This window comes from Lycium ferocissimum, unplaced genomic scaffold, assembly GCF_029784015.1.
Source record: "Lycium ferocissimum isolate CSIRO_LF1 unplaced genomic scaffold, AGI_CSIRO_Lferr_CH_V1 ctg473, whole genome shotgun sequence".
Classification (NCBI taxonomy): domain Eukaryota; kingdom Viridiplantae; phylum Streptophyta; class Magnoliopsida; order Solanales; family Solanaceae; genus Lycium; species Lycium ferocissimum.
In genome coordinates, this window is record NW_026725757.1 from 393,957 (window position 1) to 461,819 (window position 67,863).

Here is a 67,863-nt window from a genome sequence, read left to right on the forward strand (position 1 = left end):
AACAAAAATGTTTCATATTTTTAATACAAGCCATTTTTTTCAGATTTGTTTTTTAAAAAAATCAATTTTCTAGATTGTTTTTTAAAAAGTTGCCACGTAGGCACCACATAGAATAAGTTAAATGTGGTGTGGCGTCCATGTCACCCAATTTCATGACTAGACTTGTTTATATGGAAATATGTTAGAAATGAGGGATATTTTTGAAACTTTGCTAACGGTAGGGGTATATTTGACTACTTTGGCTAACGGAGGGCAAAGTTAGCTAATAAACTAAAGTACAGGGGTATATTTGACCATTTTCCCTTTCTTTTTCAAGTTTGAGACAAGGAAGCACATGAGGCCCTCTCATCCTGAAAAATTCTAAGGCCTGTTTGGTCATGGATAACTTTCATTTTTTTTGGAACTGTATTCCAAAATCATATTTGGATATAGAATTGTTCCAAATTCTCTGAATTCAACTATTTTGAATTGTCTTTTCTTGAGCCAAGGGTGTATAGATTCGAAACAACCTTTCATCTTTCCAAGATAGGGGTAAGATCTGCGTACATTCTACCCTCTCCAGCCCTCACTTTGTGGGATTACACTGGGTATGTTGTTGTTGTTGTAACTTGATTCCTGAATTCGAAAAAACTTGTTTTCACTTCTTTTTTTTTACTTCAAATCACACTGAAAAATTCAACATTTTTCCAAGTTGTATTCATATCCAAACTCAACTCCAATTTTCAAATTTCGTTTTTCAACTTTTTTTTCCTTTGAATTTTGCATTTTTTATGTCCAAACGCTCACAAAATATTTAAAGTAATCCGTACACTGAATCACCAAGTAACCTACTGCATACATATAAGCTAGAAATTCGTCAACGAGCTGATATTAAAATGGCAGGGCCGACCATGGACTTTATGGCCGTTTCTATTTAATGTCACTTATTTACATACGGCTCCGATTGTTTCTTATTTCTAGTTGAGAATGTGATACACTGATACACAGTTCTTTTTTTTTTCAGAAGCATTTATTGAAAATCTGACCTTTTGATTATGATGCATTATGTAAGAAAAATGTGATAATGTCAAAAATAGGGTCAGATATAGCGACAGCTTGTCCATTTGGCTGTAAAGAAGCGTTATTTTTTTCTAGTCGCTTTTGAAAAGTCACACATCTGAAGTTTGAATTACTTTGATATGTCAACTTCAAATAGGGGAATTGGCACAGTGTGTCAACCATGGATCATAAATGGCATAAAAAACCAATAATATAAAAAAAAAATGGCATCGGATAGCCATCTTCCCTATAACTTTTGTACTGCATAACCCTTTAACTGTCCCTTCCCTTAAAAAAAGTTCAAATCTTCCAAACTCTCTCTCTCTCTAAAAAATTATCTCCCAAAATCTCTTCATTTATAGTATAACTAAGCATTGTATTTGAACATTTCGACAAAATATATCCCATATATATATATATATATATATATATATATATATATATATATATATATATATATATATATATATATATATATATATATATATATATATATAAATAATCAGTATACAATAATATGTATACATATGTCGTAGGTATATTATGATATATGTAAAATATGTATACGTGTATACATGTAAAAGTCATTTACATATGTATATGTACACATGTTATATGTGTAATATGTATATATATACATGTTATATGTGTAATATGTATATATATGTATAAAATGTATACATATTATTAGTAGTGGAAAAGTCATTTTCAACCTTTATATATTGTAATAAAGGATACGGATATGGCACAGTACAAACATTTTTAAAACCAAATTAGCAAAATTAAGAGAAGAAGACTGTTCATAATGATTTCCATTATAAATGTGTGGAAATGAGAAATAAATAGTGAATGCAAAAGTAAGAAATTATATTAATAAAGGCCAATGAGAATCACAACTCATGAGTCACAAGTAATGTGGGAATCTCTTTGAGGAATTTCAGGGAAAACCATTTGTATCCCTAATATTGCGCCTGCTTAAAATGTTTTTTGGCTACCTAGCTAATGCCAATATTTTTAGGTTTTCTTTTGCTAAATAAAATTTGGGTCAAAAGGATGCCAATACTATTTAGAACCTGTATGTATATGTCAATTTTCCCCTTTAAGAAAATATACATTATGCTATGGCAAGCCCGAATATGTGAAATTTGAAACTTCAGACCTATATATTTGAAGTTTGAAACTTCATAACTGGATTATAACTTCAGTCCTACAGATTCGAAGTTGATTTTGAAGCGGCTAAATGTTAAACACTTTATAATTTTCGCCTAGCTTAGATAGAGGCACTCCAAGAACAAAGTGGTTAAATATTAAATACTTTATGCTTTCGACTATTGATTAAAGAGTGATCCTCCAAGGACAAAATAGTTAAATATAAATACTTTATAATTTTAGGCTATTGCTTAAACAGTGGCCCTCCAAGGACCATAGCAGCTACCTGTGCACTTCCCCCACATCTCTGAAGTCATTTCCATGAAGAAATTGCACGGTTTTCCCTTCATACGGGCTGGTATTTAATTTTTGCCTTTCAAAATCGAACTTATGCATAGCAGGACATAAGTTCTTTAGGGGCCTGACATACTTATAAGATATTATAAGGGCAAATTACGTATATATACATATAAAGGAGAAATATTTACGAAACGTGACGATAGTTTTCTATTTACAAAACATAACATTACAAACCCTATAACAAACATACTTTTTTAAAATAAAAAAATTTAATTGTTTTTTATTTTTTTTAAAAAATATTTATTTTTATTTTTTTATTTTTATTTTTTTCGCTCAAAAATTTATGTATGAAAGTTATATGAAATGTGTATATCTCGCTCAAGGCTTAAAAAGTTCGCTCAAAATTTAGTGTATGAAAACGGTATGAAAAATGTATGAAATGTGTATATCTCGTTCAAGGCTTAAAAAATCACCTCAAAATTGTATGTATGAAAATGGTATAAAATTTGTATTCCGCTCGATCCTTAGAATGTCGCTCACATTTTTGTGTATAAAGTTCATGTTAGATTTCTCTAAAATTAATACAACTACAACAACATTTTATACAACTTTGATACAACGTTCAAGACTTAAAATAATTGCTTAAATTTTTGTGTATGAAATGTGTATATCTTGCTCAAGGCTTAAAAATTTCGCTCAAATTTTGTGTATGAAATGTGTATCTCTCGCTCAAGACTTAAAATTTCATTCACATTTTGTGTATAAAAAACTATATTAAAAATTTTGCTTACACATACACATTTCATACATAAATATTTGAGGTAATTTTTTAAGCCTTTGAGCAAAAATAAAAAATATTTAAAAAAAAAAATATAAAATTGTTTTTTTTTTAAATAAAATAATTTTTTTACAAAAATTATTTTTGAAAATAAAATTAAAAAACGAAAAATATATGAAAATCCCTCATGTTTCGTAAAATATCGTTAAGTTTTGTAAATAAGGAAAACTATCGTCACGTTTCGTAAATATTTCTCCTTAACATGTATATATACATAGTTTACCCATATTATAATGCGAAAATATAAACTTATACCCCATAAAAAATATTTCTCTTGAAGGAAAACAATTAAAGTGGTACACAAACTAGGGACCAAAGTGCAACCCCGTTTCCATAGGCCACTTAATAGTATGAATTTGGGCTTAAGTGGTAAAATAGTGGTTTGTTATCCTCTATTCCCAAGGCCCATTTACTACAAGAGTTTGCGAAACTTCTTTTTGCGCGGATTGTCCTTCATTTGGGCTGGTCTTTAATTTTTGTCCTTCAAATTGGTGGTCTTTAAGTTATACCCTTCACCTAACATCCTGAGGTTGTGGGTTCGAACCCTAGTTCAGTGGAAAAAAAATCGCAAGGCAGACTTTGCGAAGGCAGAATTTTGCAAATCTACCTCAGGCAAAATTTTGCAAATCTGACCAGTAAATTCTGCCTTTTGAGCCGCACAGGCAGATTTTGCATGGGCAGAAATTCTGTCTGCGCCATGTAAATTCTGCTCGAAGGGCAAAATTTAAAGACCACCATTTTGAGGGGTAAAAATTAAAGACCACCCCCAGCGAAGGGCAATCCTGCAAATTACCCTTTGTGAAATGTATCAAATCATGCTATTCCACTTCTTTTTGTGTATCGTTTGTCAAACTGCATTTTCTTTTGATGCAACTAATAGATACACCTATTTGTACCCTTCTTTTTATAGGTGTACAATCAAACCTCTCTATTACAACATGGTTGGTTTTGAGATTTTTTTTGTTGTTATAGCGAATGACTGTTATATATCTATAATAACATTTGACATTTAAATAATATTTGGATGTTATGAGTAAAAAAAAAAAAAAAAATTATTCTTAAGCTTAATTACACTTTGTATAAAGAAGAGAAATCTTATAATAATGAAAATATATATTAATATAATAGTTATTGTCATAAGTAGTGTATTAAAGTATCAAAGTATTTGGTCAAAATCTCTAAAAATACTATTGCTATAAATATGGTTAATTATTATATTACCGAAAAAGAAGATCGTTGTTATAAATCGGTAATTTTACAAAGAGCGTAATGTTACAAAGATGGTTGTTATACGTAAAAAATTGTAAAGAGGTAAAATATAACATTAAAAATCAGTTACAAAACAACTTAGTTATTATAGACTTTTAGTAATGTGATATAAGAATGTTGTTAGAGAGAGGTGTGAGTGTATATATCAGTCCATTACACCTATTTATATCGTTGTTATAAAGCGGTAATTTTACAAAGAGCGTAATGTTACAAAGATGGTTGTTATACGTAAAAAATTGTAGAGAGGTAAAATATAACATTAAAAATCAGTTACAAAACAACTTAGTTATTATAGACTTTTAGTAATGTGATATAAGAATGTTGTTAGAGAGAGGTGTGAGTGTATATATCAGTCCATTACACCTATTTATATCCTTCTTTTTGGGCAAAAGTGTGAATATGTATGGTCAAATAAATGCAGATAAATTAAGTGTGAAGTACTCAACCACAATTTCATCAACACATAGCGGGCCCAAAATATCCTAAAAATAATAAAACAATAAGGATTACAATTAAAATCCCATTCGTCGAAGCTTCATCCATTACGACAACTAAAATTCCATTTAAAATATGATCAGACATGCAGTGCCTTATTTCAATGTACTTTCTTCACATTTTTAATATAGAAGTTGTTACTAGAGACGAAGCAGTATCAAATCTTGTCTGCATTTCTTCAATATTTTAATACCAATAAACCAAAAACTAAAAATATCAATGAACCTTAGTATCAGAGAGATTTTGTCTGCAAATTGCAAATTTTATCTTTATAATGAAATGATTCGTTGTGATAATTGTATATTTTTTCTTCGTATGGATATCACAAGGTCCTGCACATTTGAGATTTGATCTGGTTGTCTTTGCTACCAGTATTATTATATGGAAAAATAGAATCACGACAAGTTATAATTTGTAAAAGTATGTACAAAGAATACGAAGCTAAAAATACAATGGGCAATTCGCAGGAATGCCCTTATTTTGGGGTGGTCTTTAATTTTTTCCCTTTGCCTAATACCCTGAGGTTTGGGATTCGAACCCCGGCTTAGTCAAAAAAAAAAAAAAAAAAAAAAAAAAAAAAAATTTCGCAAGGCAGAGTTTTGTAGCAAAGTTAGGCCTATTCGGGCAAAAGTTAGGCCTCAGGCAGAATTTTGAATGCAAAGTTTTACCTGTAGGCATAGTTTTGCAAGCCAAAGTTAGGCCTCAGGCATAGTTTTGCAAGCCAAAGTTAGGCCTCAGACATAGTTTTGCAAGCTATCAGGCAGAGTTTCTAAACCTCTACCTTGCGATTTTTTTTTTTTTTAATTTTTGTCTGAGTGGGGGTTCCAATCCGGAACCCATGCGTTTTTAGGCAAAGGGCAAAAACTAAAGATTTCAAATTTGAGGGAAAAAAATCAAAGACCAGCGCTTTTGAAGGGCAATCCGCACGAAAAAAAAAAACAAATACAATTTGTCATATGTATTAGTCGGGTGGCAAAATTAGCTCATAAAATCATGAGTCGTGCAACTCACTTAAGTTTGGGGGGTTAATGACCCGTTCATTTTGTTAACGCCATCAATTTTGATCTGTCGAATTCAGCCATCTAAAAATTGTATTGATATACAACCCAAATTGACCCATAAGAAATTATGTCTAGATATTTTTTATTTATTTAATATAGAGAAAAGACATCATTTAACCCCCCGAACTTGGCATGAAAACTCGGTTTGGAAACTAAACTTAACTTATTTATTTACCCCCTTAACAACTTACGATTTAATTATCTTCCCTCTAGTGGCCCGGACCGGTTGAGGGGGTCAAGAATGTTAGACACGCGCGAGCTAATTAGTCCATCGTCATTTATTAATTCCCCGAACTTATTTTTACCCGTTCCCACATAAAACCCGACCCAAATTTCATTAACCCGACCCACCCAATTAAATCGACCCATCCCAAACAAAATACCTAACCACCGTTCCAATCGACACTTTTCCCCTTTCCACTACACAACCAAACCTCACAAACCGATCATTGCAAAGTTAAAATCCGAAAATATACGTAAATCTTGTCGTTTCGAGTGATATTGAAGATTAGTTAGCCACAAAGGTACACGATTCTTGTTGTTCTCGTTAGGGTTTGTGTAGATTTCGATTTACATTTGCAAAAAATTAATCTTTAACTTCGTTTTTTTTTTCTTTTTTTTTTTTTTTTTGGTGTAAATGGTAACTAATCTTGTAATTTTTCATTTGTTTATAATTTTAGGTTTTGTGAAGAAAATGGACGATGTGTTTGTGACTGCGAGGTTTAACCACGGAGGTAATTTAGAAAAAACCCCTCGTATTAAGTATGTTGGAGGTAGTGTGACGATTATTTTGATGTTGATCTTGATAAATTCTCTTATTTTGAGCTTGTTTACTATGTTAAAGAAATCGGTTATAATGTTTCATCTTGTTGTGTATATATCGGACCACCTAAATGTCGATTTGTAGTAGAAGTTAAAAGTGATAGGGACATTGTGTGGTATTGCACCTCAATTAAAAAACGGAGATATTGTTGTAATTTTTTTCGACTCATCTTGTTGAGGAACCTATTGTGGTCCCCCCCTGCTCTTCCACCTATTACCCCTGTGGGTGGGGAATCTTTTACTGCTTTTGATAACCCCACATGTGAAGATATAAATGAAAAGGTAGGGGCAGGTGAGGGTAGTCAAACATTTGGGGGTAGTGAAGGCTTAGGGTTTGAAGAGGTCTTGGTCTTGATGAACCCTTGGGTGGGCCTTCAGGTTGCACTCTGCAGTACTACTTCCGCGGTGATGATGATGATGATTCCGACTTAGAAAGTGAGAGTGAATGCGAGGAGTCGACAATGTAGTGGTAGAGGAAGGTGAAGAAGAAGAATTTGATAGTGATGTTCATGAGGAAGGATAGGAATCTAAGGAAAGATAGGGTGGCTCTAAAATCAAAAAAGAAGAAAGATAAGGCTAAGAGATGCGAAGGATAGATTTAGGGCCAAAGGGTGTAGATATGGGACGTGATGAATATTTATCTAGAAGTAAGAGTACTTTTGAAGGAAAATTGGGTGGGGATGAGCCGTTTTATGACTCGGATGAACTGTTAGCTTTGAAATAGAGGATATGATGAAGTGATGACGAAGGTGTGGTTGAAAAGCCTACAAAAAAGTCAAGGAGACCAAAAAGAATTAGAAATAGGGTTATTTTTGATCCGAGTGTAAAGAAATAGTTTGGGAGGCCCGTCTTGCATTTGAAAGTGCTAAGCGGTTTAGGAAAGCACTTACTAGGTATGCGGTTCAAGAACATGTAGAGTTGGATAAATATGTCAATAACCACTAGGGTGAGGGTAAAGTGCCTTCTTGTTTGTCCATGGTTATTGTTTGCCGATTACGATTCTAGAACAAATGATTTTGTTGTGAAGAATTATAATCCTGTTCACAAGTGCAATGGCACGACAAAGAACAAGTTGGTAAATTCTTTGTATATTTCGAAAGGTACAAGGATAGAATTATTTACGAACCTAGCATTAGAATTTTTGAGCTTGAAAATTTGGTAAGAAAGGAATTGGAGGTGTATATTGGTAGGACTGTGGCAAGAAAGCCGAAAGCATTGTTTTGCAACAAATCATGGGTGACAATGTAGAGGAGTTCAAAAAAAAAGAATTTTGGATTATAGGGATGAGTTTTTAAGGACTAATCCGGGTAGCACATGTGTGGTTAAAATTTGAGTGAAGAAACTTTTGAAGGTGGAATCAAAAGGTTTCGAGTCCTTTTATATATGTTTTGATGCCATGAAGAAGGCATTCGAAGGCTGGTTGTAGGAGAGCAATTGGGTTGGATGGGTGTTTTTTAAAAGGTGTTAGTAAAGGCAATTGCTTGTGGTACATTTGTAAGGATGGGAACAACCGATGCTACCACTTTGGCTTAGGCGGTTGTTGAAGTTGAGAATACTTTTACTTGGAGATGGTTTGTCAACATTCTAAGGCATGATCTTGAGCTTGGAGATGGGATTTTGACAACTCTTTCGGATATGCAAAAGGTAATGTATTCTTGGTTATTGATTTTAAATTTTTTTTCATTCTCTTTAACTTATCTTTACTCATCTATTACCTAATATTTTTTTACATGTTATTGTAGGATGCGGATATAGCCATTAAGGATCTGTTGCCAAATGCGGAACAAAGAATGTGTGTAAGACATGTGCTTGCCAATTTTTCCAAAAAATGGAAAGGCATAGAGATTAGAAAGCGCACGAGATGTGCTAAGTCCACATATGAGCAAGAGTTGCAAAAAAATTTGGATCATATGGAGAAGTTAGGTGATGGAATAAATGGAGATTTGTTGTATTACAACATAGATAGGTGGTCCAAGGTCTACTTTAAATACCTCGGTTTGTTGTGATAGTGTTGACAACAACATGGCCGAGAGTTTTAATTCCTGGATTTTGGGGCCAAGGCACAAGACCATTATCACAATGCTTGAGGAAATTAGAGTCAAAATGATGAGAAGGGTAGGACAACTAAGAGAGTTTTCTGAGACTTGGATAACAAACATCAATGATGGCTTTGAAGGTATTGCAAGAGAACACATCAAAGTCGATGAAGTGTACTCTTGAATGGAATGGTGAATATGGCTTTGAGGTCAAGGCAGTGGGGTAATAAATTCATAGTAAATACGAGCAGAATACTTGCACTTGTAGATCTTGGATCTTTGAAAGGTATTCCTAACGTCATACCATAGAGCGCACTTCATTTTAAAAATTGGAACCTATTGACTATGTTGCACATTGGTACACTAAGGACACTTACCTGAAAACATACAACTCATTCATTCAACCTGTTACTAATATGGCAATGTGGCCAAAGACAACCAATCCTCCTGTCCTCCCACCTGAGATTAAAAAGCGCCGAGGTAGGCCGAGGAAGTGTAGAAGAAAGGAGCGGACGAGAAAACAAGACAGGGGAAGGCATCAAAAAGAGGTGTTGAGATGACTGCCGGCTTGTGCCATGCAAAAGGGTCACAATAAGAAGGGTTGTCTATGAATCCACAATGCGAGGCGGAGGAAGGGCAAGGGGGAGAGGGACAAGTACTAGTTCAACAAGGTCAAGTGTTGGTTCTTCTACGGTGCCGAAGTAATTCCCAACCAAGTAGAGGAAGGGGAAGACCAAGAGGTTCTACCAAACGAGTAAAAACTCTCCTTGTTATTTACTACTTGATTAAATATTACGGATCTTACATTGACTCTAACTACTAAAATATGAATTAGGCCATGGTATAATCTGGAAGGGCGGATGACATTCATCTACATCACGGTATTACTTAGCTTGTTAAATTACCACTTAATCAATTTTACAATTCTAAGTGTTTGACACCTTAAATGTGACTTAGGCTTCGATGCAAGTGCATCGATTCTTTGGGAAAGAGGGCACCACTTTAAGAGGCCAAGAGTTGTGGGAATGGGAGTACTTCGACCCAAAGTGGTTTCAAAATTGTCAATGTAAGTTTGCAACCTCATTAACCATTTCATCGTAAACAATCTAGCCTAATGGAGATCTATTTAGCCTAATGGATATCTATTTTGCTAATGCACGCTAATTGAATGGCAAATGTGACTCCAACCATGCCTATGAATTCGAGAAGAGTAGTCCGGTAGTCTTGACAACACAAACCAAGACCAGGAGGACTAAAATGGAAAAGTAGTCCGGTATGACACAACAAGGTCTTCAACAAATGAGTGGACAAAAAAAGAATGAGAACAAGGGCCAAAGGCATTTGGAGTTGAACTCTTTAAGTCAAACGAGTTCATCGGCTGCCAAATGAAATGGAAGGCATCGCAATTTTATGTCTTTGTATCGATTTGTTATGCGAGTTGTATCACAGATTTTAATGTTGTTTTTGTGAAACAATTATGGTAGATGATGTACATTTGTCAAACAAATATGCACTTAGGCTTTATCATTTTGAATTGTATGGATGCAATTTTGCCTAGTGACATTCTATTGTTGGAATATTAAGCGACTTTGTATTGCAATTTTGCCTTTTGTATTGACATTCGTTTCTTGCAATATTAAGCAGATTTGTGGATCAGCAATTTTCTTTATATTTCCTGGTTTTACGCATTTCTTGGTTTCACGGTGTTTGCGCATGACATTAAATGCATAGAAGTCGCCGGGAGGACTAATTTTGTGTATAACACTAAATGCGAGAAATGATTTGATCGAAGTTTACACATTTCAGCAGTGTGCGTTGAGCAGTGTACACATTTGAGCAGTCAAAATGCATTGAATGCTTAAAATTTGCATTCAATGCAAAGAGTAGGATTTGACCAATTTAACAGTGCTTGGCATAAGTATGCCGGGTCAAAACTTTGATAATTCATTCACAAAGTTATGCCCAGATAAAAGTTTATGGATAAAGTGGATCCATGCCTACTATGTCAAAGAGTAGGATTTGACCAATTTAACGAGTGCTTGGCCAGACATATTGGATGGTTAGACAAATTATTGGTTCTTGGAGAATCCTGGAGCAAGTGCATACTTCTTCTCAACCTGGAAAAAGCTTGATTCGAACTAAATTCTTGCAATTATTAGGTAATCCTGAAAGAGTCAATTTATGGTGTTTCAACATGCCACTCGACAAAATATATTTCACAATGTGATTGTGCTTACATGGAAAATTTCTAATAGGATCATACAATGGGGCTTGAGTGTAGAACCAATTTGTGTTATGTGCAAGTGTTGTGATGAAGAAAGTTTGCCCATTAAAGTATGCCCCCATGCATAACTTTGTGAAGGAATTATCAAAGTTATGCGGACCGATACTTATGCCTTATGTAAATGACTTAGCGTAAGTATGCTTAGGATCCCATAACTTTGATAATTCCTTCACAAAGTTATGCCGGGTCCGCATAAAAGTTTATGGATAAAGTGGATCCATGCCTACTATGTCAAAGAGTAGGATTTGACCAATTTAACGTGGCATATTGGATGGTTAGACAAATTATTGGTTCTTGGAGAATCCTGGAACAAGTGCATACTTCTTCTCGACACGAAAAAGCTTGATTCGAACTAAATTCTTGCAATTATTAGGTAATCTGAAAGAGTCAACTGAAAATTTATGGTGTTTCAACATGCCACTCGACGAAAATATATATTCACTGATGTGATTGTGCTTACATGGAAGATGGCATTGCTAATAGGATCATACAATGGGGCTTGAGTGTAGAACCAATTTGTGTTATGTGCAAGTGTTGTGATGAAGAAAGTTTGCCCATTAAAAGTATGCCCCACATAACTTTGTGAAGAAATTATCAAAGTTATGCGGACCGTGTACTTATGCCAAGTACGCCCATAAGGTATGAGTATGCGGGTTCGGCATAAAATTTGTAATTCCTTAACAAAAGTATGCGATTCCCAGATACACGCGATTCAACCATTGTCTTGCGATTTTTTTTTTTAATTTTTGTGGCGGGGTTCGAACTCGGAACTTTGCGCGAAGGGCAAAAATTAAAGACCAGCAATATGAGGGGCATAATTTAAAGACCACAAATATGAGGGGCAAAATTTAAAGACCACCCCAAAAGAAGGGCACTCCGCGCAAAAATTGATGAATCCGAGACATCATTAAGTACTTGATCACACTAACACTATAACTCAACTCAACTATAAATAGGCCTTCTTTCCATTTCACTTTCACTCAACTCGAATAACTCTTAACACATATAGTGACATTAAAGAGCGACCTTCATCTAAGATGGATGAAATGGAAATGACCGCGTGTTTTGACAAAGAATTGACGAAATCGTACGTCGAAAAAGACGATTTCGTAAGTCTTGTCGTATTATATATTTTCAATTGTTCTTTTACCTCTTTTGGTAATAACATTTTTTTTTTTTACGGATCCTTCCAATCGACATCTTTGGAATTTCTTCCAAACACCGACGGACGCCATTGTTCATTACGACGATCGTAGTATAATATGAAATACAAGGTTGGCGTATACACGCGCGCGCTCAAGGTTGGAAAGCCTTCATTGATCTTTCTTGGATTAGGGATAGGAGATGTGTTGTGTTTTAAGGCATGTTTAGATGAAACCGCATAGTGTTTTTTGTTCGTAAAGGAGGATCGGAGATAGTAATGATAGATTAGGTTTCCAGATTCTCTATTTAAAGTAATTTATAAAATTTCTCGACTTATGCTATCATTTTCAAGGTAATATTTTCCATAACAACAAAATTCTTCAACAAGAGCATAAAGTTCTTCCATGACATTTACATTACAACAAGACCATAAAGTTAACACATTACCTACTACGCGATTACAACATACAACAACATAAATTCGGTTGATTAACGAAGCGCCAAAAGCCAATAAATATTCCCCACGAAATCAAAAGCAACATCCTTGTATTTGCAAGTTTCTCCTCCAAGTTTAGAACTTTTTTCAAGTCAAATTCTTGTTTACTCTTCAAGCCAATTAATTCCTCCTTCATTTTGTTAACTTCATTTAGATGTCTAGCCTCAATGGCAATTAATTCTTCTTGCAATTTGTCCCTTTCGATCTTGACCGCATCTAACAACGACGTCAAACTTTGAACATTATTCCCCGCATCTCGGAAACAATTCATCTTCCCATTCCCAAAATCCACAAGAATTGCCCTTAGGCCTCGGACATTTGTAGAATTTCCGTCCGGGATTACTAGGAGTCGATGAAGTGAGGTGTTTTGCAATGGTGCCACAATTACATTTTACGTGAGATGAACGACTACCTTGAGACATTTATGAACCCACAAAATTTTCGAATTAGAACACGGAAGCGATTATGGACAAAAATTTGGAGGAGAAATTTGATGGAGAAATTTCGTGGAGGAAGAATACATATATGAAGGAGCAATGGTGTGAGCAAGAGGAATTTCATGAATGGGGAAAAAAAAAATGGGGCGATTGAAGGTGATGAAGATGAAGATGAAGTTGAACTTAGGGTTCTAAAGGGTGGTGGGTCGGGTTGGGATTAAAAAGGGGGAACGAATTATAATCGTTCCCCAGTCGTTTTGTATTAAAAAAAAAAAAAAAAAACGTTAACAAAAATTAATTAACGCGCGGGTGTGGCGCTGTCAAACACGCGCCCGTGTCCGGGCCACTAGAGGGGGAAGATAATTAAATCGTAAGTTGTTAAGGGGGGTAAATAAATAGAAGTTAAGTTTAGTTTCCAAACTGAGTTTTCATGCCAAATTCAGGGGTTAAATGATGTCTTTTCTCTTTATATTACATATAGTCATAATAAAGGGATTTTTTTTTTTTTTAGGTACTTAAATAAATTATAAGAAACAAATAAGATTTTTAAAATTTAGTAAAAATTAGGCGAGTTTGGATTGTTACTTTGTTTTTTTAGCCCATTTCAACAGGTCATTCGCACAAATGCCCCGTTTCGGGTGGTCTTTAGTTTTTGCCCATCAAATTCGTGGTTATCAATTTTTGCCCTTCACCATTTTTGGTGCGGTATAATTTCGATTTCGCAAAGCATATTTTATGTTTAACTTCAGTATATGTATCATAATATCCACACAAAATATGCAGGACAAGGCAAAACTGTCAACGCTCAACATAATTTTAGATTTCACAAGGCAAATTTTACGTTTAACTTTGGCATATGTATCATAATATCCACAGAAATTATGCCAGACAAAAGACAAAACTTTTAACACTCTACATAAACTGAAAAATACTACAAAAGTTATGCTGCACAACTTAATTCTTACAGAATTTACGCCGAGCAAGGCAAAAGTTCAGTTTCCGAAGATAAAAATATTATAGAAATTATGCCTTCCGACGTAGGTCTGGATATTTTTCATTAAATAAGTAGAAGGGCCAAAAATTAAAAACCACAGCTATGGGAAAAAAAATTGGAGACCAGTGCGTTTGAAGGGCAATTCGTGCAAAATGCATAAATAACTTTTGGACGAGTTAATGACACTTTTTTTGCATGGATTACCCTTCAAAGGCGCTGTTCTTTAATTTTTGCCCTTCGCTTAAAAAAGTGCCGAAAATACCCCGAGGTTCTACGTTTAAGGCAGATTTTTTTTCTTCTTTTTACTGCCTGAATAAGCTACTTTGCTATGAAACTATGCCTTGCAATTTTTTTATTTTTATTTTTTAACTGAGCTGGGGTTCGAACCCGACTCGGGGTATTTTAGGCGAAGGGCAAAAATTAATGACCAGCAATTATTAAAGACCACCCCTGAATAAGGGCAATCGTGCAATTGCCCGTTAATGACCCGCCCATTTATTAACTCAATCCATTTTAATCTGCCCAAATTCAGCCTAACCTATTCATTTGATACCCATGTCTATTACAATCATTTTAAAAGAAAATTGCAAGTGTGAACGCTTCCAGCTTCCAAGTCAAATCTGGTCAAGCTAATGCATGTGGTAAGCGTCAAGCTATTTTCTCTCTTTTTCTTTTCTTTGCCAATTTAAATATTGAATTTAGATATAATAAAAGTATATTTTATTCTATTGATGAAATTTAACCTATAATGTAAGTTATTAATTACTCTCTCCGAATCAAAAAGAGTGTTCACTTAGTCATTTGTACATCCCTTAAGAAAATACTCCCTCCGGATAAAAAAAGAGTGTTCACTTAACCTTTTTTTTTTTTGGTCAAAAAGAGTGTCCACTTATCAAATCAAGAAAGAGTTAACCTTGTTTTTCCATATTTGCCCCTATTAAGTGCTATGTGATCAAATCTCAATACTTATTTAATTAGGGGCAGTTTAGTCAAATTACCTACTAGGAGTTAGTATTTTCTTAAGGGGTGTGCAAATGGCTAAGTGGACACTCTTTTTGATACGGAGGGAGCATTAATTTTAAGGAAAAAATAGGTAATTTGACCAAACTGCCCCTAATTAAACAAGTATTGAGATTTGATCACATGACACTTAATAGGGGCAAATTTGAAAAAAAAAAAAAAAAAAAAAGAGGTTAATTCTTTCTTGATTTGATAAGTGAACGCTCTTTTTGACTCAAGAAAAAAAGGCTAAGTGGACACTCTTTTTTATCCGGAGGGAGTATCATTTTTATCAGGTTACCGGTTAACCCTTATAACTTCCATAAGGAAGTGATGGATGATTTTAGTGAATAAATATTGAAGTTTGGACCACTGTTAATTCACAACTGAAAAAAAAATATAGCTTTTCACATAGTTCTTATCTTATCTGATTGTTCTTTTTGCTTGTAATTCTACCAGCAGAAACTTCATGCAGAATTGGCAGTGTGCCTTCTACTTATCAACATGACTTTAAAATAATTTTGGTTTGTCTGCTAGAAATACAAGTAATAACTTTTAAGAAAATCACTTTATAGGTTACAATTCATCAGTAAGAGATTTTATCACAAAGTTCACAACTATTTGTGATTGCATTAGCAGATATCATAGGGAATTTTGAAGTTTCATGCCAAGTTTACTTATGGGTGCTATGGCTAGCTCTTTAATGTTAATCTCAAAATTTGGCATCAACTAAATAGTTCCATGTATCAGGATTTGATGTAGATCACTAATTAGATAATGTGGGTTATGTAATAGAAAAGGCTAATAATTTACGCTGCTTCTTTAAAATTCTGATTATGGTATTTTTCTCCTGTTCTCTTAGATATTAGCTTATTCACTTTCGTTGTTTTCACTTTCATAATTGCTTTAAATTGTTTACCCGTATCTAACCTTTCCTATCTTTTCTTGGTAAGGTCTTTCCGGAAACAGTTTGCTCCTTACCTAAGGTGGGGTAAGGTCCTCGCGTACACTCTACCCCTCCATTTACACATTGTGAGATTCACTAGGTATGTTGTTGTTGTTTTTGTTGTCGTCTCTTACATATTACTGATGTTGTATGTGGGTACAAAGTCACATAAGAACTAATTGATGTGAAGTGTGAACACGACAAGGTCAATACATGTACAATACGAGTCACGATTTCGGCAGAACTCAATAACTTTAGCTCATATCCTATATTATTTGTATTAAGAAAATCACTTTAACATGTATAAATAATCTATCTCGAACTCAGCAAACTATTATGTCTTTAAACTCATAACTCATAAACTTAAAATCTTGAATGCTTCAAAAGTCATAGCTTTAAGCCTCTAAACATGGAGAGAGCCCTCTAAATGTAAATATGTCAAAAAGCCAGTGGCATTTCCAATCACTCAGCTCTATATATACAACACCACACAAATCTCTCTCAAACTCTCAAACAAGAAAAAGAAAAGCAAAGGTCACAAACACAAATTTATACACCAACATTGGGCCAAAAATGGATGGAACTAAGAAAGTGATGGTGAATGAAGTAAACATATCAAGAAGGCTTGTACATATGCCTCCAATTCCAAAAAGAGGGCAAGTTAAGGTTGGTATAATGTTGGGTTTGGCTCAATCTTTGTCATCAATAATCTCTACTAGGACCCCTTCTCAGTCTTGACCTGAAGATAGAGAGACAGAGAACCTAGTTTTGGGAAATTTAGAATTTGTTAGAGGGTACATTTTACTAATTGTGAGGATCTTGAGCTTTGTCTTGAACTTTTGTGCAAGTATTAATGCTGGTTTTCTCTAATTTGGGCCTCCTTTTGTAGTTTTTGGGAGTTAATTCACGTCTCTCAATATCTTTGGTCTTTATTCAAATTCGTTAAAGAAAACAGGAATATTCTCTATAAACTTCTTAAAAATGATAAATCTTGATCTAAATTATGAATGAAACAATGTTTCATTCTTTTCGGTAGCATTCTTCAAAGTTAACCACGAATGGAGTGTCACAATCCAATTCATCTGCAAAAAGCGAATTTCCTTTTTTTTTTTTTTTTTTTTTTTTTTTTTTAATTAAAAATTTCTTCATTGCAGTAAGAAGTAGTAAATATTTCAATACTTGCTCTCATCAAAATCCTCGTATCTTTAGCCTCAAATCAAAAATATATTTGAATTTTCGGTTGAACTCTCTAATTTAGTTTAAGGACTCATCGTTATATAAACCATTAATAACCTCTAAAAGAGCAATAATATTCTGTTTTCATTTATTCAGAATTGACGATGGTGCACCTTTTTTTTTTTTTTTTTGGGTGAAAAGTTGTTTTCACCATGTATTATTCAAATCAAACATAAGTCTACTGGTAATGAGAGACGGAGGAATAACATTCCACCCCATCGAACCAGACATAAAAGCAGATGATGTAACAAGACAATAAGCAACCTGATTTGCTCATTTCTTTGAGAAGAGTTTTACGATCAAAGAATAAAACATCAAAATAAGAGTAATTCACCAAATTTCCTTCCAAAGCTTGCCCACGAGCAGATCATCAATTTCCGAAATAAGTCTTGTGTACTGAATCGCTCGTTTAACCAAGTAAGAACCTCACGCACTCCTATGATCTCAGCCAACAAAGGGCTACAACACAGCCGAGTAATATTGTTTTTCTAGTGATGAACTGACCCAAGTGATCACGTAGCGCCATGCCTATCCCCGCAAAAACTGTATGGATATTGTAAGAGGCATCAACATTACATTTGATGTGGAAAGCGGAGGTAGTTCCCATTTAGTAGTCATAGTATTCACGACATCAGTAGGCATCTCGTCCCTCAAATTGGCATTCCAACGGCTCCTTCTTTGCACGGTACAAAGTGGTAGTGGCACTTTGCTTATTATTTTCACTATTATCATAAATTAAATAGTTGGTAGCTCCAAACTTGTTCAGTTAATAGGAAGTTAAAGCTTGGACCAAAAAGAAAAAGAAGAAAAGAAAGAATAAAAACTGGGATGTTGAACCTCAGTAGTCAAAACATGGTCACAAGTTCACAATAATTGCAGAACATCTTCATCACATTAAATTTTTGTGATCATCAAGAACTTCTTCTGGCCAACCTTTAGGATGGTATAAGAAACTAAAATATTCTTTGACTTGATTTGGTTTGATTTTCAATATAAAATAAGATTACTACTTGATTTACGAAAGTGTATAATTGTCACGTTTCATAGTGAAATTTCTCACATATAAATATTTCAACAGGTATTGGGTTAACCAATTTGTTCGGTTCACTAAACATACATCAATTTATGAGAAATTATGCCTTTTAACTCTAGTAGATTGGGTAAATTGAATTACATATTTCACGTTAAAAAAAAAAAACTAAAAAATCTGCAAAATAAAGAAAAACGACTTTGTTTGGTTCGACTTTGATTCGCATATTTTACAAAGCGACATCGGTGGTTTGGTCACTTTGGTGTTAATTAACATAAAAATCAAAACAAGTTGAACCACGAACATCCTTAAGTTGAATTATTTAACTAGAAAAAACTTACTTTATATATTTCTTTGGCATAGAAATTAAATACCATGATGGTAGTAATTTACCAGACCTGAGCTTATGCTTTCTCACCAGGGGCCCCATAGAGTACAAAATGTTGAAACTTTCCAGGTCTGGCACGTGGTATGTCAATAACCTTGTATGGATTAGGATTGTCGACATATGTTGTTGTTTTTATCTACGTCTGTGGTTTCACCTTTAACATTTTGAACTTGAATGAAGTCCCCTACAATAAGCACCATAAACTAGTGGACTATATACCACTCCTCCAATTCAACACTTGTAGCAAAGCTAGCCAAGCCAGTGAAGATATTTTTAGGCCAAAAACCAATTTGTATGCGATTTTCTTCAAGACGAAGCCACCAGTTTCCATTGACCAGATCCTTTTATTTTTTATCATCAAAAAAGAAATTTTTTTTTTGCTAATTTTAAATACTAGTTCTTGAGTACTATTGAACTAAATTGAAAGAAGTACTAGAAAAAAAACATTGAATGTACCCGACTGATGGACATTGTGTCTTCCTCCGAATAATCATCTCAACGATGTGAAACGGGATCATGTACCATATCAATAGGTACCTCATTGTTCACTAGAACAAAACCAGGACATAATGTGTTGAAACAATGCTTATTACCGGCCTACAAAAATACCCCATATATAAGCTATTTATGCAAATTGAGGTACATAGATAAACAAAAAGACTACTTGTTTCTCAAAATTGAGTTATAAATCATTGAAGTAAATTATAGGAGGACTTAATTGAAAATGTATAAAGAGGCTAGTTTTGGTATCTCCATAGAGTGTTGGATCCGCCTAGAGTTCGAAATAGAGATATTGTGATGATTGAGTTGATAGTAATTCTAACACTTGGCGGCAAGGGCAACAGTTGGTATCGAAACAGGAGATCATATCATCAGTGCATTTTTGAATGTCAGTGCAGAGTTCCTATCAAGGAAGGAAGCGATGTTCTTAATGCCAATCAAGTCAGTGAACTAGATGCCGCCACTGACTAAAGGGGATTGGTTGTATTCAGTTTTCGTTAAAATTTTCTTCATCAACCATGAACCACATTTTTCATAATCATGTCATGCCACAACCGTTGTTTCCGCCATCGGTTGCATAAGGGGATTTCATGTTGAAACATCCGAATTCCATCGACGTACTTCCAAGGATGGCTTTCACACTATGAGCACTAATTTCAGAGGGATTCCATTGAGACGCGTCTGGTCAACAGGCAGCACCATTGGGCTGCGCTACTGGGGATATGTCCACAATCCATCAGTGTTATAAACACTCTGTTGGCAGTCGGTTAGCAGCTTTATTCAGCGATCATGGACTCGCTAAATCATCAGAAGGTAGAGACGGTGAGTGCATCAAAACTTGCCAGTCAAGGTCTCTGGTCCATGTACACAACAGCTGCATCTTTTCGAGTATCCTCCCTGAAGGCATCAAGATACAATTTCAATTCCTAATAAAATTGAGGGAAAAAAAAAAAAAAAACTTCGACAACAAGAATTACAATTAAATTGATGAATTTAGACTTATTCTCCAACCAACTTGTACAATATCTGATCCTTTTTTATTTTTCAATCAACATGCACTATGTTGGTGACCTTTAACAGAAGGATTCCATACACTAGTTGCCATTTCAGCTCCTGCAAACTTATTATTTGGGTTATTTTCAGTCCGAGCTACTGCAACCTGTATGTATTAAACAAATTTTTATTAACTCATAATGTGTATTTTCTTGTTAAATCTTAGTTTTTGTTTATTTATCTCTAAATATAAAATAAGTGCCAGGTAAAAATGGAAAAAAGAGAGATAATGTGAGAATTTAATGTTGCCTACCACTTCCTAAGATAAATCTGACAAGTATAGAGCCCACTAAAATCGCAAAATTTAACTATTTTTTGTCATGTAAATCTAATTCAAAAAGGGAAAAGCAAAGATCTACGAAGCATAACTCAATATTTAACATCTGAATATTTCAAATCCAATTAACCGACAGACATTTTAACAAGTAGAAAATGAGAAGGTGAATTTATATATTCATGTACCTTGTATTCTTGTGAAGATCTGTATATTCCTTTTGGCTCGCTATTGTTGTTAGTCTGTGTAGAGGCAGTAAATTATATATGAGATTTTCGAAATTAGAAACCTAAACATGTTTAATCTTTACAGACGAAGTCTTTAAGTTTTCTTATTATAATTTTGAGATGAAGTGAATTATTCTGGCTAAAGCAGTAAATTGGTGTGATATTATCTTACCGTAGTCAATTGAGCATTAACTGTGACATCTTCCGGTGGTGGCATACTTCTGTGTCTGATAAGATCTTCTTTTGTAGTTCTTTTAATTGGAACTGTTCTAGGGGCATAACCTTTGCCATTTAACCATATCCTCGATGCCGGACTAGTTGACGAGTTATCTGCATTTTGCTTTGTTGTCGCTAAAGTAGGTTTCATCTGGAGATTTAAAACTAAATTATGCATCACAAATTCACAATATCGTATATGCATTTCTATAAAGCTCAACATAAAATGGACATTTAAGAGACATGGCTGGGGATGAAAATTATGATTCTTCAATAACGGATGATCGAATGCAAGTTGTTTATTGAAATCCACACAATCATATGTATCACCATATATAGTCTGTGAACCAAAAACTCATAAATAAGAAGGAACTCATAAATAAGAATCAATCAAGAGAATTATAAGCACACATATTTTCAAAGATATACAGTACCTTAATTGTTTTGACCGCTAGTTTGTTCAAAAGGTGAAGTTGTTTCTCTATCTCTAAGTCTTCCAGTTTGGACAACTGTCTCTCCTTGAACCCCATTGTAACTCAGAAGAAAATATAACGATAAGAGAATTCATCCAAAAATTCTTTGATGCATCAATATTTGCCCGAATTCATAAATTTATTTTATAGGGGATAAATGTCTAGATATATGCCAGACTAATGTTTAAGCAACCAAATTAATTAACATAAAATGAAAGCACTAAACCGAGACTAAGCTGACTTACTATATGTACGAGCTAGAGGTGAATTGAAGTATATGAGCACATATATCACCTTTGCTAATCTTATGAAGATGTTATATAGAGAGGTGACGAAGTTAATGTAATTTTCTCAAGTGTGATCAACATAATCCACAATAAGATTTTCTGTTAATTAATTTTAAATGCTCATTTTGAAGTCAAATCCAAAAAGACAATCTCATGACTATAGATCAGATTACCATCAGCATTACTTAATAACAAAATGTACACAGATTTTCTGTTTGACTATCACTCTGTCTGACAAAAAATTTCGATGAGGTCACTTGGCTGCAAATATGTTGTGCAACCATTTTACAGCGTAGCTGTTGCAGTCCATATGTAAATTACGAATCAAGATATATAAAACTTCAACAATTAAGAAAACTATCAAAACAACTTCCTGACTGAAAAACACTAGACATCCAATTGCACCGATACTAAGTTTTTTTTTTTTTTTTTGGGTGGGACAATTAGATATTCACCGCTTGCCAAAAGTAATTACAACCGTTGAGTCATATCTACAAAAAAATATACAATACTTATGCGTAAAATATTGTATATATACACATTAATTCATGTTGTAGGATAAAGAAAATGACGTTTTGTAGTTCACCAAAATATCCTTACCAGCTAATTAAAAGTCCATTAAAATAGGGACTTTTTAGTCTTTTACTAGAATATTTCTCTCTTATCTCTTCCTACTCAAATTCTCCAAATTTCTCCTATGTGCATTTCGTTACAACATACAACACTCCTCTACTCCTCTGTTCTCCCATCAAAAGCACTTTTCGATCAGAAATTTCTTATTACAATAATTCATTCTTGGTCACCATCGTGAATATTCCTATAGTTTTTGTTCCTTAAGGGATTGGAGTAAAGATTGGAAGGTGTTTTGACAATTTGTTTAGAAGTAACCCATAATTTAACACTTTGTTTTTCATTGTTACTATATATAGGGAAAGGAAATGATTTATGTGTTTATGTAACTCAACCAAACTTTGCTTTGGATTTCACCAACTCAATTTTTCTGTACCAGGTAAAATTAATTAGAATAATAAGATACGAACAAGTGGAAAAAAAGAGAATGGAGAAGGAGGAAAAATCTACTTGACTATCTTTGGGTTGGATTTCATCAAGCTAAGGAGAAAAAGAAAAAGAGAAGATGGAAAGTGATTAGTTGGTCGTTGGTCTAGCTTTTGGAAAATACAGAAAACCCCTGCTTTTAAAAGATCCTAATAAAATATTTAGAGTATTTTTGTGAACTATAAAATGGGTACATTGCTATCGAACAACCTTCATGTTGTAGGTTAGCAAAATCCTTTAACTAATATTGCTCTATGCCATCAATAAGTACTTATTTCTATATTTGTATGAGATTTTATGAGTTTTTTCCCCCAATACAAATAAATGTACAACTTTACATCGTTGAAGTCAGTCTTAATTTACTCGCTAATAGCAAAAGAGAAAGAACAAAAATTCTTACGATACGATTAATTTGTTTCAGACATATGACTGAATACCTTGGGTTCACGTCTTCATAGCTTAAAATTTCATCATTGTAAAGAATGAAAATAAGAAAAAGTAAAAAAAGAGAAAAGACAATCAAAATAGGAATTGTCACAAACTGTAAAATATAACGTAAGAATATCATGAAAGTGTGTTTACAAATATATGGATACTATTAATAGCTAAATCGTTTTAAGTACCAAATACCCAATCTTCCAACAACAAGCTTAATATTACAGTTTGCACATATATTTGGATTTCCAGTAATTAATTAATGCCACGAGCCGAAAAGGCGCACACGATCAATAATCCAAAGTAATATACAATCACATTATCAGTTTTCTATTTTAAATCATGTATGAGCGGATCAGATAGAATCACTGTTGTGCATGTAAAAAAATCTAGCAAGAAATATGTGAAATAGTAGGAAAACTAAAATTAAACAAAAAATGAACAAAATTTCAATGGAATACAAAAGTGATAGGCAAAAAACCCTCAAAAGAAAGAAAAGAACAGGAGAAAACTTACCAAATGTAACAGAGGCTAGAAAAATATAACCAGAGAAACCAGAAAAAGTGAAACAAAACTGAACGAAAATGAAATTGAATACGGAAGAACTGACTGAAAAGCAGATACACAAAAGAGGAAGAAGAACTCTTTTGTGTATATGATTATGTGGGAGAGGGATGAAAGGAGACTGAAGCCAACTGAGTATGGCATGGGACTCGAATAACAGTAGACTCCAGAGAGTCAATGCTTGTTGTCCCACATTAATAAAATGTCAACCCACGTGTCACTAAGTAGATGAAAGAGTTACAGCTGAGAATAATTATATCAAAACACCCTTAAGAAATAAAAACATTACCGAATTACCCTTTGTCGTACCAACACACCCACATTTTTTTTTTGTTGTTGTTGTGGTAATTCAAGATTATATATAATACTTAGCAAAATACAGCAATCAGTCTGGGGCATGAGTCCCATTCAGCCCAAGGCTGTCATTATTGTTACTAGTAATATTAAAAGCCGAAATAGTTCTTTGAAATGTAGTTTCTAGAATGCCTACCCAAATAGTTTCGGCAGCAAACACTAGAGGAACGAGAAAAGGACCAAAATAGTACATTATCTTTGGGTTTGAATCTAAAATCATGCATGTTCTTTTACATCTTTGGGTTTGAATCTAAAATCATGTATGTTCTTTTACATGGAAGTTAATAGTCGCATATGTTTGCGTAAGTAGTGCAACATTTTCAACTAAAATATTTTGTTATAAATTTAACGGAAAAGGGCAAAAATGCCCTTGAACTATTAGAAAAAGTCTAAAAATACCATTCATCCATCTACTATGCTAAAAATACCTCTCAGTTCAACTTTTTGGCTCATTTATGCTATTTGACGGTCAACACTAAATTAAAAAAAAATTATTTAAATTACACATGATATTTATTACTAGTCCGATTTTTTAAATCTGAAAAAATTGGATTTTTATAAAATCTGGAACAACTAATTTAAAAAAAAAAAAAAAAAGATGTGGCAAGCCCTTTTTCTAAAAAAAATAAAAATAAATCAGGATTGGATTTTTATTAACAAATGTGGAATTTTGCTTAAAAAAAAATTAATTTCCCTGATTTAAAAAGAAACACATTTTTCCAGATATTTTAATTTAAAAAAAATCCAATTTTCTAATTTTTATTTTTTCTAAAAAATCAGTTTTCCTGATCTCAAATTTTCCGTAATAAAATGCCATGTGTAATGTAAATACTTTTTTTAAAAATTTAGTGTTGACCGTTAGTCAAAGGGCATAAATGAGCCAAAAAAATTGAACTGAGAGGTATTTTTAGCAAAATAGATGAATGAAGGATATTTTTAGATATTTTCTAATAGTTCAGGGGCATTTTTGCCATTTTCCGTTAAATTTTTAACAAAATATTTGGGAGTTGACTAAAATTGCACCACTTATGCAAACATAATGGACTATTAATGCTCTATGTAAAAGAACATGTATGGTTTTAGGTCCAAACCCAAAAATAATGTACTATTTTGGTCCTTTTCTCCTAGAGAAACTATCAAAATGTTGATTCTGTCAAAAAGCTTTAAGCGTGCCCCTTCCTTTTCCATAAGATCTGCAACTCTATTTTGCTCCCTGTAAGAATGCTTGATCACTAGGCTCCCAATTTCTGCATCAAGTATCTGCACTCCATAACAATAGAGTCATATAGCAAATTCCCATTTTCTAGCATGTGGATCACCTCTGTCGAATCAGTATCAATTTGAAGAGTGTCAAGTTTCTGTCCTCGGCTAATCTAAGACCATAAAAACATCCATGAGCTCAGCATTGCTATTGGTGGTGTTTGGGATTCCTTTCATGAAGCCTATGACCCAGTCTCCATTACTGTTTCTGATAACTCCTCTAAGTCCACCAGTATCAAGATTGCCAAATGATGAACCATCCGTGTTTAACTTGAAGTAACCTCTAGAAGGAGGGTGCCACTTCAAGTTCATGGTGATGGATTGTTTGTCATGGTTTAGTTTACCCACAAGAAGGATATACTCACTGCATCTCGCAATCACATTATGAATGTTGATAGGATCTTTTCTTTTGTTGAAGAGGTTATTATTCCTACAAAGCCATATGTGCCAGAAACAATAGGGTATGAGGTTCTTCCATGGAAATGTGCTATGGTATTTGAGCTTCTTTATACTGTCCCATGTGTGAGACCATTTATGAGCTTTGAAATCATCCATGTATACAGAATTATGGGTGTTGTTGTTGTTCTGGAGAATAGCATTCTAGAAGTTAATGGCATTTGGACACTTAAAGAAAATATGGGGGAGATCCTCTCTGTTTTGGTTGCAGTAAGAAAAAATGGGGTCAATATTGAGCCCGATTCTATGGAGGTAAGAACCAGTAGGATGCCTGCAATGGTATAAAAGCTAGATGAAGGTTTTGATCTTGTTAAGGTGAGTTTGTCCCATTGCCAGATGCCATTTAGGTAGATATCACTGATTTTAAGGTTTTCCTCATTGATAAGGAAATGACCCTCAAGTTGGCTTCTGATGGTAGGAAAATATTGAATCCAATTATCAATAAGAAGTCTGACTCTGTTCCCTCTATGGACATTTCATCTGCTTCCTTTTAAGCAAAGGGCCCATCTATTGAGGATACAGTGCCATGTTCTAGAGACAGGTTTCCTGATAGAGTTGGTCATACTATAATTTTTTGGGATGAGGACATTTGCCCAGAGGCTGGTATGATGGTGGTACATTCTCCAAACAAGGCTGGCATGAAGGGCTTTGTTTTTAATCTCACTTTTGTGGATCCCCAACCCACCTTGGCTTCTGCTTTGGGTTTTAGTGTCCCAACCTAGTAAGTGTATTTCTTTTTTCAGCAGTGGTACCCCAAATGAAGTGCCTTTGGATTCTGTTGATATTATATAGTTGAATGGGTGAAACTAATAAAAATTAGTTTAATAACTCTTTAAAAGAAATCGTATATTGGATGACATTTGAGAAATTAATAACTTAGCAATTTTATACATAATTCAAATATTTATATGAAAATATATTCTTATGACTTTTCTATTATGAAAATATATGAAAATCAAATATCCTTAACCAAGGAAGGTGACTAAGAGCCTGTTTGGATGGCCTTAAAATAAGCAGCTTATAAGTTGGAAACAAACATAAGCCAAAAAAAAAAAAAAAAATTGTTGGGGTAGGCTAACTTTTTTTTTTTTTTTTTTTTTTGGCTTATAAGTTTGAAAATCTACATAAGGCAATTTTTGTATGTTTGCCAAAATGGGTCAATTATTTTTTTGGGCTTATTTAAGCACAAAATTTTAAACTGCCACCAAACACTCAAAAAAAAACAAACTTATAAACAACTTATAAGCCAATCCAAACGGGCTCTAAGATGTGTCTTTAGGATTAATGCATGTTCTTTATGTGTTTTCTTAATTATTCTTACGGTATGTATATAACACCTAGTAATCCTATATCATAATTATGGTTTTCTGTTCTTGTGTATCCTGTTTGTTTGATTTTGATCTCAATTTATCAGTTTTTTATTTTATTGCTTTTGAGAATATGAATTAGTGTAAATGGAATCGCTTCTAATATCATATAAAAAAAAACGAATTGAAAAAACCAAAACCGAACTTCAAAAAACCGAAACCGAAAGAACCAAACCGAACTAGTTCAGTGTTCGGTAGGGCTAGGCATAAATACCGAAAATCAAAAAATCGGACCGAACCGAACCGAACTTCAAGAAACCGAAACCGAAAGAACCGAACCGAACTAGTTTGGTTCAGTGTTTGGTGTTCACCTTCAAAAAACCGAAACCAAAATAGCCGAACCGAACTTTGACGAAACCGAACCGAAATTTATACATTACCTAAAAAAATTAAAATAGTCCAGACCCATTAAGTTTAAGTCCAAAAAAAATCCAATTGTAATAAGCTCTCTTTTGCTTTTGTATACCTAATTTTCCACTTTAGTTGAGAAAATCAAATATCCTTAACAAAGAAAGGTGACTAGGATGTGTCTTTAGGATTAATGTATGTCCTTCATGTGTTTTCTTAATTATTCTTATTGTATGTATATAACACCTAGTAATCCTATATTATGATTATGATTTTTTGTTCTTGTGTATCCTGTTTGTTTGATTTTGATTTTAATTTGTTAGTTTTATGTTTTGTTGCTTTTGAGAATATGAATTAGTGTAAATGGAATCCCTTCTAATATTATATCAAAAAAACTGAATTGAAAAAATCGAAACCGAACCGAACCAAACTTCAAAAAACCGAAACCGAAAGAACCGAACCAAACTAGTTTGGTTCGGTGTTCGGTGTCCACCTTCAAAAAACCGAAACCGAAATAGCCAAACCAAAGTTTGATAAAGCCGAACCGAACGCCCACCCCTAGCATTTGGTGTCCACCTTCAAAAAACCGAAACCGAACTGCCGAAACGAATGCCCACTCCTAACAAAATGTACACAGATTTTCTGTTTGGCTATCACTCTGTCTGACAAAAAATTTCGGTGAGGTCACCTGGCTGCAAATATGCTGTGCAACCATTTTACAGTATAGCTGTTGCAGTCCGTATGTAAATTATAAATCAAGGTATGCAAAACTTCAACAATTAAGAAAAATATCAAAACAACTTCCTGACTGAAAAACACTAGACATCCAATTGCACCGATACTAATTTTTTTTTTTTTTTGGTTGGGTGTGGGGGGTGGGGCGGGCAGCAATTAGAAATTCACCGCTTGCCAAAAGTAATCACAACCATTAAGTCTATCTACTAAAAATATACAATAGTTATGCGTAAAATATTGCATATATACACATTAATTCGTATTGTAGTATAGCAGTGTACCCATTTTATATTTCACCAAAATATCCTTACCAGCTAATTAAAAGTCCATTAAAATAGGGACTTTTTAGTCTTTTACTAAAATATTTCTCTCTTATCTCTTCCTACTCAAATTCCCCAAATTTCTCCTATGTGCATTTCGTTACAACATACAACACTCCTCTGTTCTCCCATCAAAAGCACTTTTCGATCAGAAATTTCTTATTACAATAATTCATTCTTGGTCACCATCGTGAATGTTACTGTAGTTTTTGTTCCTTAAGGGATTGGAGTAAAGATTGGAAGGTGTTTTGACAATTTGTTTAGAAGTAACCCATAATTTGACACTCTGTTTTTCATTGTTACTATATATCGGGAAAGGAAATGATTTATGTGTTTATGTAACTTAACCAAACTTTGCTTTGGATTTCACCAACCCAATTTTTCTGTACCAGTAAAAATTAATTAGAATAATAAGATACGGACAAGTGGAAAAAAAGAGAATGGAGAAGGAGGAAAAATCTACTTGACTAAGAATGAAGAAGGAGGAAAAATCTACTTGACTATCTTTGGGTTGGATTTCATCAAGCTAAGGAGAAAAAGAAAAAGAGAAGATGGAAAGTGATTAGTTGGTCGTTGGTCTAGCTTTTGGAAAATATAGAAAACCCCTCCTTTTAAAAGATCCTAATAAAATATTTAGGGTATTTTTGTGAACTATAAAATGGGAGATTCTTTATCGAACAACCTTCACAGGTTAGCAAAATCCTTTAACTAATATTGCTCTATGCCATCAATAAGTACTTATTTCTATATTTGTATGAGATTTTATGAGTTTTTTCCGCCAATACAAATAAATGTACAACTTTACATCATTGAAGTCCGTCTTAATTTACTCGTTAATAGCAAAAGAGAAAGAACAAAATTCTTACGATACGATTAATTTGTTTCAGACATATGACTGAATACCTTGGGTTCACGTCTTCATAGCTTAAAATTTCATCATTGTAAAGAATGAAAATAAGAAAAACTAAAAAAAGAGAAAAGACAATCAAAATAGGAATTGTCACAAACTGTAAAATATAACGTAAGAATATCATGAAAGTGTGTTTACAAATATATGGATACTACTAATAGCTAAATCGTTTTAAGTACCAAATCCCCAATCTTCCAAAACAAGCTTAATATTACAGTTTGCACAAATATTTGCATTTCCAGTAATTAATCAGTGCCACAAGCCGAAAAGGCGCACACGATCAATAATCCAAAGTAATATATAATTACATTATCAGTTTTCTATTTTAAATCATGTATGAGCAGATCAGATATAATCACTGATGTGCATGTAAAAAATCTAGCAAGAGATTATGTGAAATAGTAAGAAAACTAAAATTAAACAAAAAATGAACAAAATTTCAATGGAATACAAAAGTGATAGGGAAAAAACCCTCAAAAGAAAGGAAAAGAACAGAAGAAAACTTACCAAATGTAACAAATGAAATAGAGCCTAGAAAAATATAACCAGAGAAACCAGAAAAAGTGAAACAAAATTGAACGGAAATGAAATTGAATACGGAAGAACTCACTGGAAAGTAGATACACAAAAGAGTTGTGTATATGATTATGTGGGAGAGGGATGAAAGGAGACTGAAGCCAACTGAGTATGGCTTGGGACTCGAATAACAGTAGACTCCAGAGAGTCAAGGCTTGTTGTCCCACATTAATAAAATGTCAACCCACGTGTCACTAAGTAGATGAAAGAGCTATAGCTGAGAATAGATATATCAAAACACCCTTAAGAAATAATAATATTATCGCATTACCCTTCGTCGTACCAACAGATCCACACTTTTTTTTTGTTGTTGTTGTGGTAATTCAAGATTATATATAATACTTAGCAAAATACAACAATCAGTCTGGGGCACGAGTCTCATTCAGCCCAAGGCTGTCATTATTGTTACTAATAATATTAGAAGCTGAAATAGTTCTTTGAAATGTAGTTCCTAAAATGTCTGCCCAAATAGTTTCGGCAGCAAACACTAGAGGAACGATCAAAATGTTGATTCTGTCAAAAAGCTTTAAGCGTGCCCTTTCTTTTGCCGTAAGATTTGCAACTCTATTTTGCTCCCTGTAAGAATGCTTGATCACTAGAGCTCCCAATTTCTGCATCAAGTACCTGCACTCCATAACAATAGAGTTATATAGCAAATTCCCATTTTCTAGCATGTGGATCACCTCTGTCGAATCAATATCAATTGGAAGAGGTGTTAAGTTTCTGTCCTCCGCTAATCTAAGACCATAAAGAACATCCATGAGCTCAGCATTGTTATTGGTGGTGTTTGGGATTCCTTTCATGAAGCCTATGACCCAGTCTCCATTATTGTTTCTGATAACTCCTCCAAGCCCACCAGTACCAAGATTACCAAATGATGAACCATTCGTGTTTAACTTGAAGTAACCTCTAGGAGGAGGTTGCCACTTCAAGTTCATGGTGATAGATTGTTTGTCATGGTTCAGTTTACCCACAAGAAGGATATACTCACTATATCTAGCAATCACATTATGAATGTTGATAGGATCTTTTCTTCTGTTAAAGAGGTTATTATTCCTACAAAGCCAAATGTGCCAAAAACAATAGGGTATGAGGTTCTTCCATGGAAATGTGCTATTGTATTTGAGCTTCTTTATACTGTCCCATGTGTGAGACCATTAATGAGCTTTGAAATCATCCATGTATACAGAATTATGGGTGTTGTTGTTGTTCTGGAGAATAACATTCTAGAATTTAATGGCATTTGGACAGTTAAAGAAAAAATGGGGTCAATATTGAGCTAGATTCTATGGAGGTAAGAACTAGTAGGAAGCCTGCAATGGTATAAAAGCCAGATGAAGGTTTTGATCTTGTTAAGGCAGTCAAGTTTCCATATCCAATTGAAGCTTCTTGTGTTGTTTGATTTCAGCTCCTTATCGGTCATTTGGTAAGTGCTCTTAACAGTGAAGAGGTCATTGTTTGTCAGTCTCCAGATGAGGTTGTCCTCTTTTGGGCTATTTTGAGGGATAAGACAGTGTCCAACAACTTAGGAAATGTTGGGAGGGATTTTGAAGGAGAGTTTATCTCATTGCCAGATGCCATTTAGGTAGATATCACTGATTTTAAGGTTTTCCTCATTGATTAGGAAATGACCCTCAAGTTGGCTTCTGATGGTAGGAAAGTCTTGAATCCAGTTATCAATAAGAAATTTGATTCTGTTCCCTCTATGGACATTTCATCCGCTTCCTTTTAAGCAAAGGGCCCATCCATTGAGGATACAGTGCCGTGTTCTAGAGATAGGTTTCCTGATAGAGTTGGTCATACTACAATTTTTTGAGATGAGGACATTTGCCCAGAGGCTGGTATGATGGTGGTACATTCTCCAAACAAGGCTGGCATGAAGGGCTTTGATTTTAATCTCACTTTTTTGGATCCCCAACCCCCCTTGGCTTCTGCTTTGGGTTATAGTGTCCAACCTAGTAGGTGTATTTCTTTTTTCAGCAGTGGTACCCCAAATGAAGTGCCTTTGGATTATGTTGATATTATATAGTTGAATGAAAGAAACTAATAAAAATTAGTTTAATAACTCTTTAAAAGAAATCGTATATAGGATGACATTTGAGAAATTAATGAGTTAGCAATTTTATACATAATTCAATTATTTATATGAAAATATATTCTTATGACTTTACTATTATTACTTCGACATAATAAAAGATGAGTAATATTTTAACCTTATTATTACCGTGAAAAAAGTTTAGTGGGTTATATATGAAATCAAACGTTAGAAAAGAACCAACAAAAGATAGTAGGAAATTTCTCAAGCTAAAGATACAACTCCATCAAGCTTCTAAACCATTAAAAAAGTAAATTAATTCCAATATTTCAGTAGAAAGGGTTTTAGGTTTAACACATGTGGAAGAACATCTAGTGAAGGTGGACAAAGACACATTAAAAAGAGAGCCCTCAATGACAAAACCCTTACAGTCACATTTAAAAGTACAAATTTTGTAGTTTATGTTATTTTTTTATTTATTTCAAGAGTTTGGTGCAATATTTTAAGGTGTAAATTCATTTTTTTTTTTTGACTAGTTCACATTTTTATATTACGGTTACTAAAAATTTTGACGAAATTTCTGATGTTTTTGGTTCAAATTTTTCACCCGTTTCGATTAAATGATTTAGGTAAGTATATTATGTGTTCTACGATCGGAGAGGTCTTCTTTTAGGAGAAATTATTTAATAATTAAAATTTGATAAATACTTGACGGAGATCAAAAGTGCTCACTTTTGAAAAATTTAAAAGAACAAAATTGCTCAATTGATACTTAGGGGAGTATTTTGAGTCTACCACAAAAAAATAAAGGACCATATTCATCATTTTGTCACTTTATTATTACCGTGAATAAAGTTTAGTGAGTACATATCAAACCTTTTAGGGAAAGAACAAACAAAAGATAGTAGGAAATTTCTCAAGGTAAAGATACAACTCCACCAAGCTTCTAAACCATGGCTCTATTATTTTAATATCAAGAAAATACTTTTATAATTTTACTATTATAGCAAGTAAAATTTAATTACTTTATTAATATAACAAAAGAGAATAATTTTAAATTAGTATTTAACTTTATTATTACTGTCATTAAAGCTTAGTGAGTATATTATAGATGAAATTAAACCTTAGGAAAGAATCGGCAAAAGATATTAGGAAATTTCTCAAACTAAAGGTACAACTCCATCAAGCTACTAGACCATTAAAAAAGAAAATCACTTTTAATTTTTCAGTGTCCAGGATTTTAGGTTTAACACATATGCAATGGAGGAACATCTAGTGGAAGACGAAGGTTGACAATAAACACATTAAAAAGAGAGCCCTCAATAACAAAACCCTTACTGTCACATTTTGAAAGTACAAATTTTGTGATTTATGTTATGTGTTGTTTATTTCAAGAGTTTGGTGCAATATTTTAAGGTATAAATTCTGATTTTTTTTTTGTTTTTTTTGTTTTTTGTTTTTGTCCAGTGCATATTTTATATTACGGTTACGAAAAATTTTGACGAAATTTTTGATGTTTTTGGTTCAATTTTTTCACCCGTTTCGATTAATTGATTTAGGTAAATATATTATGTGTTCTACAATCGGAGAGGTCTTTTTTAGGAGAAATTTTTTAATAATTAGAATTTGATAAATATTTGACGAAAATCTGAAAAATTTAAAAGACCAAAATTGCTCGGTTGAAACGTATGGGAGTATTTTGAGTCCACCACAATAATAAGGGACCATTTTTGTCATTTTGTCACTTTATTATTACATTAAATCAAACCTTAAGAAATAACCAACAAAAGATAGTAGGAAATTTGTCAAGCTAAAGGTACAACTCCATCAAGCTACTAGTAGACCATTAAAAAAGAAAAATAGTTCCAATATTTCAATACAAAGGGTTTTAGGTTTGACAGAGCTACCATGGAAGAACATCTAGTGGAAGATGAAGGTGGACAAAATCCTAGGATACGAGGTAGACATATCAAGAAAAGAGCCTTAAAAAACAAAGCCTTAACTGTTTCTTTTGATGAAAAAGACCTCAAGTAAGTAACTACTCTTCTACAAACTTCTTCTTCATTTTTTTTTTTTTTTTGCTATGCTTGTTGGGTTCTTGATTTCTGTATGTGTTTTTTTTTTTTTTTTTTTGTCTATATTTGTTTATTTTGAATTTGATGATTTGGGGTTTTAGGGATTTTGTAACTGGTTTTCATAACACTCTGTTTGGATGGTTTCATAATGTACAATATCGTATTGTATTGTATTGTACTGTACTATATTAATGAATACAATGCTTGAACAAACTGTATTGTTTGTTGTGGTTTAATAACATTTTTATAAGTGTAATTTACTAGGCTAATAGTGTTAAAAACTTAGAAGGTTTATTGCATGTTGGTGTGACTCTGTGGTTTGATATTGTGAAATTATGGAGTAAAAAGTGTTTTTTTTTTTTTTTGCTATGCTTGTTGGGTTCTTGATTTCTGTATGTAACTTTTTTTTTTTTTTTTTTTGGTCTCTATTTTGATTTTTGAATGTTAACTTAGAATTTGACGAATTGGCCTTTTAGGGATTTTGTGACTGGTTTTCATAAAAGAAAGAAGAAGAGGAGAAAAGAAGCGCAAGTGCAATTGGAAGAAGCCTTGCGAAGGAAACGTATTGAGGCTCGTAAAAAGGTTCGATCTTTCTTATGCCCTTTTCTTTCTATTGGCTTTAAGTGCAATTTAGTAGTCTAATAGTGTGAATAGGTTGAAAAACTCCTAAACTATTGCCATTTTGTGGGTTTTATACCTAAACCAGTGTTAACAAAAGTGAAAAGCGCAAAAAAGCTCTAAGGTCAGCTGGGGCTTTAAGCGCAAAGCGCAAATAAAGCGTGGGCTTTAATGGAAAAAAGTGCAATGGTGCAAAAATACTAATATATATATGTTTAGTCCAAGATTGATAATAATAAGCATGAATAACAAATATATGGACAAAGAAATTGTAAAAATATTACGATAAAGTGAAATATCAATCCTTAGTGTCACCTCTCCAAGGGAGGCCCATTGGCAAGGAAAAGTATGTCTTAGAGCCTTGATGATGACAGTGAAGCGCACATAAAGCAAGGCGAAGCGCTCAACATGTTTTGAGCCTCGCTTCAGGGCTTAAGTGCGCCGTTGATAACACTGACCTAAACTACTGAGTGTTCCTATTACCCCTGGACTATAGCTTTCTTTAGATTAAAAATCCCTGGTTAAATATGTGGCAAAATGTTTGGGATAACTTGCTTAGAGGTGTGTGGGAGATGAAAAAAGTCGTAAAAATGTGTCCATTTGCACAATGAGTTCATGGTAGTTCAGGGGTTTTGTGAACGCCCAATACGCCAATAGTTTAGGTATGAAACTCGCAAAATGGTGATAGATTTTTTTTTTGGGGGGGTGGGTTGTTATCCCATTCAACAAAAAAAAAAAAAAAATTCAACATGTGCTGCCACTTGGGAATCTTTGGAGGAGCTTTTGGAGCGTTATGTGGACGTAACATGTCATATTTTTCTGGGAGAATTTTTATATGAGTTCATGGTAATTTAGGGGTACTGTGAATACTTCGTAGTTTAGGTATGGAACTCACAAAACGGTGATAGTTTAGAGGGGTTTTAACCTATTCACTATAGCCTAATAGTGTTAAAAAATATAATAATTGTGGAAAAATGGCTTAGAAGGTAATATCCAGATATTGACCCTCCTACATTTTGATAATTTTGAAAAATGAGAAATTGTAATTTGGGATTTATTACCCTGTCATTTTCTTTATTGCATGTTGGTGTGACTGCGTGGTTGGATATTGCAAGTTATGGAGTAAAAAGAGCATTTATTCCTTGTTTATGGCTTCTAAAGCAAAATGCATGTGGTTTCAGAAAAATAAAATTGGGTTTCAGCTGAACAAGCAAAATTGCAAGTTTAATAATGATTCAGACTCTCCTTCTGGGAAGAGGCAGATTTGAGGAGACTAATCCAAGAAGAGGAAAAGGGAAAAGCAGGCGGCATGTAGGTTTAGTATATAGGTAGTTGTAGGCTTCAACTTTACCAGTTTAAAAAAAAAATAAAAAAAAAAGTACAGTTAGTTGTAGGCTGCAATAACATGGAGTGTTGAATCTTGAAACTCTGATGATGATAAACCTCACTTGGATTACTAGAATTTACTCATGTTTGGTTATTTATATTCTTGATATGGTAAAGCCCATCGCCGAAACCCCTCTAAACAGGACGCCAACAATGGCTTTTCCCACTTTCTTCTTTTGGTGACTTGAATTACCAGTCTCATGGTTACATTTGCTCATATTATGAGAAAGTTCTTGATGTTACAATATTGGTCCTTTATTGATTCTCACTCCCTTACAAGGCATACACACAATGTCTAAAGAATCCAGTTCATCATCTCTAGTTCTTAAGTGGTGGTGAAGTTATGCTGAAGTGAAGAGTGATTTGTCAATAAGCAATCTACTTTAATAAAGGAGTTCTCCTCTCATGCATAAATTGGTCAAAGGAAGGATTTTTTAGGATAATAGACTCAAATATTGCATCGTTTTTCCGCTAAACGCATAATTTCACCACCCTGGCTGTTGAGCTACATGTCCTCTACTGCTTTTTAGAAATAGCATGTAATGTAGACCAGTGTGCAAATCATTTTGAAAATTGACTTACTTTTCTACTTCTTTTTCTTCCGGGCGATTAGCACAATCCAGGTTATGGTTAAATGCCTTCATGGCTTTGAAGTTCCTTGCTGTCTCAGTAGTTGTCTCAAATTTGCTTCTTTCGTAGTGGACCACTACTAGTTGTAATCATTCTTATAGCTGTTACTTTTATGATTGTGGCTAAAGTGCCTTAACACAATTTCGTCTGCCTGGTGTGCGTCAATTGCATCAAATTTGTTTCCAGTTTAGCAGTGCAGTTAGTACAATCGTTCAAATATAGTAACTAATAATAGTGTTTCTTGATGTAATCAAACTTGTCATGGTGTGATATCTATGTTTTTTCGCTTGCTTTTACAGAGAAAGGAGGAAAGAGATTTTGCCATCTTTGGTGGAGCTGCGCCTGATTCAGCTGCTGGAAATGATGAACCTGTTGAGGAGGACCTTGACGATGAAGAAGAAGAAGATGAGCCTACTGCAACAGTCTCAGGTACCCTCTAGTGACATTAGTGCAAACTTAGGGTGTGTTTGGTCCATTTTGGTTGGTCAAAATATTTTGAAAAAACATTTTCTCTAGGAAAACAAGTTTGTTAAAAATGAAGAAAATGACTTCCCTAGTGGGATTAGAGAAAACAAGTTCCATAAGTGGCCTTTGAAGCTCATTGTCTCCTTTCCACCCCCAAACGGGCCCCCAAACCCCCTACCTCTTAACCATCCCACCCCCTGCCACCCCCAAAACTCCCGCTCCCCACCCCATCTCACCCCTGTAGTGTTTTCCTAGATACATATAATTGCTCTTGGGACAATACTTTTTTGCTTACGTTACGTATCAAACAATAGAAAATAAGTAAGTAACAATTTCCATGGAAAACATTTTCCTTCATTACCAAACACACCCTTATTTGGTGCTGAAATTATCCAGAGTTCTCAGTGAGAACGGTCTGATCAACAACAACAACAACAACAACATGCCCAGTATAATCCCACCAGGTGGGGTCTGGGGTGAGAACGGTCTGATACTCCTTGGAAAATCTGAGAATTCCGATGTGGGATTTCATTTGATAGTTATCAGCATACATGGAAATACATTATTGTCTTGTGCAAGAGAGGTATAGAATAGAATTTTTTTTGGGAATATATCCGTAGAGTTCAAATGCAGTATTACAGATTTACAGTTAACAGAGCTAGGGGAAGGTTTAAAAACTTAGGCACCCTTGACTGGGACATCACATAATAGAATACATTTACTTAGCTGCTTCACTTCCCTCTTCGCAGAAAATGAGAAATCCGTATTATAACCACTGATGCATACGCCATCAGTATATGATGTTTTATCTGCATTATAGCCAAGTGACTGATACAGTCAAACTTCTCTATAACGACATCGTTTGTCCGGATGTTTTTGGCTGTTATAGCGTAATGCTGTTATAGAGAACGTATAATATAACATAACATGAAAAATTGGTTAAAAAGAAAACTTATAGTGAAATGTTGTATAGAGGATGGATGTTATAGAGAGGTATACCTGTAGTATCTGAGGCGTCTAAGCTTCTGGAACTTCCATGAATTAGTTTTGCTCCAACATGCTCGGATCTTTCTTTCTTCTTTTATAGTAATAACTATTAAATCTGGTGGTTGAAACACACTATTAGTTACTGCTATGTGAGACTTGAAATGAAAATGCTATTAAGTAGGACTTTGTCCTTGCCGTACAAGATAAAGTCAACTTGGTACTATGATAGTTAGGATTTGTGTAACATGATCCACAACTAGGAACTTCACCTGTGGATTAATTTTTGTTCTTTGTTAAAAAGGGACTACAACATATGACAACGGCGATGTGCAAGTCATCGTGACAACAAGTGAGATCTCTCGTGAAGAAGAAGAAGAATCCCCAGCTCAAGTGCCACCACCATCAGCAGTAGCTCAACATGCCGGAGAAACTAAAAACAGCAAACGGAACATTCCGGTAAGCAAGAAGAAACCATTCAAGAAAGCTGCGAAAAAGAGATCTCGGCCCAAGCCACAGAGTAAGAGAGATAAGAGGAAAGGTAAAAAGAAGAACAAAAAGCAGTTTTAGCATTTTTATTTCTTCAACTTTGGCCCCTTCCCTTTCAAATGAAAAAAAGAGAGAAAAATGTCTCAACATCTAAAACAGATGCTGCCTCATCTGTGGCGCATTTTTATTTATTGCAAATGCTGTTAGCATATAGTATTTTAGTATCTTGCTTATGTGATGACTAATGTTTGTTCACATATTAATCTGGGCATTTTTCTAAATGAATTATTTGTCTAAGATTTTTGCATTTGAATTATTCATGCTTCTTGCATGATACGTTTGCACTTCTTTTCCTTTTTTTTTTTTAATTTTTTTGAGCCAGTGCCGAATGTTGTTGGTTTTGTACGTTCGGGAATTGTTAATATGTATCGAAGGGCAAAAATTAAGCAACACTCGATAAATATTGGATATTTAATTGGAGTAGTAAATAATTGCATCAAGTTTGTCATACTAGTACTTCTTATGCAGTTTACAAAAAATTTCTACCAAAAGATTGTCAAATACAATGGGAAACGTGTGAAAGAATCGAATTACTTGGGAAGACAAACTATTGTAAAATGACATTAGCTATCATATGAATAACATTGGAAAGTATCAAGGCATATTGAAATGGAGATGTATGGAAATCATGCAGCTATCAGGTTACCAAGAGACGTTGGGCTGCTTGAGTAAAATTTATGAATAGGAACGAAGCTATAGGGGCCAAGGTGGGAGTAGCCTTTGTGGAAGTTAAGATAAGGGAAGCGAGGCTGAGGAGGTGGTATGGGCATGTGAAGAGGAGGTCCGTAAATGTACCAGTGAGGAGGTGTGAGAGGTTGGCTATGGTTGGTGTTAGGCGAGATAGAGGTAGGCGGAGGTACTTAAAAGGTGATTGACGGGACGTAGACACAAATACGACCCTAGATAGCAAGATTTGGAGGTAGAGGATTAGGGTAGAAAGGTTAAGTCATTGATGGAAGACTTTGTATGCTTTATATGTAAGTGGGCAAGTCCCATTTTCTCCTTATTTAGTAATATCATCTAGTATTTGCATTGTATCTTATTCTCCTTTTATTACTATCTGTTACTTCTTCTGCTATCTTACTTTTTGCTGCCGTTATTTTCCTTTCTATCTTGCTTTGATTATACTTCTTTTGAGTCGAGGGTTTATTGGGAACAACCTCTCTACCCCATAAAGATTGAGATAATGTCTGTGTACATCCTACCCTCTCTAGACCCCACGTTGTGGGATTACACTCGATATGGTGTTGAGTAAAATTTAACTCGAATCTTCGGTGTAACTCTTGGTTAAGCTTAGGACTGAAATTGCCCCATTTTGGATAAAAAGGAGGACTATTAGTGCTTCATGTGAAAGAATAAGGATTACTTTGAATCTAAAGCCAGAGAGAAGGGACAATTTTGATCTTTCTCGTCCCTTTTGATCTTTCTCTTGAAGTAAATGATATCTTATTTTTCTAAGGCGACAAATTTTCTAATATTTGGAACCAATATACTAGCCTCAGTTGTTGCCAAGTACTAAAATTAGTCCTCTTAGTTTTCAACTCAATGTTGTTCTTTTGAGATTGTTTTCATTTTAATGCACTCAGCTACAAGCCATTGGCTAATGTAACAAATAAATAATACATCTAACAATTCTCAGTTCTCATGTGTGTCATTATTGCAGAATTTGAAAGTTACTTTACGTGCTTTCAAGCTCTCGCTAACTGTATGTGATGAACAAAATTTTTTCACCCTTAATTAGAAGTTTGGTTGAAGTGCTAGGAATGAAAAAAATCTCGACGGAGAGCCTTTCCCCTTTGTATGTGATGAGGGTTCAAAGAAAAATTAAACAAAAGAAGACATTAAATGTAATGAGTATTTTGTGAGTTACATAACCAACACTGTGAGGTAATCTCTTTAGTTGATAAGTGGACACTTGCTTGTTTTAAGCATAAACAAAAAAAGGCAATGTTAAATTAATATTTTTCCTTCCCTAATTAAAATGCTTAGCTAGAAACATAAAAAGTAATAAAAAATTGAAAATGTATCTAAAAAATTTGCAAATTCTATAATGGTAAGCAAACTTTTCATTAGGTAGAATTTTAATTGCAATGTTTTAGAACCTTTGCTTTCACTATTTTTTTATCGAAATTTTAAAATAGATTATTTCTCTAAAATTTTAATTATTTGATCAAATATTCGATTGCCAAATATTAACAATCATCGTAGACAATAAAATCTATCTATATGTTTTATAAACTAGTGTTGGTCCGTTATCATGCAAATGTCCTTATCTATAACTTTATTTGATTAAAAATCATATATACATTTAACATTTATAAAAAATAATGAAAAAAGCAACTGGAAATTAATTTAACAATAGAAATTCACACATACAGTACTACATGGGTGGTTATTAACAAAAAGAAAAAAAGAAGATAGAAGATCAATAAATCTAAGAAAAAAAGAAGATAGAAGATCAATAAATCTAAGACCAAATTTTGAGAAATTAACAATAATTATTTTGAAAAGTTTTTTCACCAGTATATAATAGATATTGATGATTAAATATTATAAAATAAGAAAATAATATAGAAAGATCAATATCGTAGAAACCATTCTCTAATAGTCCTTTTGGGAGATATTTTAATTTTAATTTTTTTTTTGTGTGTCTTGCTAAGAAATATAATTAACGGAAAATGTGGACTTTAAACACATTGCATTTTTTGTTTTATGCTTTAAAACAAGTAAATGTCCACTTCTCAACTAAAGAGATAAACTCACATAAGTAATATTGGTTTTGTGATTCACAAAATAAAATTTCTTAAATGTAATGACTACTTCTGGTCGAAGTTAAAATGAAAAGGAGTATTTTGCTTTCGGAAATATAGTATTGAATAAATTAGAAAATGTAAATTTCACCATTTCAAAAATATAAAAATCCGATTTAGAGCTTCTTACGAAGAGACTTTGCTTAAATTAATAGAAGTAAACAAGTACATATCTATGCCAACTAATAACTAGTTCAACAAGACAAGTTTTGAAGTCGATGTTAAAAATTATATTTGCCCTAAACCAACAATATCATGATAATGAGATTTTTTACATAACTTTTATCACTTAATTATTTTAACATGCTTTTATGTTAATTTATCATATATTTTTTATAATCAAATAGTTCTTGATGGCTAGTGGCGCATGTGTAGAAACCCTGCGTGCAGGGGCGGATTTAAAAGACACCGAGGTGTTACGAACACCCCGCAAAAAACAAATGTATATATATGGTAAATTTTTTGTATTTATGTACATATATTTATTTTTGAACACCTTGAATAAAAGTAAAAGGTTAGTTCAAGTGGTTCAGGGTGTTCAAAATTATCTCTAATGTCCTAGGTTCGATTCTTATCGTCTGGATCCGCCACTGCCTGCGTGAATAATAGGTTCACCTCTTTATACTTCTTTATTTAAAAAAGTCTTAAATATCAAGTTTTTGTTTCAATAAGATTAGTGTACGATTAGAAAGTCCGTGAATACTACAGTCAGTCCCTCTATCCTCCACTTAAATATAAAAGGGATCGTTTGATAGCTAATTAAGAGACAAGTTATTCATGTATTAAATTTTACATAAGTAATATCACGTTTAGTAGCTGGTTAGAAGGTAAGTTATTCATGTATAAAATTAATACAGCTTTAGATCTACAATTTAGAAACTCGCATAACTAATTCATATATAAGTTACGATATCTATATATTATTTTATGCAGGACAGAAAATGAAATAATTAAAACCCTGCACAACTAATCCCTGCATAAAATAATTCTAAAATTCCCTCCTAATTAATTCTATATTATTAATACCCGCATAACTCTAACTAGTTACTAAACGGGCACCTAACATTATTTTATACTTCATCCCAATAATAGTGTTTTTTCAATAGATCCACTATGCAAGCCAAAGCTAGGCAGCTATGAAAAATTAAAAACAGTAATCTATTTTTAGCAGTTAGTGTAGAATCTGCAGATACCCATAAATCCCACTTATCTTCCTCGAAATTTCCGCGAAACCCCCTCAACAATTTCTCTTTCTTTCAATTTTCCCGCTTTCCTCTTTTCTCTTTCATCTTTCATTTCCTTTTTAATCTCCTTTTTGGCCCTTAGAATCTGATACTCCAATTTTAACTGCAAACAGTTAAAAAAAAAAAACAAATCAGATCTAAAAGAGACCCAATTAAGGAAAATGGATAGGAAACGTGCACTTGATGCTAGCAGTAGTGAAGAAAATCAACCTGATAGAAAAAGACCTGCTCTTGCCAGGTAATTAAAAAATCATCAAGAACTACTTTCTCTGTTTTAATTTACGTGACATAATTTCGTATTTCGAGAGTCAAACAATTTAGTGTTGACCATGAATTTAACTTTAACTTTACACGTGGCATATTAAATATCACATGATTAAATGATATTTTGGTACATACTAGGTAGTTTAGTTTAAGACCACAACATTCAAAAGTCTTATTTATTTCTTAAACTTTTCGTGCCAAGTAAAAACCAGACAAAGCAAATTGAAATGGATGGAGTAATATTTTGGGTGTTATATTCTGTCTATAGACTGTGTTAGATGGTTTTTTTGTTGCACAACACAACTACGTAGATTATGTACCTGGGGACATGGGTTTTAGTGCTTTTACCTGTCTATGATTTGAGGGGGATAATAGTCAAAATACCCCCCAACGTTTGACCAAAATCTGCAACGCGCACACCGAACCTTTGCGGTCCTATTACCCCCACAAATTTTTTCGGTAGCAAAATGACCCTTTTTTGCCGATGTGGCGAGAGCGTGAATACGCATGCCAGGGCGCGTGACGACCTTTAAAAATGCATCGACTTGTTTTGGGCCTTGACCTACGCACATATGATGCCAAGTAGATAAAATTTGAACTCCCTCCATTTTTAGCTACTTCATCTTCATCTTCCTTTATTTAATATCCATCCCCATTTTTTGTTGTCAAAATAATATCCATTATAAACGAAAATCTCCAGCGAAGAAAATCCACATATGATTCCGAACAACTTGTTAAAGAACAACTTTCCACCATAAACGAAAATGCGAAGAAAAAAAAAATGAAAAATATCGAAGAAAGAAAAAGGAAAAATGCGGAAAAAAATAAGGATGAAAAATTTAATCTTGTTAAAGAAAATCGATTGGAAGTTTCTTGTTTGGAGTTGCTACTTGTTTGCTTGGTTGGAGTTATTTCATTTTTGCGCGGATGCCGCTCTTCGTTTTAGGTGGTCTTTAAAGTACGCCCTCGAGGCAAAGTGTTTTGCCCCCTCGTAACTTTTTAGTTAAACATAACTAAAATACGCCGGAGATACAAAATTTAAAAATATTTCAATAAAAAAAAACAAACTTTTTGGTAGTTTTTGTAGTTTTCCGATTAACCTTCTTGGTGGGTGATGGCCTTGGATTTGCACGGTACTCACACTTAAACTTCCTTTGCACGTGTGTGCATTTCGGTTCTTATTTAGTTGATTAAAACTCGACTCGTTGCCTTTGCGTGTATTTCGATTTTGTTCTCATCTTTGTTTAGCTTATTAGCAAATTAGTGCTTACAAAATATTATAGAAAATTTTATCAATACGCAATTTTGCGGCTAAGGAGATAATTGACATCCGCCAACAAGGGTGGCATCATCATTGCGACAAAACAATTGTTATTTCTTCATCTTTAATTAGAGATTTGATTAGTTCTAACAAAAAGATTGAAAACAATTCGACATGAAGCCTTTTACCCTTTACTAGGTCTACCTGGCGAATGCGGTTTAATGGAGCTAATTACGCCAAGGCAAGTACGCCCCCTCGGGCGATTTTAGTTAAACATAACTAAAAGTACATTTTATGTAAGTATACAAAATTTAAAATATTTCAATAAAAAAAACAAACTTTTTGGTAGTTTTGTAGTTTTCCGATTAACCTTGCGGTGGGTGATAGCCTTGATTTACTGCCCAAGATCTCACACTTAAACTCACCGCACGTCGTAAGCATTTCGATTCTTATTTAGGCGATTAAAACTCAACTCACCGTACCGTACGTGTATTTCGGTTTTGTTCTCATCTTTGTTTAGCTTATTAGCAAATTAGTGCTTACAAAAATATTATAGAAAATTTACCTATCAATCTTTGTAATTTTATGACTAAGGAGATAATTGACATCCTCAACAAGGGTGGCATCATCATTGCGACAAAACAATTGTTATTTCTTCATCTTTAATTAGATTTGATTAGTTCTAACAAAAAGATTGAAAACAATTCGATACTTAAGCCTTTTTACCCCTTTACTAGGTCTACCTAGCGCGAATGCCGGTTTAATGGAGCTAGTCGCCCTCAAGTAAATCTGCCCACTCCGTGACTTTTTAGTTAAACATAACTAAAAGTCTCCAGGGGGGCATACAAAATTTAAAAATATTTCAATAAAAAAAAACAAACTTTTTGGTAGTTTTTGTAGTTTCCGCTTAACCTTACTGGTGGGTGATGGCCTGGATTTGCACGCGCACTCACACTTAAACTCACTGCACATGTACGTGCATTTCGCCTATTTAGCCGATTAAAACTCAACTCATTGACTGCATGTGTATTTCAGTTTTGTTCTCATCTTTGTTTAGCTTATTAGCAAATTAGTGCTTACAAAATATTATAGAAAATTTACCTATCAATACTGCAATTTTGCAGCTAAGGAGACAATTGACATCCCTTGAACAAGGGTGGCATCATCATTGCGACAAAACAATTGTTATTTCTTCATCTTTAATTAGAGATTTGATTAGTTCTAACAAAAAGATTGAAAACAATTCGACATGAAGCCTTTTACCCCTTTACTAGGTCTACCTAGCGCGAATGCGTTTAATGGAGCTGAGTCTGCCTCATAGTTTCAAAGTCTGCCCCTCCGGCGGACTTTTAGTTAAACATAACTAAAAGTCTGCCGGAGGGATACAAAAATTTAAAATATTTCAATCAAAAAAACAAACTTTTTGGTAGTTTTTTGTAGTTTTCCGATTAACCTTACTGGTAGGTGATGGCCTTGGATTTGCCCGGTACTCACGCTTAAACTCACCTTTGCACATATGTGCATTTCAGTTCTTATTTAGCTGATTAAAACTCAACTCATTGCACTGCATGTGTATTTCAGTTTCGTTCTCATCTTTGTTTAGCTTATTAGCAAATTAGTGCTTACAAAATATTATAGAAAATTTACCTATCAATACTTTTAGTCCCATAAAACATAACTAAAAGTATGCCCCATAAGCGTAAGTTTTCCTTAAGGTATAACTAAAAGTTTGCCTTATAAGGAAAAATTTAATGGGCAAACATTTATCTGGACCGGCATAACTGTGAAGGAATTATCAAAGTTATGCCGACCCGATACTTATACTTATGCCCAAGGCATAAGTATCTTGTCCGGCATAACTTTGGTAATTTCTTCACAAGTGTATGCCGTTGGGGGCATAGCGAAATTTAACTCTGCCTTGCGAATTTTTTTTAAATTTTTGACTGCGTGTGGGTTCGAACCTGGAACCTATGAGTTTTAGCCGAAGGGCAAAATTTAAAGATTTCAAATATGAGGGAAAATTTAAAGACCACCCCAACGAAGGGCAATTCTCGCAATTGCCCGAGTTATTTAAGCACTAATTCTTTGAGTTGATTTGGGGAGAAAATTAAACTCCATTGCTAAGAATTTGGAGAAAGCTATGAAGAACACCAAATGGGTTTCTCTAAATTCTTGATTGTTTAATCAAATTAATGGATGAACTTTGTTCTATTTGGTGTTAGGGCTTCCTTTCACATTTGGGTTTGTTTGGATTAGATTTGAGCAAGTTGGTGTGATTTTTTTTTCAACTCCTAGTGAAGATGATGATGATGATGATAATGTTGATGAAGATGAAGGAGAATTGGGTATGGGTTTTCAGATCCTTAATAAAAATGGAGTATGGAAAATTGAGAGTTTTTTTTTTTTTTGAAGAAGAAGAGTAGATGGATGGAGGAAGGGGAAATTAATAAAAAATGGGGGCAAAATTAAACACGTGGCACGTGGGCCAGGCGCGTGGACAACCGCCATTTAATATTTGGGGTTGGCAGATTGGATCACCACATCGCAAAAAAAGTGGCCATTTTACACGAAAAAATTTGTCCAGGGGGGTAATAGGACCCCCGCAAATGTTCGGTGTGTAGTTGGCATTTTGGTCAAACGTTGGGGGGTATTTTGACTATTATCTCATGATTTGAGCTAATTTTGCCAATGAAGTAACAGTGAGGATATGGAATGATTGCTTGCCACAGCAATGAAAGTGATGTAGTAGGTTGGTTCCCATGGGTTAGTCAAAGTTTGAGGACTTTCTTGGAGGCCTATTCTATGTGATGGTCAATCAACTGTTTTACGTTTACTGTCACCATCTAGAATACTATTATTTCATTTTACAAATTCTGTTGTACAAGAACAAGGGTGATATCCAAAGTTGTAACAACTATAGGAGTATCAAGTTGCTAAGCCACACTATGAAAGTTTGGGACTTATGCTGGGACGATCAACTACAAAATCCATTCATCTTGTAAGGAGTTTGGTGGAGAAACATATGGAGAGGAAGCGGGACTTACAAGTTACATATGGTGTTCTTTGACCTAGAAAAGACAATATGATAAAAGTTCCAACGCAGGTTCTATGGAGATGTTTAGAGGCTAGAGGTGTACCTATGGCGTACGCTAGGACGATTAAAGACGTGTACGATGTAGCCAAGTCCCGGGTAAGGACATTAGTTGGACACTTGGACTCCTTCCCAATCGTGATGCGGTTGCACCAGAGATCAGCTTTTTGCCTGTTTTTATTTACCTTGGTGATGGATGAATTGACACGTTATATCCAAGGTGAGGTCCCATGGTGCATGATATTGCAGATGACATAGTATTGATTGACTAGCTCGCGGCAGAGTTAACGCTAAGCTGGAGGTTTGGAGACAAACCTTGGAGTCTAAAGGGTTCAGGTTGAGCAGGATCAAAACAGAATACTTGGAGTGCAAGTTCAGGAACGTAAGGCATGAGGCTAGCGTGGAAGTGAGGCTGGATTCACAAGCCATCAGAGAGGAAGTTTCAAGTATATTGGGTCTATAATTCAAGGAAATGGTGAAATCGACAATGATGTCACACATCATATTGGTGCGGGGTGGATGAAATGGAGGCTCGCATCCCGAGTCTTGTGCGATAAGAATGTGCCACCAAAACTCAAAAAGGTAAGTTTTACAAGGTGGTGGGTAGACCAACTATGTTGCATGGGGTGGCGTGTTGGCCAGTCCAGAATTCCCATGTCAGAAGATGAAAGTTTCGGAAATGAGGATGCTGAGATGGGTGTACAAACATATTAGAAGAGATAGGATTAGGAATGAAGATATCTCGGACAAGTGGGAGCGGCCACCATGATCGACAAGATGAGGGAAGCTAGCCTGAGATGGTATGAGCATGTGAAAAGGAGAGGCACACATGCCCCGCTGAGGAGGTGTGAGAGGTTGACAGTGGTGGGTTAATGGAGAGGTAGAGGGAGGACGTGGAAGGTTTGGGGAGAGGAAATTAGACAGGACATGACGCATCTTTAGCTTACTGAGGACATGCCCTTAGATAGAGGGATATGAAGGTCGCGGATTAGGATAGACAGTTAGTTGGTAGTTGAGTGTTGTCTTGCCTTCTTGTGGGATAGGCTTAGTGGTAGTGCAGAACACCGTATCTACTTCTTCTTTCATACCAGTAGCATTAGTATTATTCTCATATTTTATTGTTCTTTGATTTCTATTTGTTGTTTCTTGTACTCTGGTTACTGTCTTATTTAGCTGTTGTTACCGTTCCCTTTCTTTTAGATTGCTACGTAATGCTTTACTTATTATTTGGCATGGCTTCTTCACTTTTCTATTTTCTTTTTTCAAAACTACTTTGAAATGCTTTTGTGAGCTGAGGGTCTATCGGAAACAGCCTTTCTACCTCACAAGTTAGGGGTAAGGTCTGCTTACAAACTATCCTCCCCGAACCCCACTTGTGGGATTACGTTGGGTATGTTGTTGTTGTACAAATTTGTACTTCCGTTCATAGTTTTTTCTTCTAGGTTGTGTTTGGTACGAAGGAAGGTGTATTCCTAGAAAGTGTTATCTTGGAAAACAAGTTGGTTTCTTACTTATTTTCATGTTTTGGTAAGTAAACAAAAAAAATATTATCTCAAGAACATTTGTATGTAATCTAGCAAAGCACTATATGGGGTGGGATGGGGAGTGGGGTTTCGGGGGTTGCGGGGTTAGGGTAGTCAAGGGTTGGGGGTTGGGGCATTGGGTGGGTGGGGAGGAGACAATGAATTTGGAATATCACTTATGGAACTTGTTTTCCTTACTTCCATTAGGGAAGTTATTTTCCTCAATTTAAGCTTGTTTTCCCCTAGAAAATGTTTTTCAAAATATTTGGACCTCCCAAACATTCGAGAATTGGAACACACTTTTTGAAGAATATTTTCCTCCATATCAAACACTCCCTTAATGCAAAACAATAGATTCATAGGTATTGGATGTCATATTTTGTGCTTCAATCTAACATGAAACTGTGTGAAGTGGATTGTCTTATTTTTCTCCGAGAAGCTGAAATTCAATACCTATTGTAGCTGACGTCATCTTTCTGTGTATCATTCATGGGAACTATTGCATCATTTATTGAAAATTACATGGTTAGTGCAGTGTTATTGTCGAAGCGCTCAAGGTGGACAGTCTGCAGAAACTCTGCTCATCACTGGAGCCAGTTCTTCGGAGAGTTGTAAGACTATTAGGCCTTTATAACTTCTCCTAACATTCACTGGATTATAACTATAAAACTATAGCTGTTGTAATCTCTCTCTCTCGCTCCACCTTCCCCTGTGAGAGTGCGGTGTGCACAGTTTCAATGCTTCCTTGAAATGCCATTTAATCAAGTGTTTCTTTCTTATCTGACAGTTTTAGATCTGTCAACTTTTCTGTTAAACACAGCTGGTAATTTAAGTTGGTATGTGATATAATTTGTTGATCTCAATTTCAAGGTTTTGTTGTGAATTCTATTTGGGAATATCTAGTTACTGTGTACTGATGCATGGCGTTGAAATATTTGTATCACGGAAGTTCTATTCACCAGTCCGTGAGCTCCTGTATTGGTTAGAAATAATGCTGAAGTGTGCTTTCGTTTCCTGCTTAATCTTTCATTTTTGTTGCACTTTCACAAATAGTCTTCTGCCTTTGGTGGTTCTTGATTCTTATTTCTGGATATTCCTTTGTTCTCACCAGGTTAGTGAAGAAGTGGAGCGTGCTTTGGCAAAACTTGGTCCTACTAAACTTAATGCAAGGTATGTCAAATTCTAGGTGTTCACAATTTATCCTATTGAGGATCATTTGATTTACTTTTGAACCTATTATTGTTCACAATTCTAGGAGGTTTGCCTTGTTTTTGACTGACGTTCTAAAATTTAGGTCAGGCTGGTACCGTTAGTTATAGCAGTCATATATTCAGTAGTGCTCTGGTGATCAATTTGTTGATTAGAGTCCAAGTTGTAGACTTGTCATGCATGATAATGCCGCAGTGGCAGCAATATCAAAGTTAGTTTGGCAAGGTATTAGAGAGTTAAAAGAATATCTCTAAGTGGTTTGGTTAAGTCCTTATATTTTTAAAGATCTTATAAAAAAGAAAAGTCTTTATATTTTTATAGAGCTCCACAAATGGATAAACATTAACTAAATGGAAACAGGCCCAGGCTTCAATCAGATTGGAATCCACTATTTTCTTTCGCTTAATATTTGTTGCTTAATATGAAGTGCTCACATTTAAATACTTTCCACGGTATTTTATATGTGAACCTTTTCAAAGATAAATTAGCCTTTGCTTCGCTGGTTTTATTGGAATTTGTCGTAGTTCCAAACTTCTATGTGTAATTAATATAACTTCTTGCGATAAGTTTCTTCTGCCAAATTGTAAGGTGGATAGTCCTCCCATTGGATGCTGACCGTTCAATGGAATTAATGTTTCAAGAACTAGCAGGACTAGCATTTGGATGTTACTAAAAATAGAAATAGTTTTTCTTTCTCACAAGTGTATTGGATAGAAAGGTTAGCTTGAAATACTGCCTGGGTTATATTTGGATGAGAGCCTTGAGGTTGTTGGCCACTTAGTTCTTGAGTTTTTTTCCATTTTTGACCCGTCGGCCCAAATAAGTTACGGCGGTAGCCAAAATTGGAGTAATTCATCAAATTGGTTAAATCTAAAATAATAACATACTCTCTATTTAATACGATCCCATTATACATATCGATATACATATAGATTCACCGACTACATTTCAGCCATCCAGCGATCCTGATCTATTTGAAAATTGCTAGAATTGATATATCCATATATCATGTTTCATTACGGCGGTAGCCAAAGTTTACATATAAAATATACACTGGTCATGTATACAAAACCTATACATTTGCTGGCCATTTTTTTTTTTTTTTTTGAGCAGTCCAAAAATGTAATTATCTCTTAACAACTCTTTGCCACTCAGGCAATTCATCAAAAGTTAGAGTACCGCCTCTGCTTGCTTGAGTTCCCGTGTAATTTGCTTTAAATGACTTCCCCCTTTATCGTGATACTGAACAGCTAAAAAATGATGCAGGGTTTCTCCAAAAAGAATTGAAGGGCCAGATGGGAGAAATTTGCAGCTTCAATTCAGGTCTAAATTGTCACTACCTCTCTTTACCGGAGGGAAAGTAGAAGGAGAGAAGGGTTCCGCAATCCATATTGTCTTGCTGGATGGAAATACGGGCCATGTTGTAACATCAGGTCCAGAATCCTCTGTTAAACTAGATGTTGTTGTGCTTGGAGGAGATTTCAATAATGAGGATGATGATGGTTGGACTGAAGAAGACTTCGAGTCTCACATTGTGAAGGAGCGTGATGGGAAAAGGCCGCTTCTTACAGGAGACTTGCAAGTGATATTGAAGGAAGGTGTAGGTAGTCTTGGTGAATTTTCATTTACTGACAACTCTAGCTGGATTAGAAGCAGAAAGTTCAGGCTAGGCTTAAAAGTTGTGTCAGGTTGTCGAGAGGGAATTCACATTCGTGAGGCAAAAACAGAAGCCTTCAGTGTGAAGGATCATCGAGGAGAATGTAAGTCTATATTATGTCAATTATGTGCCATTTTATTGAGAAATTGACATAAATAGCCACCCGCCAAAATAATAGCCAGCAAATGTATATTTGTTTTTTGTATATGAATGTATAATATATATATAAGATATACATTACATAATAGTATATTACATAATGGTGTATATTTTTGGGATTTTTTCATATCTGGCCCGTTGCCGATATTATTTACAGGAGCTAGCCAAAATATATGAAACCTATGTACTGATTATGTATGCTTATGTATATTATATGTATATATTTTGTATACAATATGCATTTTATATGTATATTTATACTTAATATACAAAACCTATACATTTGCTGACTTATTCTTTTGAGCGGTCCAAAAATGTATATTTGGCTAGCGAATGTAATTATTTTTGGTGACCAGCCAAATGTGTAACTTTCCCATTTTATATGCAAGTTACAATTATCTTATCTGTTGTAATTCTGTGACTGTCTTATTCATCAGTGTACAAGAAACATTATCCACCTGCATTAAATGATGATGTTTGGAGATTGGAAAAGATAGGGAAAGATGGATCCTTCCACAAGAGGCTAAATAAAGCTGGCATATTTACAGTGGAAGACTTTCTACGACTCATCGTGAGAGACTCTCAGAGGCTCAGAAATGTAATAATATCAAACCTGTAATATCGGAAATTAATTTAACGATTGTCTTTATATCTTAACATTTTCTTGTCATTTTCTCAGATCTTGGGAAGTGGAATGTCAAATAAAATGTGGGATGCTCTTGTGGAGCATGCTAAGACCTGTGTTCTTAGTGGGAAGCTTTATGTCTATTATCCTGATGATATGAAGAGTGTGGGGGTTGTTTTTAGCAATATCTATGAGTTGTGTGGTTTAATCTCTGGTGGACAGTATCATTCAGTTGATTCTCTTTCAGACGATCAAAAGGTTTGTATTATTGAATTCTTTTTCCTCTTTTACGTAATTATTTTTTATTCTTTTTTCTCTTTTTGAATAAGTCATGGACCCATTGAACAATTTGTAAAAGAAACAAAAGAAAAAATATTATGCACCTCGAATTGCTTGCTGTAGCAGTGAAGAATTCAACTTTTCACTCGAAAAACAACAACAATAATAACATACCCAGTATAGTCCTACAAGTGGGGTCTGGGGAGGGTGGGCTGTACGCAGAGTCGCAGACCTTACCTTTGCGGGGTGGAGAGGTTGTTTCTGATAGACCCTCAGCTCAAGAAAATCATTTTTCAGGGCATGGTTTGAAAGAAATGCAAGAGTAAAAAACTATGATGAAAATATTGAAGAAAGAAAAGTAACCAAAGTAAAAAAAACCAACAGTAGTAATAAAATTGAATAATAAGATAATGCTAGCATAATAATGATAATACCGGTAAGGGCACATATAGGCTCCAGACTAGAACCTTGCTCTACCACTGGAAGAGAGAAGATGATCGATTACCTACTAACCGTCTATCCTAATCCTCGGTCTCCATGCTCTCCTATCTAGGGTCATGTCCTCGGTGAGCTGAAGAAATCTTTTCAAGTACTTCCAAGAAAACATTTAATGTGTCATATTGGATACTGAAGTCCAGGAAATGGGCTCTATCAAGCATGTCCCTAAATGGGTTAAATCGAGGTTTTTGTTATTCACAGCCCAAATCTTTCGACTCAACCATGTTTGACCCTTAATTCTTTGAGACCGAATAATTTTCTAAAGTCATTTTTAGCCCATCTAAATCCGACCCAGCTCGTCCAGTTCCCATGCCTATTTTTAATGCAGTTTGTACGAATCTTTTACTAAAGCTGCTTTAGCCTATCTAAATCTGACCCATCTTGCCCAATCGCCACTCTATTTTGATGCAGTTCGCACCTTTCTTTTGTCTGTGTCATATTCTAGGACTTCGAAGTAGTGCTTATTACTTATTACTCCCTCCAGTCCAAAATAATTCATGTTTTAGGCTTGGGCACATGGATTAAGGAATTCACTTACTCCTAAAAGTTAAAAGGGGCTTTGACTAAAATACCTTAATTATGATTTTCTTTTCTTTTTAGGGTAGACATAATTATCGTGGGTATTAGGAATGTGTCATGGGAATTGGGAATTAAAATACCTTCTTAGGTTTGTGAAATGTAAAAATTTTTTGGACCAACTTTTAAAGGCTAAAACATCAATTATTTTGGACTGGAGGGAGTAGTATATAACATGTTAGTATCATTTGCATAAGCTTGACTTTGGATTGTTTTACTTTCCCTATATGAGGAAGATCTTAAGCAAACATCAAAATGTTCTTGCAGGAATATGTGGACAACTTAGTCAAGAAAGCATATGACAACTGGATGCATGTTGTTGAATATGATGGCCAATCTCTTTTAAGCATTAGTCAGAATAAAAGCTCAGATGCTCCTCAGTATGATCTTACAACTGGCTCTCAGAACCATTCTAGTTCTTTTGATCATCAACTCAATCTACCAAGCGTTCCCGCTTCAACTTCATCAGAGCAGCCTCCTATAAATCCAGGATTGAACATGGGATTGGGAGGTATAAATATGCATCAGATGCAAAATATTAGCTGACTGCTTAAGTTATGTTCATCTTGAATTGTGTTAAATTTTGCCCATTGGTTTGCTTTTACTGCTGTTTTGGCTTCTTAGTGAGCTCCTTTGGTCACTTGAAAGATAATTCATTGCCAGAAATAGGGGTGTCAAATGGGTGGGTTGGGCTGAACTTGGGCTGTTCAAAATGGGCTGAGTTGATAAATGGGCGGGTTATCGGTCCTCCCAAAAGTTACTTGGGCTGAAATGGGCTAAAAAGCGGGTCATAACCCAACCCGCCCAATTCTACTAAGTTTTAGCATCTTTGTTTATTTTGTTATAATTTTTAGTACTAATAAAGCTATCTTTTCTTTATTATGGCTATATATAACATATCAAATAAAAAAAAATGTCTTTTTGAAATCTTTTTTGACAAGATTTCTCATGGGTCAACTTTGGCTGCATATCAACTCATTTTTTTATGGGTTGAAATGGGCTGAGCTAATGAATGGGTGGGTTTGACAGTTGTTTTCATGGGCTAGTTTTGCCACCCCTAGCCAGAAATATGAATCTAAATGATAAGAATCTGCACACATCCAGTAACATAAGCCTGAACTCTCAGTGTACATTATGCATCGGATATTATCTGGCATGCCGTTGTTTCCTAAGTAAAACCATCAAGACTCAGTGTTTTTAAGCTTCTTGAGCTTTCTCTTCATTTAATTAATTATGCCTTCATATCCAATAAGTTACGGTCATAGATCTTCGTATTAAGACATCAAGATTTGACATATAGCTTTAACTACTCAAGAGTTGGAAAAACAAATTAATTTTCTCTCATCTGATTATCCATAGAGCATTGTAGCCTTAGCTGGTCAATAAAGAGGAGTGATTCTTGTGACTTTTGGCTTTTCATTGTCCTCTATTATACACGCATGCAAAGTTTTCTTTTTCCAGTTTCAGAAAAAATACACGTTTTCAAGTTTACTTGTAAAAAGTTGTCCATCTTGGCTCTGGGCTGTATTTCTTTAGAAAGAAATCTATTGTAGGTTTCTCACATATCACAAGTGATATTCCTGTGTCTAAGCAAGTTATTCATTATTTCAGCATATTATTCCCTCCAATAACTCAAATCTCTTTGAAAAAAATATAGCTAGTTCCATATCTCAACGGAGTTGGACTATGATAGAGTGCTGAATCAGTGTGAAAATTAAGCATGATTGTTCCTAACCAACTCATGAGCAGCTCTTTCTTTTCCTCTACTGCTGCTAAAATAATGTCCAAGTCGAATTTACTTCCTAGTCACCATACCTAGTCATGCTGTCTCATAAAATGGAATAGTATCTTATGCTATATATTTTACTGACATATTTGACAAAAACTCATTCTAGTTTTAAGTACTTGAATGCGTTATAACTCTCACCTAACAATTGGCTGATCTATTAGGTATGAAACTATGAATAACTGCTCGGTTGAGCTAACTCATTAGATATGCTATAACTAGAGGGTGTCAAATGGGCGGGTTGGGCTAGATTTGGGCGGATCAAAATGGGCTGAGCTAAGAATTGGGCGGATCATTACTTGGGCTAATGGGTTAGGCTGAAATGGGTTAAAATGCAGGTCATAACCCAACCCGCCCAATTCTTTCTAAGTTTTAATTTCTTTGTTTGTTCTTTTATAATTTTGAAGTACCTAACGAAACTATTTTTTTTCTTTATTATGGCTATATATAACATATCAAATAAATAAAAATTGAAAATATTTTGACAAGATATCTCATATGTAGCCCAATTCCTGTATGGGTTGAAATGGGCTAATAAATAGGCACGTCAATGATCAACCCGAACTTGGGCGGGTTGGGCGGGTCATGTTTTCATGGCTAATTTTGCTACCCCTAATAATGAGCATGTTTCTGTTTTGCCAGGGTATAACGGTAGTCTTATGGGTACATATACCACAGAGTCTCAGAACACGAATCTAAGTGTCAATGAACAGTTAAGTGGTGCTTCATTTCCTCAAAACCACTTCGTAGGCACGTCGCAACAAGCTCAGCCACCTGGAAGTGAGAGTATATTGGCCCTTCACCCATCACAGTCTTCATTTTCTAGCTTTTTTGCTGCTAGCACTCCTAATACATCCTATCAAGGAGCTGATGAGTTCTTCACCACTGAGGAAGAAATACGCACAAGAAGTCATGAAATGCTAGAGAACGACGACATGCAACATCTTCTCCATATTTTCAACATGGGTGGCCAGCATCATCATGCTTCTTCTAGTACCTCAGAAGATAATAATTACCCATATGCATCATCTTACATGCCCAGCATGTCTTCTTCAAGCTTTGGTATTAATGAGGACCGGACTCGTTCAGGAAAGGCTGTTGTTGGGTGGCTCAAACTTAAAGCAGCATTGAGATGGGGCATTTTCATCAGGAAGAAAGCCGCAGAGAAAAGAGCTCAAATTATTGAATTGGATGACTCCTAGATTTGATCTTTACACTTCTCAGTTCTCATGGCATCCACTTGGAGGCTGAATACACTTCGAATTTGATTGCTTGTGACGTATGTGTGCAATGGGATGTTTGGGCTTCCTCTCATGAGTCATGGGCACTATCACTCGCTATTTGAGTTTGTCGTTCAGCCATGAATACGCATCTGGTGTGGTGCTAGTTTAGGCTCAATCCAACATCTGGAAGTGGTCTGCGATTGTACTTACCTTCGAGGGAACAATCATTAGTTAGTGCTAATGATTTTCTCAGCATATGATCTGTATTTCTTGGTTCTGACGGATTCCCGTGATTAGACCCGTGTTGAAAAGTACATGAGCTACTTCTTGGAGACATGCAAGTAACTTCATTTCTCTTAAACTCAAGATGTTTGTTAGCTGCTAGTTTACTTTCTTATTGATGTTGACTAGTGTAATTCCTATAGTTTTGTTGCAAAACCTGTTTCAATCAGAGAATGTTTGCTTTGTAAAACAGTTGTATAGGGAACTGATAAAAATATGATATTTGGGTGCTTTAAGCATTTGTTGTACATGTGTAGCTCCAATATATTTGGCATCTGTATCAGAGATTTTTAGCTTCATCCTCATCCAGGATACAAATCAAAGCATGCTTTCTTGCAGCAAAAAAAGATGTCATAACTAGCTAGTCTTTCTAGTTTCTAGCGCTTGTGCTAATTTACCCTACGGGTTAGAAATTCCTAAGCTAGTTTCCCAATATTCTTACTAACCTTTAGGGGCAAAACTGAATGATAACTAAGATAAATAATATTGAGAAAAGAAGAAAAAATACTTAGATAATTCACTTTAAGTACTGATTATGAGATAAATAATGAGACAAAAAAGCGGGGAACTCCCAGGAAAGGGGTTAAAAAAAAAAGCATCTTACCTTTTATAAGAGTTATTATACTGGACGACTCATTTTCCAGTCAATCACTTTTTATATTTCCTTCTTGGTCTGCCACTTGAACAAAGTCACACTTTTATTTCCTTTAGCTCCAATTTAGTTGTATTATTATTACTCTTGAGATGACATAACGAATAAAGAAAAGTTTTTCCTTAAAATATGTTTGAATGAATAAGTCTCCTAAAAATATATTTTATAAATCAGGAAGACCAAAGAGATCTCATTGCTATTTAAAGTCTCAAACCCACATGTTACTAGCCATATCCATATTCCTACTATTTTAGGCAACTATGGAGAAAGCATTCACCTTTCCTCTTAATACTTTTGTTGCTTCACTATGTTATGGCTAGTTCAGCCATGATCCAAACCAAGATTTCTACTGATCAACTAGCTCTTCTTTCTCTTAAATCTGAAATCATTTCGGATCCCTTTCACTTCTTTGATGAAAGCTGGTCTCCTGCTATTTCTGTTTGTCATTGGGTAGGAGTCACTTGTGGCCAGAGGCGAATTTAGGATTTCTGGAGCATGGGTTCACCACTAAAAAAAGAAGAAAAAAAATGTATTAAGCGGGAATTGATCCCTAGTCCCCTAGGTAAATAACTCAATTTCCAACCAAGTGCACCATTTGGTCTTTTGTAGTATGTGTTCCAGTAGATAGTATTATAGTAATTTTAGAAAATATCTACATAAAATACTTAGTTTTACGGCGAGATCATGTGTTCACGTGCTCCAAAAATAGGACCTAAAATCGCCCCTACTTGTGGCTCTTGCCACCAGAGAGTGAAGTCCTTGAATCTTACCAACATGGTTCTTACAGGCCGATCCCACCTGATTTTGGAAACCTCACATTTCTCGTTTCTCATCACTTGAAAAGCAACAATTTCTATGGCAATTTGCCTCAAGAAATGGCACACTTTCATCGGCTTAAGTTGCTTGATTTAAGTTTCAACAATTTCAGAGGGGAGATTCCTTCTTGGTTTGGGATTTTTCATCAACTTCAAGTTCTAAATCTTAGAAACAATATTTCACCGGTTCACTCCCCTCTTCATATTTTAACATTTCAAAGCTTGAAACTTTGGATTTGACATTCAATTCCTTAACGGGTGAAATCCCGATAGAGCTTGGAACAGTTGAAAATCTAAGATTTTTAAGCTTAGGTGGAAACAATCTCATAGGTTCTATCCCTCAGTCTATCTCGAACGCCTCAGTGTTGGAGACTCTAATTCTTTCATACAATTTCCTTCAAGGAAATATTCTAGAAGGGATTGGCAATCTTCACAACATGAACGTTTTGCTCATAGAAGTCAATCAGCTTACAAGTTCTATACCATTGGCAGTTTTTAACATTTCTAGAATTGAAGCAATTGGATTTACAAGCAATTACTTATCAGGAACTCTTCCTAATCATTTTTGCAATGGTTTCCCAATACTCAAAAGGCTTTATCTATCCACAAACAAACTTCATGGTCATACGCCTACGAGCTTGGCAAATTGTTCAAAACTTCAAATATTGTCTCTATCAGGAAACAAGTTTGATGGACCAATACATCGTGAAATTGGAAGATTGAGTAACTTGCAGAAATTATTTCTCGGATCTAACCATTTCATAGGTATGACCCTGCATTATCTTATGAAGGTACAAGCATGCATTATCTTATGAATGCCAATACATTAATGTATTTAATTAACTCCACAAAAGTTTTAGTACACATGAATTGCAGGGGTAATTCCTCAGGAAGTCGGAAATCTTGTTAATTTGGTGGATTTAGGCATGGAGAGAAACCAGATTACCAGCTCTGTCCCAATCTCCATGTTTAATATCTCCTCCCTGCAATATTTGTTACTGGCGAATAACAATCTCAAGGGATCCTTACCACGGGAAATTGGCAACTTAACCAAGATGCAAGTTTTATATCTTAACGAAAATAGGTTTAATGGTACATATTCCAAGTGATAGCAAAAAATACAACTTATACTAGATTGAACCAGCTAGTTAAACTCACTAGTATTCCTTCTTTCTTCATGTGTTGACAGGTGAAATGCCCAAAGATATAAGCAATCTCGTGGAGTTGGAGGAACTTGGTCTTGAATTTAATAGTTTTAGTGGCTCACTTAAAATGGAGACCTTCAATATATCAGGGCTGAGAATGATTTCATTGTTACACAATAATCTATCAGGAATCATCCCACCAAACATATGTTCTGTCTTACCCAACATAGAACATCTTTATCTGGATAAATTGACCAATCTTTTTGGTACTATTCCTCATTTAATCTCCATTTGTTCAAAACTTACTGCTCTAGACCTTTCATCAAATAAACTCAGTGGCTTGATTCCCAATTCTTTGGGATATTTGATTCGTCTGCAATTCCTAAACTTGGGGGAAATAATTTAACAAGTGACTCATCGCTTAGCTTCTTGACTTCCTTAGCAAATTGTATAGACTTGACATTTCTTTCTATACGTGTGAACCCTCTAGATGGCATGGTTCCAGCCTCCACAGGGAATCTTTCCATGTCTTTTACAAAGTTGTACGCCGTTTCTTGCAAAATCAAAGGTCAAATTCCAAATGAAGTTGGGAACTTGAGCAGATTAATAGGTCTTTATCTCAATGATAACGACTTGATTGGATCGATTCCCACATCAACTTTTAACTCGAGAGGCCTTCAACGCTTCTACTTGAGTAATAACAAACTTACAGGATCTATCGGAGATAATATATGTAAATTACCGCGCTTGGATATCATAGACTTGACTCAAAATCAACTTTCAGGATCTCTTCCTAATTGTTTAGGGAACGTTACTTCCCTTAGGGAGATATTTCTAGGTTTCAACAATTTCAGTTCCAATATAGTACTCCCTCCGTCCCATAATAAGTGTCATCTTAGCAAAAAACAAGCATATTAAGAAATCAATAATGCATTGTGAAGTTTTACAAATTACCCCTATATAATAAAAATAAACTACTTTTACCTTTTGATTAGAGCATGCACAAGAAGTAAAACTTTTGACATTGGGAATCCAACAATACCAAGTTATTATGTAGCTTTTCCAATCATTATTTAGTTGTTACTTTATTGTCTAAGGGTAGAATTGAAAAAAACTAGCCAATTTATGTCTTGGTTTCCTAAGGTGACACTTATTATGGGACAAATTTTTTTGGCTAAGGTGACACTTATTATGAAAACGGAGGGAGTAGCAAGTTTGGGGAATCTTAAAGATCTATTGGCTCTTAACTTATCGTCAAACAACATGGGTGACTCTTTACCTCCAGAAATTGGAAAACTAAAGGCTATGATACAAATAGATCTGTCAATGAATCAAGTTTCAAATGGAATTCCTAGAGAAATTGGAGGCATGCAAAATCTGGTATCCCTCAGTTTAAGCCACAAGTCCACAACAAGTTGCAAGGATCTATACCTAACTCAATAAGCAACATGGTAGGTTTGGAATTTTTAGACTTTTCTCATAATAATATATCTGGAATCATTCCGAAGTCTTTGGAGAAACTTCAATAACTCAAGTAGTTCAATGTTTCTGTCAACAAATTGTATAGTGAAATACCTTCGGGGGGGGGGGGGGGGGGTCCTTTCAAGAACCTCTAAAGTCAGTTTTTTCTCTTTAATGAAGCATTATGTGGTTCTTCAAGATTTAGCTTCCCGCCATGCCCCACTACTTCATCAAGCCATAGATTAAATAGGAAAAAAGTTCTAGTTCTGTTTCTTCTACTGGGAATTGCACTGGTATTTATTCCTATTACCTTTGTGGTCGTATGGATAAGGTATAGAAGAGGTAAAGGAGCTCCTCAACAATCTGATTTATTGTCCATCTCAACAAGAGTAAGAATTTCATACCATGAGCTGGTCCAAGCAACTGAATCACTTAGTGAGAGTAATTTGATTGGTTCTGGAAGTTTTGGCTCTGTTTATAAAGGCATTCTCAGAAATGGAACTCCAATTGCAGTTAAAGTTTTCAATCAGAAATTGGAAGCAATATTCAAGAGTTTCGATAAAGAATGTGAAGTTTTGCGCAACCTTCGCCATAAGAATCTCATAAGAGTCATCACTAGTTGTTCTAACATCAATTTTAAGGCCTCAGTACTCGAGTACATGCCTAATGGAAGCCTCGATAAGTGGTTTTATTCACACAATTACTTCCTAGACATCATGCAAAGACTAAGCATAATGATCGATGTGGCGTGCGCATTGGAATACCTCCACCATGGGTGTCCATCGTCCGTGATTCATTATGATCTAAAGCCTAGTAATGTCTTGTTGGATGAGAATATGGTTGCATACCTAAGAGACTTTGGTATTTCAAAACTGCTTGGTGAAGATGAAAGTGATTTATACACAAAAACCTTAGCAACATTGGGTTATATTGCACCGGGTACGTCTTGTGGTTTGCTTTGAACATTGACTTTCCCTTTCTTTTTTTTTTTTCACCAAGAAATTATGTTACATCTTTAAATTAATTGTTTGAGTGTAGAGTATGGATTGGATGGATTGGTGTCAACAAAATGTGATGTCTATAGTTATGAGATCATGTTTGATGGAAACCTTGACAAGGAGAACTCCTAACGATGAAATGTTCAAGGGAGATCTTAGCTGGAAGCAATGGGCGAGCAATTCACTCCCATAGGCAGTAATGGATGTTGTAGATGCTAACTTGGTAACACCAAATGATAGTTACTTGAAGTCAAATTGTGTGGCATCGATCATGAAAGTGGCATTAGATTGTTGTGTTGAACCTCCTGCAAGAAGGATAAACATGAAAGATGTTGTAGGAATGCAACAGAAGATCAAGATTCAATATCTTGCATGTTGAGCATCTTTTTGGAAACTCCTGTTCCAAATCACTTGTTTGTTGCACATGTTCGCTAAATTAGTGGATTCATGTAAATATTGTCTTTTTTGTTTTAGCACTTGAGTCGTGCATGATTCTGTTTTAGCTTTAGAAATGCTAGCTGGTTGCAATAAATCTTACTTTTTTCCTCTTAATATTAATGTTGCAAAATGGCTATGTTTAGTAGACAAAAAATAAACAGGTACTTTAAATCATAAAAAATAATTTCAAAAAAGAGTTTAAATTTTATACACTGTCAGTGTACAAAATTTTTTACATTGAATTCAGTGGGATAATCTCAGCGGAATTCGAATTCAGAAATCCGAGCTTGCACCAAAAACTTTGGATTAAAGACCCATTAACAAAGCATCTAAACATGCATCCAAACCACAAGCAAATATCCAAGAACCAGTGACACAATTAAGCAAGAACACATCCATTTATGATTTTCCAATCCCAACACCAGCTTTTCCCTCCAGAACTATTCACCAGAAAGATGAAACGGTGAATAACAATGAGATTTACAAAATTCATTAAACAAAAGAATCTAGCGTAAAGGATAAATTAGTCAAATCATAGGCCTATATACAGAGGCAGATCTAGGATTTGAAGGTGGCGGGTGGCACAATTTTTTTTAATGTACATCTTGTTAGAAATGTGTATTTGGGTTAGGTCCATCTCTTTTTAGTTTATTCGGGTCAACTTAACAGACTTTTTTTATTTGCAAATATGAAATTACATCCCAAAAATCAAGAAACGAATATAATTAGCATCTTAAACAAGAAATCACACCCATTAACAACAGAAGTAAAATCAACATTTCCACCGAGAGACTTGCATCTCTTATATATATTAAAAAATGAATTTGCACAAGTAAAATAACATCTTCAATAAGAGAATTACACCAATCAAAATAAGAAAAATAATAGAAAAACTCTTCAATAAGTAAATACACCCCATAAGTAAATGTAGAATTAGATAAACTACAAGTTCTCAAAAATAAATCATAAATTTCATGTTTTTGCTAAGCAGTGCTTACGAAATTTCCATCACAATTTAAGAAGTAAAGTGATTTAAATTGAATTTAACAATTATAAAATAGCATAAATTTTTATAATACACTCCTTCCGCCCATTTTTATTTGTCCATTATACTAAAAATATATGTCCACTTTTACTTGTAAGTTATATAGTTTGAAAAACCAAGACATAATTTACCATTTTATACATATTTTACTCTTATTATTAAGTACTCCAATTCATTTCTCATTTTATTTATTGTTTATTAAGAGTGTCCCAAGTCAAATATAAACAAGTAAACATGGACGGAGGGAGTAATAAACAAAAGAAATTATTAAAAAAAATAAAAATTGAATTTTGATCTCAATCCAAAATTCCCATTGAGAACCAAGTTTTTTGATTTAAATACTCATTGATTTGAGATTAAGAGAAATGCTTAATTGAAGGGATTTTGAAGTTTCTATTTGTGTGTTCTCGCTAAAGATGACAAATAAAATAATAGAAAAGAGGAAAAACAATATAAATAATAAAAAGATAAATCGAAAATTGGGAGAGCCGAAAAGGAAATTACTGGTACAAAGGAAGTAAATAGCACAAAGAAAAACGGGAGTCGGAAAATGTTCAAGATAGATTCAAACTTGTGTCTACCAGTCGTGGCACCTTTGCCTACTTTACGATTGTGGGTGGCAGAATCAAATATTTAACCTAATTTAAGTAAATTACAACATACTGTTGACACCCGATTTTGTCCCGTCTTCCCCAAAATATCTACTTATGCTCCTAGTATATTTTGGCAACTTCGAAAATAATTACTTCTTTTTATAATTATTAGTTTTATTAAATACCAGCATTTCATTGTTCTGTTGCAATCACTCTCTATTATTATTATTATTATTATTATGATTATAATAATATTCATTATTATTATTTTTACCAGTATTATTATAATTCGCAATTTTTATCATTTCAACATTTTACCAGCTTATGCACACGCATCACATTTATTTTCGCGCAGTTAAATAATAGCGTTTATTTATTGTTGAATTTTCAAGATATTATTACACGACTATCATATAATCTTATTTTATCCGAGCACTAATAAATACATACTTTGTTATTAAGTAACGTTTAGCACACATTAATTGAAAAGGGCTGTTATTTAATTTAGAACTCAAATCCGAGCCCGACTGGCTAAATATTTCGGACCAACCCACATTTTAATACCCAGCCGACAAATCCGCAACCCACATATTAAATCAGTCCAGCCCAATTAATTTGTACCCGACCCAATTCTATTTGAACAAAAGGAACCACTAGGGTTCCTTTCTTTTTTTCCTCTCAGCCGCACCCCACTTTCCCTTCTCTCTTCTCTTTCCCTCCTTCATCATCATCGTCATCCCCACCCCACGCCGCTTCCTTTTCCCCCACTCCCCTCCTTCATCATTTCCCCATCCCTACCACCGCCGCTCCTCTCTCCTTTTCACCCACCGCACTTCCCTTCTCTTTTCTTAAAATCGAATGGAAAACCCTATAAATAGAGGGGTTTGAATCGTTTTAAAAAAAAAAAAAGAGGACAGAGCTGGAACACCAAAAATCCCCTAGAAAATATAAGTTTGCAGCAAATCGCAATATTCTCAACATTGGTTTACCGTACTAAATCAGTTTCTATTTTTTTTTTCTGGTATTGCCTTGAATCCGAGCATCGCAAGCTCGGATTTGGTAATCTTCGAGGTAGATCGGAGACTCGAAGCCTCACTTCGCTGCACCCAAAGAAGGTAATTCTCTATTCTTTATTTTCTATCTTACATTTTCTGTTTGTTCTGTGTTGTTTTAGTTTGTGATTTAGGGCATGCTAGTTTAGTTAAAGTCAACTTAGTTGGATAGGTTAAATCTGTTTGTATATCAGTATTAGTTAGGATTTTAATTAATCTTGTACAGTAGTTAGTTAAATATGTTTTTCTTGTCAGTCGGTTTGTGTGGTAAAAAGTATGTTTATGTAGAATAATCTAGCTTGGGTCTGTGAGCATGCGAGCAAGTCTTCTTTGCTTAACTGATTTCCGTTTTAGCAGTCAAGATGTGTTCTTGCGTTTATATGCTATGTTCGATTCAGGTCTATTTAGATATGTTTTCTATGTTAGTTTGTTTATGTGTTCAAGCATGTATGGGTATGATGTTTTAAGTTCAGTTCACTTCAAGTAAGTGAATAGCTCCTTCCCATTTTTGTTTAGTGTTGTTTTAAACTCTGCTTATCTGCTTTAGGGCTATTTGCTTCATTTGTGTTTGGTTTAGCATATGGTCATTGCTAGTTGGTTGGTCTGATCATGTTCAGTATGCTAAGCCTTTACTGGGTTTATTTCCTTGATGGAACTTAGTATGATTTTAATGATTTTGATTGCTTATTGTAGTGGTAGGCAGGATTAAGTTATAGATATCTAGCATGCTAGGTTTATTCTGAGATTGATGTGGGGGTGGTTAGACTGAAAATCTGTCAATAAGGTTGAGCAACATTTAGACTCAGCTTCAGTATCTCTAATATATGCTAGGACTCTGTTAAATTCTGAAAATATATTTGAGGTTCCATATTGACAAAACATGCTAACTGTATTACTATGTGATCATTCCACACGTGCGGCTGAATCTGTCTAAGCTTACTTCTGAGCATTGTCTGAATCATCTGAGCATGCATCCCTAGGGATATTCATTTAAACCTGTGTGAATAGTGAAACTGTTGCATCTAGTTGATAGGCTGGAATAGGAATGCCAAATGTACCTGTTCACTTGATGATTAACCCGTATATGATATCATTGATGTCTCTATGCTAGGCTATAAGCTGATTCTGATAGGTTTTGGTGTTGGCCTGAGTTTATTTTGGTTCATATGTTCTTGACATGATAAAAATAGGATTTAAATGATGTTAGCGAGTCTAAATAGGATCAACAAGGATCCGAATTCAACTTCAATTAGTTTATAAACCTATAGTGTCTCTTGGTTTAAAGGATACGAGCTTCAATGTTTCATGTTTGCATCTTTGTTTGCACCTTGCTTCATCGAACTCACTCTTGTGAGCATCTACTCAATACAGCATATGGTATAACCCCATTTGCATCATGATCTGGTGTAATTGGTTAACATAGATGTCTCTCTTTTTGCTTCACTGCATATGTGTATTAGATGTCTTCCTATCTGTTTTGTACTCTACATGCAATATCTCGACTTCACTAGCCTATTGAGCCATCATGGTATCTGAAATGCTATGCCTACTTCATTGCTATTTTCTGTTGCATTGTGTGAACTTCCATGCAGCCTAAAGCCAATCTACCCTACCTTACCCCTCGGTACACAGGATTTGCTTTTGCACTACTAATTCTATCTTGATAGTGCATTCTCATTTCGTTTTGCATAGTTATTTCTTTCCACATGGAAATTCTGTGGCATTACCTCTCATTTTAGACACCTTCCCTCATCACGAACATCAAACCTTATCTCTGTCTTGTTTTACTCTTTGAATCCTGCATTAGTGATTATGGTTTACTACTCTCTCTGTTCTAAATATGTCCTCATGTACCATTGAATAAATTTTGCATAACCTCCTCCTATGAAGCATCTTTCGTAACTTGCCTTCTTTCTTTCATGTTAGGCTGTTTATATCCATGCTTTGCCACTGTCTTCTTGTTTCCTTGATTTAGATTCTTTTCATATGCTCGTTAGCCTAAGTATAATAGTAATGTTGGCTGTTTTAGTATGTTTATCTCTCTTCTATTTCTTTATTTAAA

The 67,863-nt window shown here is 34.6% G+C and overlaps 5 protein-coding genes across 6 annotated transcripts; 4 read left to right on the forward strand and 1 right to left on the reverse strand.

The window, feature by feature from the left end:
* Positions 1–20,249: 20,249 nt before the first annotated feature.
* Positions 20,250–22,547, reverse strand: LOC132044535 (uncharacterized). Its single transcript, XM_059435038.1, has 5 exons — positions 21,667–22,547; positions 21,189–21,572; positions 20,978–21,031; positions 20,534–20,621; positions 20,250–20,359 (listed from the first exon to the last, which is right to left on the reverse strand). The coding sequence occupies exons 1-5, from the start codon at positions 21,760–21,762 to the stop codon at positions 20,250–20,252; spliced, it is 732 nt and encodes a 243-aa protein (XP_059291021.1). The 5' UTR covers positions 21,763–22,547.
* Positions 22,548–34,212: 11,665 nt separating this feature from the next.
* On the forward strand, positions 34,213–39,352 carry LOC132044542 (ribosomal RNA-processing protein 17). Its single transcript, XM_059435044.1, has 4 exons — positions 34,213–34,438; positions 34,960–35,065; positions 37,417–37,546; positions 38,871–39,352. The coding sequence occupies exons 1-4, from the start codon at positions 34,317–34,319 to the stop codon at positions 39,134–39,136; spliced, it is 624 nt and encodes a 207-aa protein (XP_059291027.1). The 5' UTR covers positions 34,213–34,316; the 3' UTR covers positions 39,137–39,352.
* A 3,682-nt stretch (positions 39,353–43,034) lies between these two features.
* Positions 43,035–57,852, forward strand: LOC132044543 (calmodulin-binding protein 60 B-like). Of its 2 annotated transcripts, none has more exons than XM_059435045.1 (8): positions 43,035–43,407; positions 49,844–49,919; positions 50,420–50,478; positions 51,784–52,277; positions 52,771–52,931; positions 53,013–53,216; positions 54,579–54,822; positions 56,740–57,852. In XM_059435045.1, the coding sequence occupies exons 1-8, from the start codon at positions 43,331–43,333 to the stop codon at positions 57,297–57,299; spliced, it is 1,875 nt and encodes a 624-aa protein (XP_059291028.1). In that variant the 5' UTR covers positions 43,035–43,330; the 3' UTR covers positions 57,300–57,852. The 2 variants fall into 2 exon arrangements, with proteins under 2 accessions (XP_059291028.1, XP_059291029.1); XM_059435046.1 differs by lacking the exon at positions 43,035–43,407 and adding an exon at positions 47,655–48,367.
* A 1,654-nt stretch (positions 57,853–59,506) lies between these two features.
* On the forward strand, positions 59,507–60,620 carry LOC132044536 (LRR receptor-like serine/threonine-protein kinase RGI5). Its single transcript, XM_059435039.1, has 3 exons — positions 59,507–59,834; positions 59,946–60,161; positions 60,259–60,620. The coding sequence occupies exons 1-3, from the start codon at positions 59,507–59,509 to the stop codon at positions 60,618–60,620; spliced, it is 906 nt and encodes a 301-aa protein (XP_059291022.1).
* A 785-nt stretch (positions 60,621–61,405) lies between these two features.
* On the forward strand, positions 61,406–63,245 carry LOC132044537 (receptor kinase-like protein Xa21). The gene is made up of 3 exons (XM_059435040.1): positions 61,406–61,617; positions 61,833–62,614; positions 62,760–63,245. Exons 1-3 carry the CDS (start codon positions 61,406–61,408, stop codon positions 62,864–62,866), a joined length of 1,101 nt encoding a protein of 366 aa, XP_059291023.1. The 3' UTR covers positions 62,867–63,245.
* Positions 63,246–67,863: the final 4,618 nt, after the last annotated feature.

Coding starts and splice junctions, on each gene's coding strand:
- LOC132044537 (XM_059435040.1), top strand. CDS start 61,406: ATGAAAACGGAGGGAGTAGCAAGTTTGGGGAATCTTAAAGATCTATTG. Junction 61,618..61,832: donor TCCCTCAGTTTAAGCCACAA/GTCCACAACAAG, acceptor GAACCTCTAAAG/TCAGTTTTTTCTCTTTAATG. Junction 62,615..62,759: donor ATTGGGTTATATTGCACCGG/GTACGTCTTGTG, acceptor TGATGTCTATAG/TTATGAGATCATGTTTGATG.
- LOC132044536 (XM_059435039.1), top strand. CDS start 59,507: ATGAACGTTTTGCTCATAGAAGTCAATCAGCTTACAAGTTCTATACCA. Junction 59,835..59,945: donor CGGATCTAACCATTTCATAG/GTATGACCCTGC, acceptor CATGAATTGCAG/GGGTAATTCCTCAGGAAGTC. Junction 60,162..60,258: donor TAACGAAAATAGGTTTAATG/GTACATATTCCA, acceptor ATGTGTTGACAG/GTGAAATGCCCAAAGATATA.
- LOC132044543 (XM_059435045.1), top strand. CDS start 43,331: ATGGATAGGAAACGTGCACTTGATGCTAGCAGTAGTGAAGAAAATCAA. Junction 49,920..50,419: donor AGCCAGTTCTTCGGAGAGTT/GTAAGACTATTA, acceptor TGTTCTCACCAG/GTTAGTGAAGAAGTGGAGCG. Junction 52,278..52,770: donor GAAGGATCATCGAGGAGAAT/GTAAGTCTATAT, acceptor CTTATTCATCAG/TGTACAAGAAACATTATCCA.
- LOC132044542 (XM_059435044.1), top strand. CDS start 34,317: ATGGAAGAACATCTAGTGGAAGATGAAGGTGGACAAAATCCTAGGATA. Junction 34,439..34,959: donor TTTGATGAAAAAGACCTCAA/GTAAGTAACTAC, acceptor TTGGCCTTTTAG/GGATTTTGTGACTGGTTTTC. Junction 35,066..37,416: donor GTATTGAGGCTCGTAAAAAG/GTTCGATCTTTC, acceptor TTGCTTTTACAG/AGAAAGGAGGAAAGAGATTT.
- LOC132044535 (XM_059435038.1), bottom strand. CDS start 21,762: ATGGGGTTCAAGGAGAGACAGTTGTCCAAACTGGAAGACTTAGAGATA. Junction 21,573..21,666: donor TAGCGGTCAAAACAATTAAG/GTACTGTATATC, acceptor TTTGGTTCACAG/ACTATATATGGTGATACATA. Junction 20,360..20,533: donor ATGGAATCCTTCTGTTAAAG/GTCACCAACATA, acceptor TGATGCCTTCAG/GGAGGATACTCGAAAAGATG.